Source organism: Micropterus salmoides, unplaced genomic scaffold (genome assembly GCF_014851395.1).
Source record: "Micropterus salmoides isolate LMB-PRFRI ecotype aquatic unplaced genomic scaffold, ASM1485139v1 Ms_hic_scaffold_1, whole genome shotgun sequence".
In the NCBI taxonomy this organism is placed as follows: Eukaryota; Metazoa; Chordata; class Actinopteri; order Centrarchiformes; family Centrarchidae; genus Micropterus; species Micropterus salmoides.
The window spans coordinates 14,725,894-14,781,246 of NW_024040040.1; the positions used below are offsets into that span (position 1 = coordinate 14,725,894).

General features: G+C 40.9%; 2 protein-coding genes across 3 annotated transcripts; one reads left to right on the plus strand and one right to left on the minus strand.

Moving 5' to 3' along the window:
- Positions 1 to 388: 388 nt before the first annotated feature.
- kpnb3 (karyopherin (importin) beta 3) lies at positions 389 to 14,990 on the minus strand. The gene is made up of 26 exons (XM_038719427.1): positions 14,835 to 14,990; positions 11,938 to 12,018; positions 10,940 to 11,132; positions 10,652 to 10,754; positions 10,421 to 10,517; positions 10,233 to 10,337; positions 8,225 to 8,347; positions 7,990 to 8,110; positions 7,799 to 7,886; positions 6,852 to 6,958; positions 6,559 to 6,683; positions 6,260 to 6,349; positions 5,931 to 6,104; positions 5,589 to 5,807; positions 5,393 to 5,476; positions 5,170 to 5,302; positions 4,417 to 4,538; positions 4,157 to 4,253; positions 3,730 to 3,902; positions 3,491 to 3,602; positions 3,226 to 3,281; positions 2,998 to 3,120; positions 2,211 to 2,430; positions 1,896 to 2,124; positions 1,652 to 1,793; positions 389 to 1,511 (listed from the first exon to the last, which is right to left on the minus strand). The coding sequence occupies exons 1-26, from the start codon at positions 14,910 to 14,912 to the stop codon at positions 1,425 to 1,427; spliced, it is 3,282 nt and encodes a 1,093-aa protein (XP_038575355.1). The 5' UTR covers positions 14,913 to 14,990; the 3' UTR covers positions 389 to 1,424.
- Positions 13,801 to 51,694, plus strand: LOC119903135 (semaphorin-5B-like). 2 transcript variants are annotated; one of them, XM_038719428.1, is made up of 23 exons: positions 13,801 to 13,979; positions 17,403 to 17,528; positions 33,868 to 34,056; positions 35,348 to 35,447; positions 35,553 to 35,598; positions 36,084 to 36,146; positions 36,269 to 36,367; positions 36,447 to 36,660; positions 36,754 to 37,039; positions 37,929 to 38,064; positions 38,652 to 38,859; positions 39,675 to 39,882; positions 40,628 to 40,745; positions 40,990 to 41,174; positions 41,413 to 41,556; positions 41,710 to 41,857; positions 42,679 to 42,904; positions 44,441 to 44,662; positions 44,753 to 44,923; positions 46,472 to 46,621; positions 46,956 to 46,991; positions 48,539 to 48,750; positions 48,948 to 51,694. In XM_038719428.1, the coding sequence occupies exons 3-23, from the start codon at positions 33,912 to 33,914 to the stop codon at positions 49,107 to 49,109; spliced, it is 3,279 nt and encodes a 1,092-aa protein (XP_038575356.1). In that variant the 5' UTR covers positions 13,801 to 13,979; positions 17,403 to 17,528; positions 33,868 to 33,911; the 3' UTR covers positions 49,110 to 51,694. The 2 variants fall into 2 exon arrangements, with proteins under 2 accessions (XP_038575356.1, XP_038575357.1); XM_038719429.1 differs by lacking the exons at positions 13,801 to 13,979; positions 17,403 to 17,528 and adding an exon at positions 24,392 to 24,529.
- The last annotated feature ends 3,659 nt before the right edge of the window (positions 51,695 to 55,353 follow it).

Here is a 55,353-nt window from a genome sequence, read left to right on the forward strand (position 1 = left end):
CGCAAGTTTGGAGAATGACGTATGGAATTACTATAGTCATACGTCACAACCGTTTTAACAAGTTAAGCTAACTGAGCACAAAATTAAGCAGTTTGTCAAATTTGGCTATGTGGGTAATCACTAAGGAAATTACTCAAAATGAAATCAGAAATGTCAAATACACTGGGGGGGGGGCTTTAAATATGTCATATTGCTGTTAAAAAATACATACAATCAAAATAACTATCCCATTTCTATAACCAATAATAAAATGCTAAAATAATTGCACTCTTAAGATGCCGTTTAAAATGTTAGGTTACCGTTTTGTATTTCTTGGCAATGCATATATTTAACATTGTGATAAATACATTTATGAAATCCAGAACTGAATCAAATAAGGACCAATTAATCAGAATTCAAGAATGGAATTTTATTGTTGGTAGTTTCTGGAAGTCCATCACATACCTGCAGAGCAGCAAAGGGTCAAAACCATAAAGTTAAGATTATCATGGTAGCACGCATTTTACAAGTACTCTACTATTCATGTTCCTTCAACTTTGCTATGTGACCAACTACAAATCATTGCTCTTCTTCTGAGAGCCCCTTAACACTGCTACTTAAAGGGCTGAGAACCATTCAGCAAACATTTCATATTCAGTCTCGTTTCATTTCCCACAAAAGAGCTATCTGGAAGGCTATGGAGGAACGCTGCTTAAATCAAATGTCAACTCTCCCAGACGACGACGTAAATTTCCTAACTATTTATATTTTCTAGAGTTAGCCACTTAACATGCCATTAACTTTTGAAACATAGCCTCATGAGCTGTGGCAGACAGAGGCTCCCCATTCCCCCCCAGGTAACACTGGGAACGAGAAAAGAAATAAAATAAAAATACAACCAAAAAAATTCACAGGAAACAGGCAGAGACCGCCCAGTGTGCATGTCCACCTCATTCAATTGCTCAGTCCACTAGAATTGTCCTTTCCCAATTTCCCCCCACTATGGCCCCTCTGAGCCCGACTGTCCAATGAGTTTGTGTTGGGCAATGTGGAGAATGAGTCCCTCTGGGCACAGCGAGACAAGTCGAACATCAGGGAATGGTTGGAAACAAAACGTCCAGATAGAAAACATAACTATGATAAGACAGGGACGACTGACACTTTACTCTCGTTCCCACTTCCTTAGATACAGGGTGAAAGTCTTTGAGGTGGATGGCCAATGTCCTCCATTGTTATAAATATCCAACATGCCCCTCCGACTCCCAGTCAGCTGAATGTAGGTGGCGTTATATAGGAGTGGGGCAGAGGGGTGTGGATGGGGTGAAGCTGGCGTCCATACACACTACAGATCAGAGCAGGAGGAAGAAGAGGGAGTGTATGGAGAAGATCCAGGAGCTCAACTTTTCTTCATGGGCTTTTTAAAGAGCAGAGAGGTGACCTCTGGTTCAGGCAGTATTCAGTAGGTCCTGTATGGCTTTCTGCTGTGTCTCGTTCAGTGTCGATACACACTGCGTCCATAACCCCGCTGACACCTGGAGGACACAAAAAGATCAACCTGGATATTGATTTATGTCCACAGAAAATCCTACACAATACATGTAATTTCATTTAACAGTGATTTTGATGAAGTCCAGATGTAGATTCTTGTGTACAGCGACGAGTGAAGGCTCACCTGTACTTGACGGATTACATTTGCCAGCCGTTTGCTGCACGCGTCTTCACTCTTCACTGACTCGTTTGCAACTCCGTCTGCGATGATTAGGAAGATTTTAGGAAGGTTGGCGTTGTCTGGTCCGAGGACAATGGGGTTGTTGCTGCGGAGAAAAGACATCAGTCAGCAAGTGTGAAAAAAAATATAATTAGTTTTTACATCCCTTTCCACCTCAATTAAGACAAATTAGCGGAGGCTGCCTTACCTTTCAATGAGGTCACACAAGAAGTCAAATGTGTGGACTGCCTCCTCTTTGTCCTCGTTAAGCGGTAGCCAGCTGAGCCAATGGGGAAGGATCTCGTTGACATTTACACACTCTGGCCGAAACCTCATGACCTTTCCAACAGCAGAGATGCAGTTTTCTGTGGCGTTGACATTCTCCTTGGCACGCGAGTCAGCTGCCTGGATGACTCTGACCAACATGGGGATGGCCTCTGGACCACAGAAACACAAAGATGTTGTTTGAGTTCTAGCAAAAAACTGCCAATCACAACAAATTGAGACTAGAGCCAGGCCATACCTGTACAGAATGGGCGGTAGCTCTCTCCCCCATACTGAGCCATGACACCAACACCGTAGGCGGCCGCCTGCCGAACCTCGGGGCTCGTGTCACACAGTGACTGCAACATCGGCCGTAGGAAATACTCTGCGTATTTGAAGGAGGTGGGGCTGCAGTGCTCCACCACATCGTCAAAGATGCACAGACCCCACTGCCTGTCAGCCCACGGCCTGTTGGGACACTGAAGACAAGCAGGGCCAGTTTAGACAGTATGAACTCTAAATTTAAAGAGACCTCCTTGGGTTCTGGGAAATGGTAATTGTCATTTTTTTAAGGCAGATAACTGACAAAATAATTAAGGGACAAATCAAAACAATTGGAAGATTAATTCTGAATTAAATTAGCAATAAGTTGCAGCCCTACAAGCGTCACAAAGGTAGTGTTCATTGCCAGGCTGCTGTATTGGACCACATTTACTAACTGAACAGCTCAAATTTCCCATAAAAATTTTTAAAGAGTCTTTGAGTTAAATATATAAAATCCCCCATGATATTCTATAAATTCCACATTGTTCCCAAATGGGTGTACAAACAAAATCTACCTACTGTCTACCTATGTAAATTAATTTTACATCTGATGTGATTGGGCTGTTCAAGACATTTTGACACCATCTAGTGGCCCTTCACTTCAAGTCCAATAAATAAAAAGGTAAACTGACTACATGGAGAATAAATCATGTGCAGAACTGCGTTCAATATTTGTACAAACATGATTAATTCATTGCTGATCTGACAGCAGAAGTACTTACTATTAGCTGTACGATGAGCTGCAGCAGCTGTTCAAACCAAGGCAACACCTTCTCTTTGTAGCTGCTGAACACGGAGTGCAGGATATCTGACACTTTGGTCAGGATGTACACATCGTTCTCATCCTGTAGAGATAAAAATAAGTGGGCACACATTATGTGAGTGAGATTTTAGACAATAGCAGGTTTTCATAACCGCTCCAAGTCCTTTACTGGAGGGAAAATAATTACCTCGTCTTGTAATGATTCCTCCACCTGCTCATCATAATCCTCATCCTGTCTCTTAGCTGTGGAGGACAAAGAAGTTTTCTGTGACAATTGTGCAGAGACACTCATTGGGGAGAGTGTATTGTCATGGGAGGAAATCATGGGAGGTTAAAGCTTTGTCTGAGGATTGTGACAAATAACTGTGCCCGAGCTCGATTTGGAAATTTTGTTTACATCAAGGGAAATGCCGTACTAGAAAAGTAAAAAAAAAGTTTGAACGAAGTCTCACCATGTCTGAGCTCCTGGTTCTTAAAATGCTCCTCTAGTTTTCCTTTCAAGATGCCACCCAGCTCCTCAAAATGCTCATTGTTCAGACAGCCATCTCCCATCAACTCAATGCACTTGAACAGAACATAGAAATCAGTCAGGTCAGTAACTGGACCTGGTTCCTAAAATCTTATGTTCAAATCTTCAGGGAACATGTGAGGGGGGAAAAAAAAAACAACCCCCCCCCCAAAAACAAGTTACCTTGGCAAAAGAGTGCATGATCTCTGACAGGACGTCAGAGTCTGGCTCAGTGCCGATGGCCTTGATGAGGGCGTCGCACATGAAGAGCCACATCTGGGTGAGGTACTCTGGCCCTCGGACCCGCGCACACTCCAGCAGCAGGGGCATGGACTCTGCTGCCGCCACTCGCACACGTGAGGATGGTTAAGGAAATGGAAAACGTCATCAAGCCCCATGTTCTTTCACATACCATGTTTCAGCATCACGAAAGCCTTTTCCCCAGAACTGACATCTAAAATATATAAAATTCAACTTTGTCCACAAACAGGGAGGCTTGTTTTCACCAAGTTCTGGTTTATCGTCTGAGCTTTTCAGATGTTGAAATTTCAAGCCAAAGCCACTAGTCGTTTTGGCCTTTAGGTCATTTCAGTCTAATACAAAAGGATATCATCATGGAAGTAAAATTTGAGGAGAGGGACCATCAGCTTAACCACCTGCTCTGTGTACTCCACAAAACCCTCCTTCAGCTCTTTGGCATAACACACCTGGAAAACACAGATTGTCTCATTAACAGAGCTGAAACACAAGCAATGACCTAAATTTCTTGTGCTCTGCCAAATCGGCCTCAGACACCCCCGGGACCCTGACAGTTGGCAGGACATTCTTGCGTTTCAATGCTCTACTTCTGCAGCGGACAGGACTACTTACCAACATCTGGCAGGCTGTGGCCTTCTCCTCGAGGCCAGCTGTCTTGATGCCAAAACTCTGCTGGTCTCCCAGGTTGACAAACTCCCAGCCGTCATCTTCTGATATGTTCTCCATGTCCTGGGCTACAAGATAGACACACATTTAACTACTGAAGCTTTCATTTGTTTTGTACTTAATGCCCACTGCTTTTGCATTGTAAAGGACAAGCACACTTTAAAACATCATGGTAGGAGTTTCTGATTATTGTGTAGGAGCCAATTTCATAGTTTAATTTGTTAGTAAATTTGTATATTTACATACTTTTGCGTGATTTGTTAATGCTCATGTCTTTGCAGGTCCAGAAAAAAGAGTGTGCTGCAGCAGACTGAAGGAGCATACAGTTTAGACCTTGCGTGGCTTGTATAGATGCCTTAATACCTGAGTTAACGTTTAGTTCATGCAATCATGCAAGCGTCAGGTCTCAGTCAGTCCAAGAGTGATCCAAGGAAAACAAAGTGGTCCCTACAATTGGGATTGTCATCATTTTATGGTAAACTGCCATTTAAAAATTACAGCTTACTTAATCCAATTGCCTAAGTTGCACAAAAAAAAGAAAAAAACCCTACTGTAGCAACAAAAGTTGAGGTATAAAATTACAAAAAAGTGCACCTCAGGTATACAGCAGCAAGGATTTTTTTAGTAATGTGACAAAATGTAATTGCTCCAGCTGATAAAAATCCAGAATTTTAAAGTGTGCATCTGTAATACACTTACTGTCGAGCAGGGCCACCTCAGGCTTGATGGAGGCAGTCTTCATCAGGGGGCCCATCACCACAGGCAGGTACTGCTGAAACTCCTTCCCCAGGATCTTGCACATCCTGGCCCAGGCTGAGATCATGTACGAGATCTAACCCAACAAAAACGTCACGACAAGTTGACTATGCAGCAACGGTAATACCAAGAGAAAAGTTTAAAGTTGCTTTCCAAGTCTTCCTACCTGAGGGTCGTCATCCTCCAGGTCATTGAAGTCAGTCTGGGTTTTGAGGAGCAGCTGCATGACGGCGGAGGCATCTGGCATGAACTAGAAACAAAAAGGAGGACACGTGAAGATGTATGAAGCTTGGACGTGCAGTGGGATAGGTCCCCTTACAGACATTACTGTGGTAGTTTGATCACATCCTGTGCAGGCGTACCTTCTCCTTGCCAACAGCCAGCCCGATGAGGCTGATGCACTCTATGGTCTTGCCACGAAGCAGCCGCAGCTCCTTCTGCACAGCGTTTTCTACAATGTGTTTGAGTGAGGGCATGAAAAGGTCGTAGTATGGCACAAACTTCTCCTCTGCTGTGTCGGCCACTGAGGCGATTGATGTCACCACCTGCTCCAGGACCAGTTTGGTGCCTTTTTGGATCAACTGGGAGGAGAGAATAGGACACAGTATAAGGTGTTAAGCAGGGGCTAAAAGTGGGTCTGGAAGAAATGCCTCTTTGGCTATATCCCTACTGAATGATCAAGATGAAGTGGGGGGATTAATTACCTCTTGCAGCTTGGCTACCATAATGACATGAAGGTGCTGCACCAAGCTGTCCAGATAAGGGATCAGCAGTGATTTGGGACAGTCCTCTGTAAAGTTGATGAGGGCGGCGGCAGCATGCGCCTGCACCCGAGGGTTAGTCTGGTCCTCCATGGTCTGGAGCAGGGCTGATATCACCTGGAAGGGAGGTGGAAGTCAGTCTTAGTCCACTGTAAACCTTTACTACAGTTAAACATTGAAAACATGTACCTGTATATTTCTTATTACATTAAAATTGAAGAGATGCATCTATTAAATGTCAGTTTTCACAGCTGTAACGTCACTTCAGTTACCTTATCATGGAATTTCTTTTGGAAGGTGGGGGCGAAGTCTGTGGCCATTTGTCCAATAGCGTTGCAGGCAGCATAGCGTACCCTTGGGTGCTGAGAATGGAAAGGGAAGCCAAACACTTAACCATACAATATAGTTACAGATGTCCTGTAACATTGACCCTATAAGTAAAGAATCTATCCATCCAACTGTAACGTCACTATAAACCTAACAAAGCAAAAAGTAAGTAACATGAGCTGAGGTAAGTCTACTATGCGTGGCATCTTTGATTTAAAATCAATTTTGAAGTGGTGTTTCTTACAGGATCGGAGCAGAAGAGGAGGACAAAGCTGACAATCTCTTGGAGGATGGCCTCCATCTGCTGGTGGCAGCCCTCGCCAATGGCCGAAAGCGCCATCAGCCCGGCATGGCGGTACTTCCAGTCAGCTAGTGACAGAACACACTGGGTTGATCTCATGTTCACACTGCAAGCAGCAAGTAGTTTCTTTTGTACGCTTAAAATTTGCTTTCAAGTTGTAAATCTCTGCAGGAGGCAATCCCTAATATGAAACTTCAGAGAGTTTCACTGAGCTGTGTGTCAGCGGGTTTACTTACGGTTCTGCAGCATCTGCATGATGTGCTGTTTGATCATGGGCAAAACGATCTTCCCTCCCAGACCACAGGCGATTCTGTCGAGAGCGCTCTCCCCAGCTACAGCATTACTGGTAGGTGACAAACAACAAGTCACTCAACACCACACAGAAGGGTGCACACATTTCCAAACCTTAATTGACCCTTCACTAAGCCACGCCCTGAATACACAGCTGGCCAATCACAGCGCAGTATAGGACTCTAACTGAGGTCCGACACTTTCGTGGCTGTGCTCCATTGACTCATATGCAAGAAGTCATTCTCTAGCTTTCTTAGATATGGTCAAATGCTGTTTCCTGGGACACTTGTAATAATTACAGAGAGGTTGAAAGGAGACGATTTATTCCCTTTCCAAAACCTGAAATAAATCCAAAAAAAAAGTCTGCTGCGGATCGTTCATAATGTAATGTTAGCTAACGCTAGCTAACTTCATACCGACTGTAACGTAACAGAGCCCTACAGTTCTGCTTTTTAATAACTGTAATGAATAGAGACCTACCAAGCTTTACAAGAACAGTGTTGTCGTTCATATCGTTGTCTGTCTCAATTGTTGGGGGATGCAGCGGTTCACTTGTACTGTGTGAGTGATAGGCTTTAGGCTGAGCCAGTTTGGCAGCCTGAATACAACCTTCAAATATATAATGCAATGGCAAAACTGTGTTGGAAAAAGCGATCTCGGAAAGCAAATTTGAAAATATTTCTCCGGGAGTGCAGCGCTGACAGTTTGTCGGACTTAGCAACAGTAACCAAGGGGGGCGGGGCTTAGCGAAGGGTCAATTTTGATCTCTCAATGTCAACATGTATTTATCTTATAGTAATCGTGCATACTCTCAACCCTCCACACAGTGCAAACATGTCTGCTCTACAGGATCACATGGTGAGGATGGTGCTGCGTGTCCACCAGGCCTTACCTGTCAAAGTCATCATCCTCCAGCTCGTCAGCCATGGCCCACTCATCGTCGTCCTCCAGGTCCACCATCATTGCCAGCATCTGGGGAACTGAACACACAACAGGTAAGTACAACTGTCTAAACTGTTCAACCCAACAATTTATTAGGGGAATGGTGAAGTGTAGTGTTAATTGACAGAACTAAATCCTCACCACTTTGAGCTACAATGTTCGTGTGTTTCCTCAGCATGGCCGCTGCAGTCTCAGACAAGGTGACGATGACCTCCAGTGCCAACTGCCTCTGCATATTGGTGAGGTTGGTGTCGGCACACAGCTGTAGAGACATGGCAATGTGTTGGTCAAATCAGCTTTGTGAAACCAACGAACTACAAGACAAGACTTTTGTTTTACATCAGCAGAAAAGTTATATTGGAGCTCTCTGACTCACCTTTAGACAGAGCTGCAGGGTGGCCTCCAGGTTGGGTCTCAGGTATTTGGGTGCTGTGTCTGCAATTTCCACTAAGGACTTGAGCACAGAGTCGTCTCCCTGGTAGCACGATTCATTCACTGCCTGATTTAATAAATAAATTTAAAAAAAAAAACCAACACACGCGCTGGAGTTAGTGCTGCTAATTTACACTGTCACCAAATCTGACCTCCAACTCTACCATCATAAGGACTGGTGAGAGAATACCACTAACTGTTGCAGAGCTTAGTGAGGATGCTCAAACATTTACAGTTGTTGTGGAATGACAGGATTCAGCATGTTTAATCAACGTAATCTGAATTAAATGTTATCAACTTAGAACAGCTACCAGTCCTGTTATCCGTTTGCCAACAGAACTTTATTCTTCATTGAATGCAAACAGTGCGTCATCTCCAAGTAGCCTGACAAGAATTTACAAGACACTCTACACCTCAAAAGGCAAACAAGCAGCAAGTAAGCACCACAGCTCTCACTTTAAAGTTTCATCTTCCATTAGCAGATATGTTGTTCCTTACTCACATTCAATATGTTGAGTTTATATAGTTTTGAACACAATGGAGAGATAAACAAGACCCACACAAAACCCAACATGCCATTTTCACTGGGATCTTTTATTGTATTATAAAGCCAAACGTGGAGTGGAGGATGCAACTCCAACTCTTGGATACTGTGACCAGACAGCTGGACTCATTACACACTCACTTTTATTTATGGACTTTTCATCTGCTTTTAAAACACTGTATACATTACACACACCACCCACCCACCCTTTTGCAACATCTAGTCGAGCTTCAGGTTCACCCAATACTGATTTTATGGATTAAGAATTTTTTACAGGATAGACCACAACAAGTGTGTGAATGGTTTTAATTCTAGGAAACAGCTTTTAAACGCTGGGCTCCCCCAAGGATGTGTTTTATCTCCTGCTATTTTTTTCTGTTTACACAAACAATATATCTTGTAACAGGGTATGTATATAAGTATGCTAATGATATGGCCTTGGTAGCCCACTTGTCTGATTACCACCAAACAGTTAATTATCTGGTCACAACATTCAAAGAAATTTCCCTGGACCTTAACATTGATTAAAAACCAAGGAGCTCTGCTGTCAGAGCAGGGGAACTAAGAATTCACAGCAGATGTTTCAACCCCTCAGCATCAATGGTCAGCTAGTTGAACAAGTCAATGTTTTTAAATATCTTGGGACAGAGATGGACACATGTCTTTTTCACAGCATGCAGAAACTGTATAAGAAAGCCCAGCAGCGTTTACACCTGCTGAGGAAACCGGTCTACTCATCATTGAATCCATACTCCCTTTTAATATTACAGCCTGGTATAATGCCCTTACTGTTAAGCACAAAATCAAGCTAGTAAGATAATAGGCTCCCTCAAACTCCCTTAACAGGATCCCACCCACCCAACCAATCCTTTCCGTTAATGCCATCAGGTCGACGCTACAGAGTCCCACTTGCAAGGAAAAACATTTTTAAAAAATCCTTCATTCCCACGGCCATTACTATACTGAACAACCACATATAGAACATATCACATTTTTGTATTCTGCACATGTCTGTACAACTAATGTGGCTGAACTGTCTTCAGTGTATGTTTTGTGTTTTTTGAGCCTGTCTTGTCACTTGTTACATAAACTTCCTATCTTATCTATGATCTAAGCTAGCATTAGCTAATGACTACACAGCAGACTATAGGACATGAAACATTTAGCATTGATTAATGATCTCAAGGGACTCATGACGATACTTCACTAACTGCTTAAAATACATTAGTCGTGCAAAATATTACATAGGGGCATCACAAAACTTTCTGGATTACAAGTTCCTGGAGCTTGTGGGAACCATCAGATAGCATTGATAACTAATGTATGGAGTCGCGCAGGTTCCACAGGGGGCAGACAGAAAAACACAAGAATCTGAGTCTGATGAAGATACGGGGATCCTGTATCTTACCTGCAGGATGCCTGGCAACAGGTCAGCAAAGTGTTTCAGTAGTGCCGTGTTTCCTTCGTTTGACAGAACAAAGGATGCTGCAGCCCGAGCCGCCAGGGTACGAATCTGAAGGATCATTTGAAACAAAGAAATTTATAGTCATAAATCAGGAAGTAACCTGGCAAAAATAAATTCTTCTAAGAGCTTACATGTGGGTTTGCCTGGTCCTGCATGCACTGAACAAGCATGCGCTTGATAACCTCCATATAATGCTGCTGCTGGTTGCCAAAGATTCCTGGGAAGTTCCTAAAAAAAAAATTATCCAAGACGGACACACCTGTCAGCCACCAGTACTTCTGTCTGAGCATACAAGTAGTTTGACTTCATAGATCATGTAACTATATGGCCTAAATCAAGGAGGAAGTGAACAGGGGGCTCACCAGAATATGTGCAGGGCAGCTTCTCGCAAGCCAACATTGTCAGAGTTGACAGAGTCAAACAGAAACTTGAGCAACTCTGGCCACTGGTTATTCCCATCATCATCTAGGTGAAAGAAAAGATTATTAATGTTTATTTTAACATTTTAAATCAATAAATCACTAAAAATTGATCATCCAACACCTACAGCACCCAACAAGTGAAATGATCACCCTTTGACAATTTTTTTTTTCTTCACAATACAAATTCTATAACCAGAGGATGACAGATGATATTAAGAGGAGCGTTACCAATGAGGTTGCGGCACAGCTCAGCTGCAATGTCGCAGACCTTCTTGCGGATGGTTGGTGCGGTCTCCTGTTGGATGCTGGTCAGTAGCTCCGTCTTGATGGCGGTCTGCATCTCCAGGGTCAGGCCTGGGTAGATCTCCTCAAAGGACGACGACAGCAGCCGCCGCAGCAGCACCGCCGCCATCTGTTTGACCTGAGTGGACAAATCACTGGTTTCAACATTACGTCGTGCTTCTCAACATGGCTCCCAACATAAATCATCATTTTAAACAAAATAAATTAATGTTCTCACACAAGACTGTTAATTTCTGCTTTAGTCAAGCAGAGAAACAGTTTCAATACGATTATAAGCCAGTTTATTTTACAGCTTTCCTTTGGATTATTTTGGCAGTTTACAATCTAAATTTTAATTAAGACTCCCTCCCTCTAATACACACACACTACACTGACAAAAGCTTGCAGCATCTCAGAAAGGCAAAGTCACTCTCCTGGGGCCAAGCACCTCTCTGCCTGCTCCCATTTCAAGACTCTAAAAATATCACTCTTGAGGTAAAGAAAAGGAGAGGAAGCATGAGGGACCAAGCAGCTGGTGGATTCGGAGTAAACATGACTGCCCAAATGCCAAAACTGTGACTCATAACAAGCCTTCGGGTCAGGCTGCAGGGAAGGCCCACATATGATGGCCAGACTACATTCTTAAAATGTTATCCATGTCACACATGTTCCTGATAGTAATGTGGACAGGATGTAAAACCACACATGACATTCTAATACTGATTCTAGTACCTAAAATGTTGTCCTTCCTGGTACGACAAGGCTCAATACCAGAGCCAGATATAATACGTGGCAGGTATCCGTTTTAACTTATATACAGAGATGTCCCAAATAAAGTTCAGTGTTAAATTACTGATTTCAAAACCCTGGTGATTTTTAAGTTCACATGGACTCGGGAACTTCACACGGCGTGCCACAGATGTGTCAGCATTAAGTGTACAAACCTCCTCTGCAGCAGATGCATCTCTGATGGCCTGCAGCAAGAATGTGATCTTGGTTTGGCCCGGGATGGTGTCATAGGTCTCCTGCAAAGGGAATGAATGGACAGTGGCATGGATGAGGTAAGCCATTTTGTGCGTGCTTACAGATCCACATTAGAAGCCCCGTGAAAAATGAGTCTTCACCAAGAAAGGGTCATGTTGACTTTGTTTCAGTCGCAAAGAAGCCACATTTGGCACATGCCTGTAATCCCACACTATGGCACGTTTCAAGCTGAACCTTATGCAGACGTTGATTGGTAAATATTCATAATTTCATTCAGCTTCATGGATCAAGTACCAACATGGGTGTGGCCATTAAAAACATGTTTATTAACTGGATTTGTATTGTTTTGTCTGTAAAATATCAAAATCCTGTACTGCAATTTGTTCATTCTGCAAGTCAGAACATTGATTCAATGGTAAACTATTAAGTGGAACACATGAACACTTAAGGGTTAAATATGACGATTGAGTAAACCTTTTAAATTCATGGCTAGAGTAATTTAAGATCTGTAATGGGGAGTCATTGTTCTAGGTTTTGTTTTACTCCTACACTTTACTTGATCATTTTTTTATGATCTGGTGTGCCTCGACTTGCCATCGAAGCTAAAACGACTGAAATGAATGTCACTGCTGAGTTAATAGCTGGGTCACAAAACATCTTCCAGTGGAAAGCTTTAATGTTTACCAGCCTCATGGTGTTTGCAGTATATTAACTCAGCAATGACTGTCATTTAAGCTTCGACAGCAAGTCAAGGCAAAGCAGATCATATAAACCTCTTGATTAAGCAGAGACTGTAGGATTAAAACTAAACCCAAAATGACTGATTACAGATCTTAAGTTACTTTGTCCTTATCCATGAATTGTAAGACTTTCCACTGGAAGACTTTGAACAGCTGCTAAATATGGATTGATCAGCCGAGTTTGAATCCGATTTTCAACTCCTTATGATAAAAACCACACATTTAGATTTGAAACTTTTCCATCAGAGGATCAGTGTTAAAATGTAGCGAGGCACACTTTTACCACGTCAATCATGTCTTTCCCACGCCATGAGACACGAACATCAGAGGGGGACGTTTAAGATAAACCAGGCCAGTTGTTTTGATGCACATCATGTGTTTTGTTTTGGTCTCTTAAGATGCTTCATTAAAGCAACATGAGATGCAAACACATGATGCTCTGTGGGGGATGCAGTGGAACAAGACAGGATAATGTATAAGTGCTGCTAGTAGTAAAACAACATCTTGGCTTTATTTATTAGGTGAAAGAATTAAGAGAAGATGTGAGGTAGATGTGCACACATTTGCATGACAAAGTGGAGTACCAAGATGGTGGGGGGTAAAACCTGATTGACCAAACTAATTTAAATATAAACTGGATGGCCATATAAGCTGAGTTTTTACTATTACAGTGCACGCAAACACATCAGCAACTCCAGCCTTAACCCAATTTCTCATAATAATGTGATTTCTTGGGCGGTGGCTCAGTATCACCATCTGCTTCACATGAAACGTTCAAGTTAGTTATTTTTACTAAATGCCTAGTAGCACATAACAATACTCCAACAGCCCAAATACTTTCCAGTATATGACCATATTGAAGAACTACACTGAGCAGTAAAACATGTCACTAGTTATAGCAAATGCTCCCCAATGCTAAAGAGAAGTAAACCACCAACACCTCTAAGACAAATTTTAGACTAACAATATTGTACTTCATGGCTTGCCATCTCTCTCGCGTGGATCTGGACACCTAAAAAAATGTAGTGTAGCTGTAGTGTTCTGCTGTTGAAATATGGGTTTAAAGTCCTCTACAAATAGATCAATTCCTATTGTGTGTGTAAAACAGAAAGGGAGAGTTTCTATAAAAGGATGAATTCCGATGAGCTTAGCATCGCGGCAGACAGTCTGTGGTTTACAAAGAAAAATGCTGACTGCCAGTGAGAGGCGTGTGTGATAAGATTCAACCACCACATCCATCTAAAAGTCGGGTGCAAAGAGAGGTAAGGCAACCATGCTTTGCCGCGAACAGAGGCTAATCGTGGTGGTGGGGAAAGTGAACAGGCCAGCTAGACACTGCCCAAACAAATCCTCAGAGAAACTAATCCAGCGAGAGGGGGTGGCCTGAGCCTGTGCAGTGACGTGACATACTTCTGAGCTTCATCAAACCACAGGCACGTTTTAAACAGCTGTGTTAACCTTACTTTCACCTAAAACGACGGAAGGCCATTGCACAAGTACAGCTAACACGGCTCGCCGTCTGCATGAACTGGCTCCTTAACGCCACCTGTAACCCACTGCTGTTTTGCTGCTCGTCACTGCGCCTAGTATAACGTGACATGTACGTCGGTGTCTCATTTCAGAACTCCGTTATGCCTTTCTTTAATCTTTTAGCCACACACTTTGTTTAGCGTTAGCGTGCTAGCTAATGAAACTAGCAACAATGTAGTAGCTCCTTAGCTTCATGCTACTTCCTGTACTCCACTAGCGTGATCATTAGCCACACTGTCAGCTGGCGAATTTAGGATTGGTGCCCAGCAAACCGATCATTTCACTTGGAATCACACCGACTGAGAGTGACATAAACACACACGACCTCACAGTGTCAATGCTGGGAAATCATCAATAAGATCTACGTTGTGTCCACATAACTACGCAACATGGTGGAGGTAGTTAGCCTTAGCTGACTTGTACTGGGCTTCACGTTGCACGTGGGCTACAGAGCCTGACGTGAAAGCTCAATGCGCGCGCGGCCAGGCTGGATAGCGGGGCGGTTAGCTGTTGCTAACATGACCGCCCTGATTTCTATCCTCGCCGAACTTGTCACCCACGAAAACAACTATGTCTTCGTCTCTTACCTCTGATTGTTTCCTGACGTTGTTGTCAGGGCTCATCAGGTTACCCAGCAAGAGGTAGAACTGCTGCTGTTCCGCCATTGCAGTGAGATCCAAAAAGACCAGCCGGGTGGAGAAGCGGCGAAATGAGCCCGGCAGACCCTGCTTTGGTCACACAATGCCGCGATCGTCCCATTGGCTTAATTTATCATCTCTACTCGCCGTTGATTGGACCAGAGACATGTGGCAAATGCAGGCCATTGGCTCACTTGTGTTCTGTGCCCCTATTGGATGGAACCGACACATGAAGGTGAATGCGTTGTTCCTATTGGCTAATAGTGAATTAATAAAGCGCGGGAAACTACTACATCAGTGTATTTATCATTAGTCCTACAAGGAATTAACCTTTGTGTTCCCTTCATGCTGCACACAATGAGAATAAAAATAAGTTGCATGAGCCTATGAAATAGGCCTAGAAAAAAAATACATAAGTGCATTGCTATTAAATAGCCTAGCCTATATTGTCCCCCACAGGAGTAATGTTTCTACAGAACAAGTATTCTAATTTTACTTAAATACTTTAAGTATGCCTTCATTTAACCACAAATAGGGTTCTATGGAAATACTTTATCTGGGATAGCCTACTTTTACTTGTAGTTGAGTATATTCACACTGTGGTATTGGTACTTGGAATGCTACACTACATAGCCTACACTGCATGACTTTAAAGGAAAAATTCATTACCTAAATGTGTATAGCTGCTGAGAATTTTTTAAATAGGGTCTACTGAGGTCATGTGTCCAAGTCCCTATACCCCCATTAAATATTTGTAAATTTTTTGGATTGTTCACAATAAATATATTAAGTTCAGTTATATTTTCTATACATTTTATATCCCAACACAAACAGAAAATGCTGTTTACAAAGCCCCCTACACACTGCCAAAAATGTAGCCTACAATTTCAGGGGATAAATAAGCCTACATAATTTTAAATCTATCCTGAAATTTACATTTGTGTTATTTTACATGTAAAATGTGACATGATGTAAATATACTATATCAGCCTGATTTTTTAGGTTTTATTTTTTCTACAAAAAAAGAAAAAACGCTTGTTTTTCTGAACTGTAAAATAAAATAATAAATGAATAAAATAAATAAAACCCAGTATTGCATTATTTTCCTTAGCTGTAATATTGTATATTTTCTTTGGAAACAGATAAAATGCAAAACAAGGGTCTTTATGCCTAGGCCTATTTTACTGGCCACATGCTTCATTTCAAGGCCGGATATTTCATGTCATTGTTGGTGGGGACAATAACAACACCAGTTGATTTTTAGAAATAAAGTTGTTGAGGGTCTGAAAAAGGTAGACAGGGTACCAAACCACTGTGGGGCATAAGAGTGGGAGAACATAAACTTTAAAAACTTAAAAACGCATTGGACACACAGTGTAGAACAAGAGATGTAAACTGGTTGTGTATCAAATAAATGAACTAGACGCTGACAGACAACAGTGGTTATTAAATTGTTTTGATCAAATTCGTTGCTAGGGACAATTCAATAGTCGCTGGATATTGATAGGAAGATATCCCGATTCTATACACCCTAGACTTTGATTAAAACACTACAGGTTTTTGTCTGATTAGCAGATAAAAAAAATGTGTTGTTTTCCTCCAGGGAGCAGGAAAAGGTCTTCTTAAGATGACATAAATCACCCTGTTAACACGGCAAATTTGAAGTCTGGCTGCCCAGTTCATTGAAATAATGATATAATAAACATATCAATGGTGGGTGCAGGGCTGCCAGTGCTCCAGTAGATGGCAGCCAATCTTTTAAAATTATTTTTGCAAAGCATTTTATTTTTAATGAAACCGGCATACTGCGATGAAATTATTTATAGACCTATTTGTCGGCCAGATAGGCTATATATATTTACTTAACTCACTCACTTAACTCAATTCACTTAATGAGCAAGAAGAATGCTTTCAAAAATAGACATGTTTATCGTAATATTTATCAACTGGCAAAATACTTTTTCTAGGTACACTTGCTATAGTTTTTGAAAGAACTCTGCAGGCCCTAACATCTCAGAGAACTACCTACAATCCTTATGTGGATTTAGGCAGCCGCAGTTGCTTCTCTGTCGTCATGTAATCCCAGACAGAATTGATTGTGAAGCGAAATAAGCATGATGTGTCTTTCATCTGCTGCAGCAAGTTAACTTGGCCGACCACTGTGTCTACGGTCCTCACCGTTGCCCGTTTATTTGTGCTTCTTCAAAAGAGCTTGGACAGCACATCTGGAGCTGAAAAAATAAAAAAGTTATAGTTTAATTAGGCTACTTAGGAATTGCCTTCTAATGCCTCAAAGGGGTCTATTTAATTCATTTAACAGTGATGTCTACTGAAGATTGGTGTCAAATCAGTTTTGGCAAACTGTAAACATCACATATACACAGACTCATTAAATCCTTGACTGTTATTAATATAATGGCTCCTTGCCTGACACTCTCTCCTGTTCTAAGATATTTAACACATTTGGTCCGCCCTGGCTCTTGACAGCACCCCTACTGGTCTGAATTAAATCTGCAGAAAACCTGCCTCCTTCACAGTGCTCTGGATAGCGGGGCTGCCGTGAACCTGCATCATCTCTGTCTCTGAAACCCGACGACGACTTGAATCAGCAGCAAGAATCCCGCGATGAATCAAAAGTGAAAGGTAAGCTCGATATTCATTTAGTTGTGGTAACTTTTTGTCACGAGTAAGCTATTAAAGTAGGCTTGGCGCCGGCGTTTAAAGGATTAACGTCGATCTTCATTCAAAAATTAAGGTTTTATTGTTGCCGAGCTCTCCGGAAAACACATTTGAACTTAAAACATTTAACAAACCAATCGTTAGGGTTCACTCTCCGATTCGGCGCACATCTACCAAGCAGCAGTTAATCAGTAGCATTTATTTCTGGAAAAAACAAACAAAAAAAATCGTAACGCATGCTTTTGTGGGCTACTTCATTGAAAAATAAATACTCCCGATTACCGAAGGTCTTCTGGTAAATTCGGCATAGCTTGCACAGTTACCTCATTTGCTGTTGGCCACCACATATAGCCTAGAAGGCTATGTGGAGGAAGCTTGTGTGAAATAGCCTACAGGAAAAGTAAACTTTAAATGTCTTGCACCTTTGTTAAACTGAAGATTTAGGCCTACCATTATTCATAACAACAACATAAAAATGTAGGCGTACCCTGCTTACCATGATGTCAGATAAATTAATTAAACTGTTAATAATGTTAGCATTTGCTTCAGTATTTTGTCTTCACATTTCAAATAGCTGAAATGTGTGAAACAAGTGGAAAAATGAATTCAAGAAGTATTTAATCCTTGGATTTGAAATTCTTACTTACTTACTTTGTTAGGTAATATTAATTTATTAAATCTAAAATGCAAAACATATGTTTGAGGGGATGACTCATTTTGGAACCTAAAATGCAGGCTACTATATGCAAAAAGTTGACAAACCCTCTTTTAACTCATTTATGATTATTCTTTTGCGCTGCTTTAGCAGCCAGCAGCAAACTGTAATCCTTCCATCTCTGCAGACTATGGGACTGTCCTGGCAAAGGTGTTATTGTTCTGACAATCTCACATCTCACTGACATCATCTTCTTTCTTGTCTCCATTGTTGTTATTGGTGGGACCAACAACAAGGGCGCAGCTCCGTACCTCTTTAGATGATCAAATATTTATTTCAGACAAACTAGATTAAAGGACCAGATTGTCCATTTTGCATGTTCTAGTAAATTTACTTAAAAATCACATATTCAATACTTTATACTTCTCAATACTTCTCTACAAACGTCAGTTTTAGAATCAAACATGAGTTCAATAATCAATAATGTTGTCAGTAACTTCATTGTGTGATGTCTTTTACATTGTGCAGAGGACATTGCAGATGCAGATATCTTCACAATTAGTTATTCAAAGCACTTCCCTTTGAGAATCTGATGTGCAGTGTGAAGTGCACCGCTTTTCTTTGCAAAAATGTTGTGCCAGTTGTGGCCTTACAACAATTAAAATGCATCGAGTTGCTGATCTGCTCAAGACTGCTGGCTAACTTCTTCAAACTAAACTATCGGCATCTAAATCAGCCTGTTAGAGTAAGTTCCTGACCGTGACCTCTGCTGACCTCACCAGAAAAAATCTCAGCACCATCTAGTGGAATGTAAAAGAAATTGATTTTATTATTCTAGTACCAAAGTAGTAAATTTTTTGTGTTGCAGTATTAAAAATTTATAATATAAAAGACACATACTTGGCATCTGTGTATTTATATAATATTGTCCATACAACAAATGGAAACCAAAGGCTGAAGACATATGAAAACATTTGGAAAAGTCTGTCATACCCTTTGCAAAGTTGTCAGCAACCACACATAAACAAATAAGGACGAATCATTTAGGAAATATCAAAATCATTTTGTTTATTTGTTCAAAGACAGACTGCACAGAAGATTTATTTTTTTCTTTAATTTTCCACCGCTTTTTATCATCCGTTTAAAATCTGCCTCAGAACTGAATGAAAACAGAGCCCGCACTTGGCTACATACAAGAACTTACTACAGCTAATATATAACCCCCTAAATGGAAGTGGCATTAAATCATTAAACTGGATGCTTGACAGTGTTACCCACAGACCTCCACAGTTTCACTTGAGGTCAGGCTGAAGTGGAAAAGGAGAGAAAGATGGATGATGAGAGAAAGTTCCGTGCTGAGGGGCTGATGGACAGGCGGCTGGGTGTTAGTGTTTTCTCCACTCACACAGCCCAGAATTCAGAGTGTCAGCCTTTATTTATTCAGGGAAAGTTTTTATGTTTGTTTCTCGGAAAACTCAGTATAAAGCCACAGTCTTCCAACATCAGCGTTTGAGCTTTTGCCGTTTAGGACCTAGCCTATGAGACCATGATAGTAGTTGATTGAGGAAAGGAGGGCACTCATTAGCTTCTCAGCTAGTTCAGGGACTTAAACCAACAACCTTTTAATCACAAGTGAGTGTCAGGGAGTTTTGAGATGCTATGTGAGATGCTAACCACTAAATTCTTGGTCAAGAAATAGCTTAGAGGCTAACTGCTCATAAAACCACAATCACCCATTTTTACATTTCTATACAAGTAAATAAACCTTTTTTTTCACTTTGGACAACGCTCAGACTAGCAGCTTCCCCTGGTCCAAGCTCGTGTTAAGCTACACCAAGCATGTCCTGGACCTACGCTAAGCAAGGTGAATTTGATATCTTATACTTAGCTCATAACTTTTCACATTAGCATGTTTCCCAGAATGTCAAACTGTCCATTTAACCTAGATGCTTATGATTTTTCATGTGCAAATCGCCATTAAGTATCCGCACACTAAACTTTGACTTCACCATTTTACTACTTGTGTGTGTGTGAGACTCCTGTTAGCACAGTTTTATTGATCCAGTAGAAAGGTAAACCTCAGTAACTGCACGGGGGTTCAAAAATCAACATAGCCAGGCTTGTTTAAAATAGGGTGAGCTGAATGTTTGATATATTAAAAGTCAATATTTCTTGGCAGCACACAGACCTGTTTCACAGTAGAGCGCTATGTGCTGGACAAGGCTTCCATTGAGGACTGTAACATTGGGGGTGGGGGTCGGGTGGTGGTTTTGGGGGTTAAGAGTTGTTGGGTAACCACTGTAGGCCTCCTTTGCAGCTGGCTATGGATTAATGGAACTCATTGGAGAGAATCTACTATGCTTTTTAAATTCATATAAACACATACAGTAGGTCCATGACCATATTAGCTGTACATAAAGCTGATGATCAATATTTTTGTTACCAATAGATGAAATGACTTTGTGTAATCTAAAAGGTGTTGCTCACAGTGACGAATCCACTGAGAATTATTACTCAACTTTGTAGTTTCTCTCAGCTCTATGGAGGGTTTTGGCACCTTTCAGCTCATTATTTTGGTTTTACAGCACATAACATGACTTTTTTGGTTCACTCTCATCGCTCTCATCAGCGTTGTTTCCAGACAACAGGCAGCTGGATAGCAACTAGCTGGTGAACATAGTGGAGCACAAGCAGCTAAACAGCCAGAGGTTTCCCTCACGAGTTGGTGGAGACCAAAACAGAGCTAAAAGTAGAGTATTGGAGTTGAATGCTAACATTGGTCCATTATTGCTGAAGTGTAAATAAGGAATACTTGCAAACATATTTTTCAAGTCACTGTTGCATTTCCAACGAGAGGCCAACAAAACAAATTCAATAAATGCAGGTTTAACTTTTCAATTTTAAAGAATTCAGTTAAAAAATGTAGTAAGGAGTGACTCTATAAGAAAACTGAGAAGAAACTGCCATGGGTTGAAATGGTTGTTTCGCAGACACGCTGATGTTTTAAAGTGATACTATTCTGAGACTGAAATAAGCGCTATAAATTACGACAGATGGTACAAGAAAAGCTCAGAGGTGCTCACAACAGCTACTTTATTTTAACCTCATGTCCTCACAGGTGGACGCACCACAAACCATTTGGGCTTTTCAAAAGTAGCTGGAACATCAAGGCAATCACAGGTGGCTGAAGGCGCTCTAAACGAGTACTGATGCATTTTGAGAAGGTGATATAGAAGTTACTATCATATTCACTTGTTTAGTTGGCAGATTTGTAGCCTTCTTTTAGCCCACCTGAAGTGCACTGTTCTCTCTACTGTTTGAGCCTGGCCATTTTTCACTGATCCTGGTTTGGCTTATGCTCAGCACTCCCCTGTGTCTCACTGTGCCTGTAATCTTTTAGCCTCAGTAGTGACAGCAGGGCTGTAAAAACAGAGCCGGAGGAGGTCATCCTGAAGTTTGCACAGGAACGAGCCATTCATCCTCCAAGGGGGGGTTTGGTACTCCGCTGTGGTGAGACTGAGGCTGAGAGAGATAAATGTCCTGCTCTGTAAAGGTTGGGGATGAGGCTGGGAAGTGTTATTTGTCTCTTATGGTCTGCTGGGCTCACAGGAAGCTAAACGATCCTGTCGTTTTTCCGTCAATATGATTTATTGGTGCCATTAATGTTCTGAATGGGAGGTCACCCCTTTGCCTTAACAGACTGATGTCCACTTCTACAACCATGCCTGAGTGGTGTCTCTGTCAACAGTGCAAAGACCTGTCATATTTTCTGCTTGTTGACACAGAGTAGGTCCACATGAAGACAGTAGATTTGAAAACACTGTTACTGTGAGAAAATGATGTGATTTCAGGTTGTTTGCATAAGGGTCTTTGCTTTGCCTTTTGAAATCTAAAATAGTTCTGAGGATTATCCTGATTTTAATGTGGATGTTAAGCTAACCCTGAATGTGTATAGTGTATTAATAGGAAGAAATTAGATACACTCAGCTTTTTTCTGGTATTTATTACACAGCCACCAGTTGTGTTGGCATGCTGAAGTAAACATCACAAATGCATCACAACCCAAAAACCTTTCAGGAGTGAGGAAATGAATGTGTGAAATAATGCACGGGGATTTGAATGAACCTCAACCAAGATCATGAAACTCATACAAGGAGTGGGAATGTATTGTTATTAAATGTTAATTTATAAAGTTGTAGTTTAAACCAACTATGTGTAAGAATAGAACATTTATGACAACTGGTGTGCCCTGTAGTAGATGAATGAATTTTATTTTTCTACAAACAAAAACGTTTGCCAAAATAATTGTTGGCAGACGTCACTTCTGTCATGGACCAGTAAACATTTTGACTTTTTTCTGCTGGCCATCACAGGTGACTCTGGAGGCCAGACTGGATTTCTTTGTTTAAGCAAACAAAATGTTTGTCTGAGCTAATGGCATTCGCTATTGACTTTGTCTTCTAATTAATTTGCACATTGATGATACTGCAGCTGTGTGTTCGACAAGAAGGGTGTGTGACCTCGGAACACACACCCTCTTGTCTAACAGGCTGATTTAGATGCCGATAGTTTAGTTTGAAGTAGTTAGCCAGCAGTCTTGAGCAGATCAGCAACTCGATGCATTTTAATTGTTGTAAGGCCACAACTGGCACAACATTTTTGCAAAGAAAAGCGGTGCACTTCACACTGCACATCAGATTCTCAAAGGGAAGTGCTTTGAATAACTAATTGTGAAAATCTCTGCATCTGCAGTGTCCTCTGCACAATGTAACAGACATCACACAAATGGGGTTCTCTTTGGGTAAGGGCAGAAACTAACTGTTAGTTTCATCAGTTGTTCATATTTTGATATAACTGGAGGTGACTACTTACTTGATAAATGAATTGAACCAGTCCTACAAAACATATGTCTGTATGAAAACACACATAAATTCATGAGGTGCAAAGTGCATATTTAAAAAAAGAAATATAGTACATTTCTGTCACAGTAGGAACTTCAATGTGCTATGATTTAACAATACAAGCTTTCTGTGTCCAGTCTGTGTCAAGTATCATTCTTTAATGAAAATGTCATTATTGGCCCAAAGAGTTATTAGAATGAGTTAGACACTACATTGTTTACATCCGTGTATGCTAGCTAGCAGTCTGTTTTTCCCAGTTTTTGTTGGCGTATTACTGCTACTGTACCACCTGTTGAAACGAACACATACACACACACACACACGCAGCAGAGCAGAGAGGCTGCAGTGGACACAGTGAAGTGAACCAGGTGAAGTGAAGATAACTCCGAGATTACTTGAGTTGACGACAGCTACACTTGTTACTGTAGCTGTAAGTACGTGCATTAAAAGCTGCGCAAGTAAAAAGTCACTACACCTGTTCAACAAGCATGTAGAAAGCAATATTCTAATCTGCTCAGTCTCTGACCCACTTTTGGTTTTACACAAGCACAGTGCGCTAGCTCGGCTAATAGCAAAATTGTTACAAACAAGCTGATACGAAAGCTGTAGTCTAACTAGCTGTAGGCAGTAGATCACATCAGCAGAGGGAGGAGGACAGGAGGAAGAACTGATGTCGGCGTTCTTCATTTTTTCTAAACATCACCCAGTATTTTGAGGATTTATTTTATTGACATTTTAGATTTGTTTCCAGTAAGATATTATTGACTTTATGTAGTGATTTTGCTGTTGTAAACTTTATTGTTGCTGCTCTAGAAACCAAGTTTAGTTATATTTAATGTTCTATTAAATGTTCTGAAGTTAAATACACCCAGGCACATTGTCGCTGAATGTTGTCGGACACAGATTTTCCTCATATCATGCAGGCCTAGTGGCAGTATGCAATACATGTTCTTGTCAATCATCTGCTGACTCTGGGTCTCTGCATCAGTCTGAAAATGGTTATTAGTGTGTAACAGGAGGAATAAACCTGTTGTCAAGTCATGATTACCAGTTTAATCTGACCAAATTTTTTAAAACCTAAATCTAAAACTGGATCTCACAAGGATAACGACTCGGACACACACACACCCAGACAGGGCAGACATCCCTTGCTATTCAGAGACTTAAGTTTGCTCCGCACAAACAGGAATGTTTTGCTCCCCCCATCTCCCCCATCAAACACACCCCTTTACTCTCCCCCCATCCACCCACCCTCCTGCACACACTCTGGTCAGCATGCCACTGTGTGCCGACGTCTAACAAGTTCTCTCTCTCTCTTGTTTCGTACCTCTTTCTTTCTCCCTCACCATGTGAAGCGACGTGATTTATACCACTCGTTTGTCTCGAATCAGTTTGGTGATGGTGAACAAGTAAGTTTATATTCCTATATATATATTTGCAGTGTGCAGTGTGCGTATCCATGCATGTCTCCCATGTCGAGGTTGGCTGTTTCAGTGCAATTACTTATTCTTTTGTGTCGTCCTTTCTGTCTTTGTGTCTACTTTTGTGCCCACTTTTTGTGGCTGTTTTTCTGCTTGTCTTTCAGTTTGTCTGTTTACTCTCAGCAGGCTCATTTCTCCTCCTTTACTGATCTATAACGTGACCCTCGACCTCTCCCTCCTCCCTTTTCATTCCCATCCTCAGCTTATGTCACTCTGTCTCTCTCCTCAATGACTATGTGTAGCGTGGATAGGCATGTGTTAACATTTGGCGGGGGTTCAGGTAATGTGTAGTGGATATTTCCTTTGTTCTGTCTGAGGCATGAGTGCTGAAATTGGCATGGGGATGATATAGGAGAGAAAAGCGGAGGGGAGACAGAGGGAAGGACTCCCAACCCTGGATCAATAGCCTCCGTCTGGATTCTAAAATTATGTCTGAATGAGAGTTATTTTTTTTAGCCTGACCATTCAATAGATGGGCAATTGGCCTTTTGTAGAGCAAAAGACACATGTTGCTCTCATTGTAACCTCGGGCGATGTTTAAAATACCCTTTTCTCTTTTTCTAAGAAGAGTGTTCTTGTTATACTGATGAATAATAGCAATTATTCTCTCCTTTTTTTTCAAAAATTAATTGCTGGCAACTGGGCTGGCACCCCTCGTAGCTGACTAATAGGATCATGGTTGACTCACAAATCTTGATCTTGATTAGTCTTTTTTTTATGGTATTTTTATGGAGCGTGAGGTCTTAGTCATTACTGGAAATGAATAATCACAAATCTGGCATCGCAGTAATCTTCAGAAATATGCTTTAGTCTGTAGATTTTATGAGACCCATCTCCATGAATGAGATCTTCGTTCTTGACTGTGGGATCAGTCTTACACTTATTAGCATTTTTTGAACCGCATCTTCCTCAGTGGATGGAGTTTGCTCAGTTGTGATCGCGTGACCTAAACATGGAACATCAGTCATGTGATAACAGGTGGTCATACCATATAATGTGTCAGGTTTGGAGACCCCCCCCCATGTTCAAGGGCAACTTTTGGCATCTTTGAATGCATTTGATGCCTGAATACAGCTGTTTGTTGACAGATGCCTGCACAGTATGTGAAGGAATGCAGGTTTATAGAGAGCTGATTAGAGATTCGAGAGGTGTGGCTTCAGTTGTATGATACATTTATGATGCTGCTGTTTTTGGTGTGATTGTGGTGTAAGTAATATATGTACTGTATGTGACTGTCAGTCCAAACATTTACTTAAAGCTGCATTCATTTTTTGTTGGCCACTTGTAAACCCAACAAGCTAAAAATATCACTTTTCACATATGTCAGTCATGTCAGTTTTATTTATGTAGCCCAAAATTGCCTCAGAGGGTTTAACACTGTACAGCATGTCAACAAATCAATACATAGGCTTCTATTTTAGCCTTAAAAGTACAGTAAAAGTAAAGTTGATATTGCTAATGTGTAACCAGGAGTCCTACCAGGAACAGAGCAGCATTAGCATTCATTTGAAGATGTGTTTCTGACCACCAAATGAATGTAAGTCAAATACTTAATCTCATTTTAGCTATGTTTTTGGTCTCTACCAACTGAGAGAAATGTCTGGCTCTTTAGCTACTAAATGCTCCACTATATTCACCCACTAGTTGCTAACTGTGTCTGTCTGCTGTTTGATGCCGAGCAGATAGATGCTAAACTTCCTCCTGTTGGTTGGGTGGAGTAGTAATTTTCATTTGTGTCTAATGGGATTTCCTTCAGGGGAAATGTGGGAAAAGTCTTGATAGTGGAACATTTTAAGAGAATACAGAAGGTGTGCATTTGATTATGCACCCTAGTTGTGTCATTTTCCAGAAAGCCAAAGAAATGGAGTTGATGATCATAGAAGAGAGGGAGACAGAGATGAGAGAGCAGAGATAGGAAGAGAGGGATCAGTGCAGCTGTGTGCCTCTTTAGGATTCCTGCTCTCTACCTCCTCTAGCCGGGGCCAAACCGGGATCATTAGGTTTGGCAAACTACCCAAGCGGCCATTGTTGTGCAGCCATGGCACGTTAGTGTGTCTTTTTAACTGTGGCTAAACTCAGTCTATTCACTTGTAAAAGAGAGCAGCCATTGGCAGATAGTTGGCAGGTTGCACAGAGAGGCCATTCACCCCCGTAGGAAGGAGCTGAGAACACTGCCTCGGAAATGGTCCTCTCTGAATATTTTGATGGAGGGACTTTGGATGCCCTCTTAGTGTCCATTTGCTCCATCTAACAAATCTCCATGAACTGACTTCATTGGTAATTAATATTACTACTCTTTATAGGTGAGGGATCAGTACTTGTCCAGTAGGAGCTGCTACTGTAACAGTCAGAGAGATTTTCAGAGATTTGCTTTTAGCAGCTGTTGTTTTGTGAGCCCTTTTGATTTAAGGAGGAATTTGGAGTTTTTCGGTGGTGGGAGGTGGAAGGGGGTCCAGTGTTTCTTTTAATGATATTTGGATTAAGTCCAAGTACAAGAGAGTTTAGACAAGAGGCTGATATACAAGGGGTCAGACGCTGGACTCCCTTCTTTTATTTTTGATGCCACGGAAGAACAAATTACGGGGCTTCTGAATGAGGAAATAATTACTTGTAATTAATGTCCCTGTCATATATCACCTTAGTAAAGAGGATTTGTCTGGATTTTAGTGAAGCTCGCCTAACATGTACACCCAGTGTTCCAGCATGCTCATTTTGTGGCCTGTGTAATCCAGGTGGAAGTGTATTTTCAAGGTCTTTATGCATCTCTTGTTGTCAGATGACGACATATATACATACAGTGGGTACGGAAAGTATTCAGACCCCTTTAAATTTTTCACTCTTTGTTTCATTGCAGCCATTTTCCAAAAATCAAAAAAGTTCATTTTATTTCTCAGTAATGTACACTCAGCACCCCATCTTGACAGAAAAAAACAGAACTCTAGAAATTTTTGCAAATTTATTAAAAAAGAAAAACTGAAATATCACATGGTCATAAGTATTCAGACCCTTTGCTCAGTATTAAGTAGAAGCACCCTTTTGATCTAATACAGCCATGAGTCGTTTTGGGAAAGATGCAACAAGTTTTTCACATCTGGATTTGGGTATCCTCTGCCATTCCTCCTTGCAGATCCTCTCCAGTTCTGTCAGGTTGGATGGTAAACGTTGGTGGACAGCCATTTTCAGGTCTCTCCAGAGATGCTCAATTGGGTTTAAGTCAGGGCTCTGGCTGGGCCATTCAACAGCCACGGAGTTGTTGTGAAGCCACTCCTTCGTTATTTTAGCGGTGTGCTTAGGGTCATTGTCTTGTTGGAAGGTAAACCTTCGGCCCAGTCTGAGGTCCAGAGCACTCTGGAAAAGGTTTTCGTCCAGGATATCCCTGTACTTGGCCGCATTCATCTTTCCCTCGATTGCAACCAGTCGTCCTGTCCCTGCAGCTGAAAAACACCCCCACAGCATGATGCTGCCACCACCATGCTTCACTGTTAAGACTGTATTTGACAGGTGATGAGCAGTGCCTGGTTTTCTCCACACATACTGCTTAGAATTAAGGCCAAAAAGTTCTATCTTGGTCAGAGGATCTTATTTATCACCATCTTGGAGTCCTTCAGGTGTTTTTTAGCAAACTCCATGCGGGCTTTCATGTGTCTTGCACTGAGGAGAGGCTTCCGTCGGGCCACTCTGCCATAAAGCCCCGACTGGTGGATTGCTGCAGTGATGGTTGACTTACTACAACTTTCTCCCATCTCCCGACTGCATCTCTGGAGCTCAGCCACAGTGACCTTTGGGTTCTTCTTTACCTCTCTCACCAAGGCTCTTCTCCCCCGATAGCTCAGTTTGGCCGGACGGCCAGCTCTAGGAAGAGTTCTGGTCGTCCCAAACGTCTTCCATTTGAGGATTATGGAGGCCACTGTGCTCTTAGGAACCTTAAGTGCAGCAGAAATTTTTTTGTAACCTTGGCCAGATCTGTGCCTTGCTACAATTCTGTCTCTGAGCTCAGTTCCTTTGACCTCATGATTCTCATTTGCTCTGACATGCACTGTGAGCTGTAAGGTCTTATATAGACAGGTGTGTGGCTTTCCTAATCAAGTCTAATCAGTATAATCAAACACAGCTGGACTCAAATGAAGGTGTAGAACCATCTCAAGGATGATCAGAAGAAATAGACAGCACCTGAGTTAAATATGAGTGTCACGGCAAAGGGTCTGAATACTTATGACCATGTGATATTTCAGTTTTTCTTTTTTAATAAATTTGCAAAAATTTCTACATTTCTGTTTTTTTCTGTCAAGATGGGGTGCTGAGTGTACATTACTGAGAAATAAAATGAACTTTTTTGATTTTTGGAAAATGGCTGCAATGAAACAAAGAGTGAAAAATTTAAAGGGGTCTGAATACTTTCCGTACCCACTGTATAATAGAAGTTTTATAAGAAATGACTGAAGGAATTTCACTCATTCTGACAATAGCACCTTCACCATGCCCAATATGGCTGTCCCATTGCTTTACTGAAGCTTCGTGAGCTTAGAGGTCGCACGGCCACAGAAGGGGTTCACCCAGGCCTTCCTCCACTCCATCGAATCAACTCATTCATATAAGCAGTGGGTTGAAGGTATAAGTGATACACACCATGGCAAGGCCATCTGAAAAGAGTGAAATGCTCTAGTGCTTCAGTTTTTCTGAAGACAAAGAAAAGAGTACTTGAATAGAAAGTTCTTGAAATGAAGAAGGGAGGCTCATAAAAGTCCACGTTACTTTAAACTCATAAGATTCCCTGTTTTTTAAGGTTGTTGCAGGAGTGGTGGTTGTGATGATGAGGGTGTATATGGATTTATTCTTGGCACTTATGCATTGGTTCTAATCTATGCCAATTCAACTGTTTCAATCTGCCAAAAGAAAAAAATAGCTTGAGTCACCCTGGATTCAGTGATGCTCAAAATGAAGTGCTGTCATAAGCTTGCAGACAAAAAAACAACTACCAAAAATGGAGGGTATGACAAAAATCTCTGCAGCGTGTAAACTTTGTTTTTGGAACACTACTACTACTACTCTGTCTAAACACTTGTTAATGTGTCACAGTGTTTTCACCAGCACTGAAGCAGAGACTCTGGAGGCTGCAGCTAGCAGCATTAGGGCCAGGTTATGGTAGAAAAGAATCTTGGAAAGGTGTGAGGGGAGAGAGTTTCTGAAGCTACTCGACCATCTGAAAAGCAGTTCTGATTAAGTAGACAGGAAGTATCTTTCAGGTCTGCCAAACGTATTGAGTGCATTTCCTTACTCATAAAACATTTACAAATTATTATATCTTTTAAATTCAGTATTGTTTACAACCATGTTCATTAGCATACAGTCTTCTTCTTTTTCCGTCTTTGTTGGCGCATTACAGCATATCTTGGTGTGACACCATTGGTAGGACTGTGTTTCAACAGTGCTACTAGAGGTCTAAAACTTCACAGCAAAACTTTAAGTGTCGCTACCTTGTTGATCCAAGATATCTACATCTAAAACATTTACAAGAAGTGTGTCAGGATGCCCCCAAGTGGTCGGAAGATGAATCAGATATGTTGCAAGATAATTAAGAGGATACAAAAGCAGAAAAAAACATTCCTGCTAATCAGAATTCTGTGTTTTTTAAAACCTTTTTTCAAGTCTCAGCTTTTTGCAACCTGTGACAAGGGTCACATGTAAAAATAGTTTCTTTTTATGGTGTCACAAGTCAGAAAGGTTGGGAACCACTAGCTGAAGGGGGTGTGGCCACCCAGACCTGGCCATCCGCTATTGTGATATCTACTTGCATGACTTTCTGCCCTCAGAGAGATGTCTTGAATAGAGCCTGACCGACGATTATTGGCTGATAGTAGTTTATCAGATACACTGGTAACGGCGTTTGTGTTGGCCAGTAAGTAACAAGCAATGCCAAAATATGTTTGTCCATATTTTGCAAACAAGAGAACCCTTCCAGGTTTATCTTTAATATGTTGCCTCTATCTGTATTTATGTATAAAAATCTATGCTGTTATTAAATAAAGTTATTGTCTGGATTGTGAGAAATGATACTGTAAACTCTGTTGCCTGGCACTTAATGAATGTGTATAGGGGAATAGTTTAGCCTTTTCACAACACAGGGCTTGTATGTTTTTAACTGAAACTATTGCAACAAATCAATTGTTAGTAGTAACTGTCAAAGTAAAATAGGGGGCAGGTAAACTATCTATATATGGGCATAGGTTTCAAAGAAGAAGTTAGCAGTGAGTTGTTTTTGCTGCAGGGTTAGTTTAAATCTCAGGACGTGATGGATAACAGACCCCCCTCCAGACAAGGAGCACATTTAATGACTTAAAGGTCATTGCTTTGGTCAACTCATTTTCAGTATCAGAGCGAGTTGGTTCTAGTTTCTCGAAGGCATTGAGATAATCTGTAGCTGCAAATGCAACATCTCACATCTCCAACGTAGATCTATTATTATAGTTTTGTGATTCTTGCAAGAAGACATGTTATTAGGTATAAAGTGAGTCAGTCCTGTGATGTGAGAGGCAAAGAAGCATGGTGTTAAAGCTCTAGTCCTTTATCTAGGCCACTGTTTATTGCCAATGCATTTCTGCTACTAGAATTTATTTGAATAATACCTTACCTTAAGAAAAAAGAGTAAAAATGTCAGGAACACAGTAGAAATTTGATACACCACTGCAAACACAGGATATGCCTGAAACTGCTACTAAGAATAAACATTTTACTTTCACAACAATCGTTTAACAAGTTAAGCAAGTTAAGTTGAGTGTAAGTGAAATGAAGTTTCGCCATGTTTAGGGTGGAGCACACTGCCCTGTGTATCTCTGACTGCGCTGCAAACTTTCAGCAGACACACCAGCATCTTATGTCTGCAGCGTCTATATTTTCTCTGAGCGACGTGAAGGCTCCCGTGTGATGTTTGAATGACCTTTCACTCTCACAGAGGAGCAGCAGGCAGAGACATAAGTGAGGCGGATTGCCCTGGAGAGAAAACACAAGGCAAACACAGCTGCAATAGATGCTAAAAAAAAGTATGTACTTGTATGTATGTATGTCATATTTTGGTTTATTGATACAGTAACTCCACGTCTTAAACTTTATGCACGGTGGCTCACCAGTAAACTCACAGCAAGAGGGTTAAAATCTTGGCAGTGTGGAGGTCACGTGTTCACTCCGTGTTCCTCTGGTTTTCCTCCCACAGTCCAAACACATACAGGTCACATGAATCGGAGACTCTGTTATTTCTAATCTCTTCACAGGTTGTTAAGGCTTTATGGTGTTTGTCCAACACGGGCAGCTACATGAATGGAGGTTCTGACATGCTCATGGCTTGAATGTTTCCTGCTTTTACATCCTACTTTTTGGTCAGTGATGGTCTCCTCCCAAATTTAAAATATGTTACATGGGACTGCAGCAAATTGTGGTTTGACTCATCCAAATGTATTCAAAGCTAATTGAGGACACTGATCACTTGAGACATGTTTGGAAGCATGGAAGGACCACTTGGTCAACTCTGTGGTGTGTGTATATCACATAAAGTGGTGTGAAAAAGTGTTTGCCCCCTTCCTGATTTCTTATATTTTTGCATGTTTGTCACACTGAAATGTTTCAGATCATCAAATAAACTGAAAATTAGACAAGGCTAATTACAGAGTGAGATTTGCGTCTGTACATTACCTAGTGCCCCCAAAGAATCTGACTGACGTCTGCTGCCGCCCCCCCTTATTGTACTGAATTGACAAATCCCCAGAACACTGGGCCTCTCACTGGCCAGCCTTTGCTTCGTGAGAGGAGCACCGCCACATAACAAAAGCGAGGCCAGCGGTGGAGGCTCTGTTCCTATCGCTTCATTAGACAGCAATGTGAGACCCAGCAGGTTGAAGAACCTCTGCCTTTGCACACATTCAGTCCTCCTGGTGAGCAGTAGACAGGCAGACATTCACTGCTTCCATTCTCCAGAGCACATAGTAGCTGCAATGAAACTGTTGTAAGGGTTAAAGGAAAGTGGGATGGGAGTGGAAGACATTTAACAAATCTGCTGAACTGTAGCTTAGAAGAACTTAAGTCATTTTTCAATAAATGTGAAATTTTAAATTGTGTAAATGGTTGAAAGATTTTGCCACCACATGACATTTATCAGACTTCACAAAGTATCATGAATAAAGTCCATAAAAAATGTATTACCCAGTTATCATTAAAATTAGAACTCATGTTCTTATAATGAGATGCGTACAGTTTCTCAAAGGTCCGCAGGTTGTCACGTTTGCCAAGTGCAGAGGCAGAAAAACAGGGATGTGGACCCAATTGCAGGACACTCAGACAGAGCAGGTACAGTTAGTGGTGTTTATTTAAATAGTAAAACAAAAGGTGATCAGGCTTACAGCTGTGTAGAGGCAGGCCAGGGTCAAAAACGTGAAGTTCAGTTCAAACTAAAGGGGAGCAGTCCAAATGAAAGTGGAAAAAATCCAGACCAGTTAAGGGGATAATCAAAAACTAATAATCCAAACAAAATCCAGAAAGTAGTTTAGGCTGACCTAAACATCTATGGTGTACCATGTCTGGTCGTCAGTTTATCTACCTGCCATAATAGGTGTGGCTGATATCAAAGTGTCTTGGCTGTGGGACTCAAGCTGGCTCACTGTCATCTTGTTCTTTCATGGTGAGAAATCTTGAGATAAGGATTGTGGGATTGTCTTATGCTGTCAGTATGCTTGAGGCGGCAAATCACCAGCTAATAATTTGCATTTTTATGCCATTTTGACAACAGCCAACATCTTCAGATACACAAATGGATTTTGATTTTGATGCTGACACAAAGACCCTTCATGTGGCTCACAGCTCAAAGTTCACGCCCCCTGTTTGGCTCTGGTCCCAGGGTCCTCTTTGAATGGGTCTCCTCTGTCATAAAGATCTCTGTTGATGGCACCCTCGGTTTGAGTGTCGGCATTAGAGAGATTGGCCTTTTGAGGTGAATTATCCATGGTCAAGTCCTGCTGACACTGAGGGGTTGGACACCCAGAGCAGACAGACAGAGCCAGCAGAAGGACCGCTGGGCTGGGGGGGGGACTGGCAAAACTAATTTAGATGGATGGACAGGCAGACAGAGAGTAATAAAGGGTGTGCAAGTGTACATTTCTGGAGGCAATACAGTGGCAGCCCTTCTGATGATTTTTTTATACTGATGAGGATTTTGTATAGTGTTAGTTTTTTCCTGAGCTTTCGTATGTGAAAATTGACAGATGTCTCCTCCGTTCCAACAGGTGTTTTCTGAGGACCTGATAGAAGACTGGATGTGGTTTTAGCTATGATTACATCAGGGTGGGGGGCGTGGGCTCTCTCCCCCTGTGGCCTTGTGCTGGTCTTCTGTTCATCTGTGTGTCTGTCCCAGCAGCCTCACGTCAAACCAGCAGACTGTAGTCGAAAGGAACATCCCGTTGTCTCCTACCAAGGTGAGTGCATCACTACCAGTTTGCTTTTCCTTCACTTACACAGAGACTTTTTTACCATCCATCCCTCCAGCCATACAAGTCCAAAGTCTCAGTTGGTGATTGGTTCACATAGTCTACTGTAGATGTATTAAAGATGGCAACAGCTGTCCACATTTATAAGGAGGTCATGTGGAATACTTTAACAAATGCGCTTATCTGCTTTCTTGTCGAGACTTAGAAGAGAAGTTCGATACCACTGTCATGCCTGTGTGCTAAATATGAAGCTATATCCAGCAGCCAGTTAGCTTAGTTTATGCTAAGAAATAGACCCGTAAAATCAGAATTTTATGTTTTTAGGTTATTTATAATAACTAACTTAGTGAGCTTTAGAGATGCTGGAAGGCAGATTTTGTTACCTGTCTGATTGAGCCACGCAAGCTATTAATAGAAATATATATAAATATCAAAGTAGTATCTATCTTCCCAAAATGTCAAACTATTGCTTTAACTTAGTATTAATATTTAACAAGAAAAAAGTCAAAGTGCAAATGTCTAAATTATATGTCATTCAAAAAGAAGATTTAAAAAAAGGTTGTTGTGTCAAGTCTGGTAGTCTTTTCTATTTGACATTTTTGTTGTTCTCTACAGGTTTAACAAACTTAAAATCACTATAAATTTAATATGGCATTTAATTTCAAGAGAGGTGTGTTTGCATGATTGACAGGTGTGGTGTATCTGGCACCCTCAGGTCCCCCATATCTTATCGCCACCTGGGATTCCTCCCATTTGGACAAATTAGAATTTTCTAGCTCCAGAAATGGATAAATATGGGGGTAAACCGAAGTTTGGGCTCTAAAACAGCTTTGGAAGATGAAAAACAAAATGTTCAACGTATGTATTATTTATTAATTTAGTCATTCATTCACCTGGTGGCAGACCTACTGACCTGAACCAAAGCTACATCCTCGGTCTGTAAAGTTTTGAAGCCTTGGACTAAACATCCATTCTGGCGTCAGGTTGAAAGACTCATGAGAGGTTGTGGAGCTGGCAGACTACAGGATCAGGTATTTCACTGATTCACTGGAGAGAAATGTGACGCATCAGGAAAAACACTGAGGGTTTAACTGAGGCTGGAGCTTTGAGCAAGGTACCATTTGGTGGAGAAGGATTCCCACACAATCAATGGATAATAATAAGTCTTTCCTCTCTTCTTCCTCTATTTCTGCACTCAATCTCTTCCTTCAGATTATGGCTCTGCACTACTTTTTTCTCCTCACACGTCTTCTCATCCTCTCGTTCTTTCTCTGTCCAGCGTTGAGGCCGTGGATGTCAGAGTTCTCCCATTCAGGAGTGAAAGATTTCTCCCAGCTGGCCCTGGACCTGAGCAGAAACCAGCTCATTGTGGGAGCAAGGTAACAAATAAGTGCACTTAAAGCTGACAACACAAGCGTATTAAACCATCTGCATTGTGTGTGCATCTGCTACTTTACCTCTAACATGAAAAATCTCTTTTACAGAAACTTCCTCTTCAGACTGAATTTAAGCAACGCCTCGCTCATACAGGTACCGCTAGCCAAGCCAAGAGCTTAAGTTTGAGAGAGATACTGTAAATCACCTCAGTACTGTGTTCCCTGTTGTCAAACTGGCCTCAGTTGGTCGCAAAAGCTGTTTTTGGTCGTGGCCATAACATTTTGTACCTTTTTTAAATATTTATTGAATTTTATAATGGATGTTAATAGTTAAAAAAAGTTGTGAAACAGAGAAAAAGGTTTTGTCTCCAACAAGCAGTGACTTCTTGGAGTCCACACTTTGCTTTTTAACAGTCTAAACAGTCTAAACACACAACAGTGTGTTAATTAGTGTATTCTCATTTAACTCTCTGCAGCAAAGTGAATAAGCATATTTCCCGAACTGTTTAACTATTCATTAAAATATTGCATGAATTATTCCATGTGTGTTTTCTGATCTACTTCTTTACATGTTGCTTTAATTGTAGGTATCTAGACTCGTGGCTGTGCTGTGATGACCATTCCTTATTGTTTTTACAGGCGACAGAATGGGCGCCCGATGAAGACACAAAGCGCTCATGTCAGAGCAAGGGCAAGTCTGAGGTAGTGTTCTGGGTTAAACTCAGTATTTGTTCACACTTTTCAAAATGTGGTCAACTGAAATGGCCGTTCACATTTTATTAATGACAGAGGATTCTCATGAGTGGTGGCGTGTTTGTCTGCAGGAGGAGTGTCAAAACTACATCCGGGTTTTGTTGATAAGTGGGAAGACGCTCTTCACATGCGGGACGAATGCTTTCACCCCCGTCTGCATCACCAGGCAGGTTGGTACAACAGGTCATCACAAACTACTAAACATAAAATAAATGAATTAAAAAAATAGACCCTTTTTCTGTCCGTCAGATTGGAAACCTCGGTGAGGTGTTGGACACAGTGAACGGTGTTGCCCGTTGTCCCTATGACCCGCGCCACAACTCTACTGCCATGGTAACAGAGAGGGGTGAGTTGTATGCTGCTACGGTGATCGACTTCTCCGGACGTGACCCTGTCATCTACAGGAGCCTGGGGAACATGCCACCACTGCGCACCGCCCAGTATAACTCCAAATGGCTCAACGGTAAACAAGGCACCACACTCATTTGTCCTTTGATCCATGTCTCTATTTGTGGATATCATCACCTTCTCTTCTCTCCTCCCATGTGTCTTTTAGAGCCTCATTTTGTGTCTGTTTACGAGATTGGTCGGTTTGCCTACTTCTTCGTGAGGGAAACTGCAGTTGAAAACGACTGTGGGAAGAACGTGTTCTCTCGCGTGGCCCGGGTCTGTAAGAACGATATGGGTGGACGTTTCCTTCTGGAGGACACCTGGACTACTTTCATGAAGGCCAGACTCAACTGCTCACGCTCAGGAGAAATTCCCTTTTACTACAACGAGCTGCAGAGTACCTTTTATTTATCAGAGCAGGACCTGATCTATGGTATCTTCACCACTAATGTGTGAGTATTGGTAGCATGATTAGACACTCCTCCTCTTTCTATGCAGAGTTGAACTGTTACAGGTGTTTAAGGGTTTATGCTGATGCATTTTTGACAGTATTATGAGGCACTGATTTTCCTAACCATCTATGGGAAGAATTACAGACTACATCGCAACATAAATTCCCTCTGCTAACTCTAAATCATGCCACAATTTCAAGGTTTTGTCTAGATTTTTACCAGAAACACTAAATTAAGACAGATATTAGAAATTCCTGAAAGTCTGCCTGTAAATCTGACATTTGAAAACTATTAATTTCTTTCTTTCACAATGTCGGTTGGTTAAAATCTATTCTGTGGACTCGTCTTGATAAGGTTTTTCCTACTATCTTTACATCAATGGTCGATGAAGAGTGCAGATCCTTTACTTATGTAAAAGTAATAATACCACAATATTAAAAAAATGGTTGAGGTGGAGCTAATTAGAACCAGTTTATGTACTGTCAGGTAGTTTAACCTACAGCAAGACATCATGTTTTATAAGTTGATAATGTATTTTTTTTATGTGAAAAGTACACTGTTTCCTCTGAGAAGTACATAGTGGAAGTATGACGTGTAAGATGAAAAAAGTACAAGTACCGTGTATTTCCTCTCTATTATATAATAATAATAATAATAATAATATGTCAAGTCAATATTTAGTCACGCCATTTTGCATCATCAAATAAAAAAAACTGTAAACTATACGGTAAAATACACCACAATCCTTGAGTATATGAAAAGACAGCTACATAAGCGACTTCGTTCACGTCTGCTTCTGTATTACTGAAGTGATCTAACCTTGTAAATAGTCAATCTCTCTCACTGAACTGCTGAGATCTGACTTTGATCACATCCTCCCCTCCTTCAGGAACAGTATATCAGCTTCTGCTGTCTGTGCCTTCAATCTGAGCTCCATCACCCAGGCCTTCAACGGACCCTTTCGCTACCAGGAGAACCCCCGCACTGCCTGGCTCTCCACCCCAAACCCCATCCCCAATTTTCAGGTAACTCACATTATTTAAACACTTTTCTTTTTCTCTGATAACATTGTGTTGATAGCTGTGAGACCGTTCGGTCTGTCACACATTTCCCAGCCTTCCCTCCAATGCTTGTGAAGAAGTTTCCGACCATTCATCTTGGTGTGCCGACTACAGAGAATAGCGTATTGTGGTATAGTACACAGAAAATTGTAGCTCAGCTCCATAAAATATACCTAATATACAAAACGCTACCCAAATTTGGCTGCTTGGACATTGTAGTGAATTTCTGATGATGTAATCTATTTTCTTAATTAATTAATAATAATCAACATTATGCATTTGCATATATTTTACATATACTTACACTGTCAGTGATCATCAGTGATGACCCTCTGCAGCTCATTTTGACTTTCTCATGGTAGAAATTTTGAAAAGATAAATAACACAAATATAAACATTTTCGAAGGTCTGTTTCTAATTTATGCTTAGTTGAAAGCATACTAATCGGTAATATTAGCAGCTGGATCCTTTTGTTAAAAACAAACCCACAGAAACCACCCCTCTTCATCCTTAACACCTGACAATAACTCCTCCTTTTCCTGGCTGCTCAGTGTGGCACACTGGAGGAGGGCGGCCCCGGGGGTAACCTGACAGAACGCAGCCTTCAGGACGCCCAGCGACTCTTCCTCATGAATGATGTGGTGCAGCCAGTTACTGTCAACCCTCTGCTCACCCAGGACAACCTGCGCTTCTCCAAGCTAGTAGTGGACATCGTGCAGGGCCGAGATACCCTCTACCACGTCATGTACATCGGCACTGGTGAGCAAGACGGGAGAGAATTAAAACCGAACATTTAAAGAGGTGGTATTATACTTTTTGTCTTTTCCCCTCTCCTTTATTGAGTTATATATCTTTTTTGTACATGTTATAGGTTTGCAAAGTGAAAAAGCCCAAAGTCCACCCCAAAGGGAGTTCCCATCTCCCACAGAAAACTCTGCTCTGAACTACCTGAAAACAGCTTTCTTTGTAGTCCAGCCTTTACTTCTGCTTTCTTGTGATGTCACAAGAAAATACGTGTCATAATGCTCGCCGAGCGACTAGTCTGACACGCCCTCAAAAACGCCGGTGGAAAAACACTGTGCTGCAGCACACCTCTCCTCTCCCTTCCAAACACTAGCTACCCTCCAAGCAGTTAATGGACATAAAGTTGTTACTGTGATGTGGAGACAGAGCTCAGTTAAAACTTTATTGATGAAAGACACTTTTGTTACAGATTAATAAAGATCATTTAGAGACAAGAAGTATCACTCTATATCTAAAAAGAAGCCTTCAACACAGGGTGAAAGAAGGTGCTGCAGCAATGTGCAGTATGACAGAAAATATGGTGTTTGAAATGAAAATGTAAACCTATTCTGGTACAACCCCTAAATAGCATTTTGAACCTGAAAATGAGCATAATACCACCTCTTTAAAAGAGTTAGTTGCATTGCTGATTTAAAATGAATAATGTAATAGATAGTTTGCAAATTATCGGTTTGGCCATGTTGTTATCTGCAGCAACATAGTCAAAGTATACAATGCACCAGATCATTTTCATCCCAGAACTTTTCTCCTTGTTCATCTTGTCCAATCAGAATACGGCACCATCCTGAAAACTCTCTCCACAACCAATAAAAGCCTTCATGGCTGCTACCTGGAGGAGCTCAGGCTCCTCCCCGAAGGGCAAATCGGACCAATCAAGAGCCTGCAAATCCTCCACAATGACAGATCTTTGATTGTTGGGCTTGATGACAGACTGGTGAAGATCCCATTAGAGCGCTGCTCCAGCTATCCAGCTGAACGGTAACTGCAACGTCAGCTTCCAAGGCGATTTTTCAGATAACAAGTAGCAGATTTATAAAACTTTCAGTCTTGTTTAAAATTGATTAGAAGGAAACTATCAGTGATCTTGGACTTACAAACATATGAAAGTTATAATAACATAAATATGATAAAGTATAAATATTTTGTAATTTTTAAGTAAGCAAATGAAAATCCATTATCTGCAGTCGATCATTTAGTAAAAGTTGCAGTTTAAATCCGGTTTGCTGCTGAGTGTGCAAATGTACTAAATCAACTTGAAAATACTTAAATTGATTTATGAACTTAGTGCCGTTAAAGACACAAACACATGAGGGCGGCCAAGTCTGAAAAGCCCACAGTAAACGCTGACAAAGATGATTATGTTAAGAGCCCAGTTTATTTTCGCTGTGAACAAACTGCTTTTGAAACGTCAGTCTCCGAGCTGACATTACATAAGCAGGCATTTAATGAGTTTGTTGACAATAAATACACTAATAGAATATGTTGACAACCTTACATAATATTGTGTAATATATAGTAGTTTCTCTGTTTGAGTCCCTCTAGCAGCCGTCCTACTATAAACACAATAGAAGTTCTTTAATACAGAGAAACTATTGTACAGATATGCAGACTACTAGAGTTCTTGATGCCATTTTGAATTATTATTTCATAGCAAACAAGACTGTGTTGCAGAAAGACTTATTCAGCAACAATTACCTGACTAATTGTCTGCTACTTATATTAGTCAATGCATGGAAGCACGGGACCCTTACTGTGGCTGGGATCACAAACAGAAGCGCTGCACAACCATCGAGGAGAGCTCCAACATGAACCAGTGGACCCAAAACATCACTGAGTGCCCAGTAAGATGCGCACACATAGTCTGGTGTATTTGTCTGGATAAACACTGTATTTGAAAATGCTTAGCTTTTTATCAAGTGCTCATAAGAAGTTCCTCTGTGGTGAATTTTTAAAGTTAATTATGATTTTTTTATCACATGGGGGGGGGTATCTTCTGCAGCTTTATATTAAGTAATAATAAAGGCATCAAGCTGTAGATTTAGACAAATTTGGTGCAAATTCATGTTCATTTTATCTCCTCTGGAGGTGAGGAACCTGACACAGGATGGTGGTTTTGGTCCCTGGGCACCATGGCAATCTTGTAACCACAATGACGGCGAGGGCTCCATTAGCAGCTGTGTGTGTCGGTCCCGCTCGTGTGACGGACCCATGGCCCAGTGTGGTGGGATCCAATGTAAAGGCCCAACTATCCAGGTGGCAAACTGTTCCAGGTATAGTCTCTTTATGCAGATATTCACCCCTGACCCTCAACCACAGCAGTCTGAATAAATAATTTTGCGAGGCATGTACTGCGAAAACAAGGAGTAATCTTTATTACTTCAGAGATCCATGACCCTATACTGCTGATTTCAGAACACCAAATGTGGCTTAATAAATATGAAAATAGTAGAAAGAGAGGGCGTTATAAAGACTTTATTTACGTTTCCTCTCTCACGCTCTGTTCCTCAGGAACGGAGGCTGGACTCCCTGGTCTTCATGGGGTCAGTGCAGCAGCAGTTGTGGTATAGGATTTGAAGTAAGACAGCGGTCCTGCAACAACCCCTCGCCTCGCCATGGTGGTCGAATCTGTGTAGGCCAGGGTCGAGAGGAGAGGTGAGAAAGAATGTGTTCACATCAGTTTCTGCACCAGGAGCCAGAAATGTCATCTATATGGCTTGAAATGTCATCAGCAGCCATCATTACTACATGAGAGTTAAAGTGACGCCCCTTCAGATAAGATTGACATCAGTGTCTTTGTGTTTCCAGGCTGTGCAATGAGAAAAAGCCTTGTCCCCTGCCAGTGTTGTGGACAGCCTGGGGCCCCTGGGCTCACTGCAGTGGTGAATGTGGAGGGGGGGTCCACTCAAGGACCAGAACCTGTGAGAATGGCAACAGCTGTCCTGGATGTTCCTTGGTACTGTAGTGCTTGTATATTTAAAAAAGGTTAAGATGTTGCCATGCTGAAAAGCATGAGCAATATGTTTCTCTGCAGAGAACAAATGATTTACATAATAATAGATGCTTAAGACTTTCTTGCAAGGGGATGGATTATTGGGTTATTAATGCCCATGGGAGCATGAATGTGCTCAGTAAACTGTGTGGAGATTAACTGGCTAGACTATGGGACTTTGGCCTGTGTAGGGTGTAGACTGCCACACCTACTTCATTTACCTGCAGGTGCTGTGTGTTACAAAGAGGGTGTAACACACAGAGAGATTTACACTGTCCCTCCAAGAACCCAGCCCCATACTCACAAGAGCCCTGATCGACAAGTAGTAGTTGCTAGTGCTGTCAAAAGGACATGATCCCTCACTGGGCTCCCACCCACAAACAATTCCAATTGTGTTTTCTTGGAACCCACGACTGCTTCTCAGTGATTTGACCACTCAATCAGAACTGACTGTGAAGGCATCATTGTGTGTCTCTAGCCAGGAGCAGCCTTCCATGCGGCCTTAAGCTTTAAGCTTTGCCTCTTCACAGCCGCCAGAGTTTAAATAGTCCTATTAAACACTTAAATTAGCTGTATAATCCCTGCAGAAGAAATATTTGTGTTATTCATCAGTATGTGTGAAGGCAGCATTGTGGATCTGCAAGCTGTTCATAGTGAATTACTGAAACAGGGATGTTATGACTTTAGGAGATAAAGAAAAATGCAGTAGAACAGGCAGCAGTAGGTAGGTTTAGATTTTTCATTTGCATTAATGGTGATTTGCTTCCGCCATCCTGTTTTTCCAGGAGTACAAGGCCTGTAACCTGGAGGCCTGCCCTGAGGTGCGCCGCAACACCCCCTGGACTCCCTGGATGCCAGTCAACGTCAGTCAAGATGGGTCAAGGCAAGAGCAGAGATTCAGGTACACCTGCCGGGCGCTGCTTCCCGACCCCCAGCAGCTCCAGCTGAGTAAGAAGAAGGTGGAGACCCGGTTCTGCCCAAATGACGGGTCTGGAGCCTGCCAGACTGACTGTGAGTACTGGGAATGAACAGGGGACATTTAATTGAAACATCAGCTTAACAGCTCTTCTGCTTCTCATTTGTTGCTCTGCAGTGTTAGCAAATCACAAATTCAGCCATATTTCCCTCTTTTTTTCTGTCAGTTGCCAGCAGGTGTGCTTGATTGTTACCATGGAAACACAGCTGGAGTGGTAATTACCTGCTAGACTACTGGTGTAACCAGATGCCACCTTAAATTGGGGATAGGGTGGCAAAATTTAGGTTTAAAGTAATCTTTATTTTTGGATTAGACCGGTCTAAAAACAAAATTAATTCTGGTCTAACTCTTTAAGTAAGTAAGTTTATTTATATAGCTCCTTTCACAGGTCAAAGTCCCAGAGTGTTAAAAAATATCAATCTATTAACAGGCTAAAAATCAATGTTCTACCAACCTGTGGACAGTCTAAAACTATGATCACAAATCCTCCTGCTTCAGTGTGTGACTGTCCATATGCTGCTATTAAACACCACTGCACTATTTTAGGTCACTCTGTCTCGTTTTTATCGTTTTGCTTTTGTATACATTTATAATTGCATCTATGTTGTTTTATTTATTTATCTATTTTGTGTTTATGCTGCACACTACCGAAGAGCTGCTAAAAAGATTTACATTTATTTGAGCGAAATCTGTTATATTCTATTAATTTATTATACTTTATTCTCATCTGTATTTGTCGTTTTTTTAAACTTGTATATAATGCGACATCATAGCAAATGAGGGCAACCTCAATGGTTCTTCGAGTTTAAATAAAGGTTTGGAAAGAAATTAAATGTACTGTATCTGTAAAACCAGCTCAGTTGAACTGTCTGTGGTTGGTCTTTGTGCTGCTGGCAGCAGAGCTCCAAGTTTGCCACAATAAACACTGCTGGTCTCATGAAAAGCAGGATAGCCACACTGTATGTAGACATCAATGAGCAGATTGATTAAACATCACTGAACCGTCATGGGGAGGCCCACGTCCAGTTCCTCCATCCTTTAGAGAAATGCTTCATGGAATCAGGTTCAGTACAGAATTGGTATTTACTCCAAAATAGGTAAAGCTGACAAGGTGAAAATGTAATCGCTTGTCTACAGAAACATTTCTGCTGGCCTCATTGAAAGCCTCAGGAAGTACTCCTCATTCATATGTAAATCATTTGTGATTGTGGATGCCTATGCGTGTGTGGCAGGTGTACCGGGAAAAACTAGTTCATTTTAAAATGTGACCCACATTACGCCTTACTAATTAATGCTTCATAAGAGGCTGTCTGTCTCCTGAGGTTGGTAATAACAAGATAAAATCCTGCTGTCTGAACTCCATGGAAAATTTATAAGTTTTGATTTTCTGAGCAAGACACTCGCTCAGCAGGGTGGATCTGAAGATATCCCCATCAACTTTCACTCTTTTTTCTTTGAGTGAAAGTTGTTTCAGTCTTTTTTTTTCTCTTTCTCGCTGCTCCAGCACTTTGTTTATCATCTCAAATGGATTAGTAAAAATCATTATTTATGGTGTTTTTGTGTATTTCCAGCTCTGGTTGAAGACTTGGTGAAGACCAGTGGGCGAACTCTGTCCCAGCCGCAAGGTGTGCGCTGGGGATCGTGGGAAACGTGGTCCAGCTGTTCTCAGAAGTGCTCCAGAGGCTTCAGAACCCGGAAACGTAGCTGCTCGACGGCAGAGGGCAGGACCAACCCCAGCGCCTGCGTAGGATCCCCGGTGGAATATCAGGAGTGCAACATTCAACCCTGCCCAGGTAACAGGGAGGTCCTGGCTGTCACTTAAAGTTGCAATACCAGAATATGTACATTACATAAATCAGGTTTATTACGTGTGTGTGTTCCAGTGAGTGGAGCCTGGTCTTGCTGGTCCTCCTGGTCCCAGTGCTCAGCCACCTGTGGGGGCGGACACTACCAGCGAACTCGGATGTGCAGCAACCCGCCCCCTGCCATTGGAGGAGACATCTGTATAGGCCTGCACACTGAAGAGGCGCTCTGTAATACGCATGCCTGTGAAGGTATGACAGCATATGTATAGCTGCATTATGGAAAAGTTTCATCTAAAACCTTTTACTTTGAATTATATTTAATGGCTCATAATGCATTAATAATATATACAAGCTCTCAGATTTGGCTGTGGTATAATTAATTAAGAAATTATTTAGCAAAATAGCTGACTGCTACGGCTGACTTTTTTGGTACAGCTACTGGAGACACCAAAAAATATTGATATTGTACTGACATTGGCTTTAATTGCAATTTTTGTTAGTAGTATTGGTAGCAGTAATAGTAGTGGACAACGTGAATAATTTTATGCTTTTGCATGCTGGTTATTTTAATTGACATTCTTTTCTGACCCTGTGTTCATTTTCATTTTGCTGTTTTGCTTTGTACTTTGTCACTTTGTTTCCAAAAGTGCTATACAAAGTTATTGTAATTTATCATAAGTGTTACACCATAAATACACTCCACAGATGGACACTGTCTCCACAGATTAAATAATGGTGTTTGTATGGACACTGATGGGAAATCTCCTCCACACAGCAAGTAGTGAATCAATATTTGGGTTGAGAAGGCAAACAATGTGGTTGTTAGAGACTATCCCTGCATGAATTGGCTGAAAGTCAGAAAACAAACAGTTGATAAAAAAGACTCAGATTTTACCATTGACCACAACGGGGTGTGTAGCTTTATTTCTTTCAAATTTAAATGAAAGTAAAGACGTGGAAAGCAAATTTGGTGTAAAAAGCTTCTCATTTTACACTTGATAAGTAAACACAGTAACCCAGTAGGCACACAAGGAGGCTGAACTGTGACTGGCTGTTGGCTGGTGATGGCCGTTTTTACGTGGCCAACATTTCTCAACATGCACACTGTTTGAATGAACAGTGTCCGTTTAAGTATATCTCATTACAAGCAGATACTTCTTACTGCCTTTTTTGTCCTGTCAAGAACCACTTTTATGATGGAGGTTCAAAAAGGAACCCACTACAGTTACTGAGCCTTTTCCTAGAAAGCAGACATGGATTGGTCTGGTTACATAATCCCATTAAATTCTTGGTAAATACCTTTTTTCTTAGAATTTTGGTCGCTTTCTTTTAAAGTGGAGATATGTAATATTTATTGGCAGTTTCATGCTTATGCTGCATCTATACCACAGGAAACAGAAGATAGAATGAAACAGAAACAGATCCCAAAATATTATTGTATATTTAAAAAAAAGAATCTGCTCCTTTTCCAACAATCTAGCATTCACAATAACAAGAGATTTTTAGACATTATTTTTCTATTTCTATTTACTTTGTCTTTGTTTATTGAACAGAATGTGAAGTTTCAAATGTGCTTAAAAACAGGTTGTATGTATTGACACTAGAAGATCAAATCTGTGTCCCAAACCTGCTTGGAAAGTTAAAGAAATCAGCCTCCTGGATTTACAATAAAGCAATGGCGGTAAACCACACAGACAGAAAACCAATAAATGTTCTTGTGCCTTTGTATTATTTCAGTTTCTCTTTTTCAGTCTCGAGCTTTCATTCCTTCTGTCCACTCTTTTCTTTGGTCATCAGGTTGGGGTGAATGGACAGAGTGGGGGGACTGTGATGAGGAGGGTCTGCAGCATCGCACTCGTCGCTGTGGTGAGGACCAGGAGGCTGAGGCCCGTCTCTGCCAGGGCAACATCACCCAGTCTAGGCAGTGCCAGCCTCATGAGGTGCCAGGTAAGCACATGCTTTTATTAGTAAATTGCTGGAACAAGTTTTCTGCAAATAGTCTGCAGACAGCTGCTGATATAAACTGGAAAAATCCAGTTAGTCATACAAATGTTTAATCAGACAGTGAATGCTGACTTGTTCACTCCGTGTAGAAATTAAAATAAATAATGATTTAAAGGAGATGTCAGCATTCTGCCTACTTCCAGAACAGTGAAGCCTTTGAGAGAAATTAATTGGTCTAGTCATTTTTGTTGTTTGATCTTTTGGAGCTGCAGTGATTTTACTTCACTACATTTTTTTCTCTCTCTGTTTTCATTTCTGTCTGTCCGTCTCTCCCCAGTCATTTTACCCGGACAGGAGGACACGAGCTGTGGAAGTGAGTAAGAATAAGTGATGTCTCTTAAATGATTATACTTTGTTCCCATCTCACACACACCTCCTGTATATGTGGGCTCCTCTGTTTTATGCCTTCAATCTCCTGTTATATCCAGAGTAAATCTATTTTATGTTTAATTTCAGTCTCTGAAAATGTAGCAACATCTAGTTATTGTTGCAAAGTTACAAAGTTATTGGCAGTTGGTAACATATTGACTTTTGCTTGTGGCATCAGACTGGGCAAACTGTAGAGTCAGAATTGCCCTTTTGATGAAGTCAGATAGCAGCTACACAGTGACATCAAGTCCCAGTATAATGAAGGTTTCTCCTTCACTGCCAGATCCCTGAAATGTTGTCTAGAGCCACCATTAAGATTTTCCTGACATTGACACCTGATAAACGTTTGATTTGCTGTGGATATTCATGGCCTCCAGTGGATGATGTTTGCCCACTCTTGAAAGTACCATCAGTCCACAATTTCTGCTGTACACAATAAATGTCAACATCTCATTTTAAAAAGGTTATGATCTTTCCTGTAGTGTCCCCCTGAAGTAAAATGGTCAATTTTGAATTGCATTGACCGTCCACTCTGGCTATCCATACTTGAGGTCTCCATTATGATAGTTTGTCATTCAACACGGTCATGCTTTCCAGAGGATCTCTACCCAAATTGGTCGATAACATGACCCTTCTTCTAGTTCCATTTTTAGACCATATGATCGACTTTGCGTACCATATAATGAATTTGGATGAAGTTTATGGTGAATATTCATGGTCCCGTGAGGATGAACCCCATTGCTTTGATCATTTCATCATGTTATAGGCTGATTACCATGTTATTTGTTGAGCACATTCAGGTTCCTCAGAGGAAGAAACTTAAGCTGATAAGTTCACTGAATTGCCATTTCGTTTCCACTTCATTATTTTGTCTAAAATTGCGTCATGTTAGCTGTTTGCGAGGGGTTGTTATTGTCCCTAACCAATCAGTAATGACCAATTTATCTGTCTCATCTAGGTCATTTTTATTATTTCGCCCATTCCTGACTACAAACCTCTTATTGGCTCAGTTGTGTTTCCATCCAGTGAAACAGCTGCCAATGAGCACATCACCAAGTCTATTTGAACCACTAAAACATAAATGAGATGTTCAGCTATTCAGAGGTTTCAGAGGAACCAGACTAGGAAAACCTCTTAAAGTTGTTCATTCAATGACTTGTTGAGTGTAATGAAGAATTTAGCCTCCAACGGCCTCTTGCATAACAGGAGTTTTCATCTTGTTACACAGAAGCATTATGTTTCTAAAGCCTGCCCTCAAATCTGCCTCATTCCAGCTCAAAGGTTTACACCACCTACTACATAGACTCCTCGGGGTTATATCATATCTATAATCTCCTTGCTGCAAATGTTAATTGTTTCAGCTAATTTCTCCATATGATCCGAACCCAGTCCCTATCAACAACAATTAGTCTACATGTTTCAGTCTTCAGTGCCCCCATTTGTCTCATCTTCTCTCTTTCCCTTCTTCCCCTCCAACCCCTCTGTTCCCAGCCTTTACTTTGTTCCAGTTGGTAGCTGTGGGCTCAGCCAGTTTCTTTGCCGCAGCGTTACTGTCAGCGCTTGCCTACTCCTACTGCCACCACCTGAACCGACCATCAGCAGAGTCATCAGTCATCCACCCCAGCACACCCAACCACCTTACCTACAACAAGCGGGGCAACGCCACGCCAAAGAATGAGAAGTACATCCCCATGGAGTTTAAGGTGGGCTGGTTCAATTGTTTGTCATTATATACCTAAATTGTAGGAACAATTGTCTTTATTAGACAGTTAAAGAAGAGAGAGACAAGTAAAAGTGAGGAAGAAATGTGACAAAGTAACTGAAGTCTTAGTTTTGGAATGGTGATTATTTTTGTGCCTTTTATCTGACAAAAACTTTTCTAAATGTTTCCTCACTACAGACGCTAAACAAGAACAATCTCCACGTAAACGATGAGACGTGCAACCACTTCCCCTCACCGCTGCCCTCCAGCAATATGTTCACCACAACCTACTACCCTCCCAGCCTGAGCAAGTATGACTTCCACCCAGACTCCCCCTGCAGGACCTACATGCACAGCTGAGGGGAGGCCAGGCTCTAAAAGCAAACCAAGTTCTCATTCAAAACATTTCAAAAGATTTTGATAGATTGTACTGTCGGTCAAGAAAGACACCAAAATCATTCTTGTGTTGCAGTCTAATTTGTAGATCTGTTAATGAAATCTTAAAAGCTTGGTTAACCCAAATTGCATCCTTTTCTGATATCTTGCCATGCAGATAGTTTCTGTTTTATTTGCCCAGGTTTTGAGAAATCTCAATGTTTTATGGTATTGACCGAAACTAGAAGAAATTCAGCACCAACATCTCTTTCCAAAAACAGTGTTTCCTTTATTCTGGATACTCCACAGACCTCCTTGCAAACAGTTTAGTAGGGGCCATTTCTTCAGAAGAAAGTTGTTCCAGTTTACCAATTCTGTGTAGATACTCTATGAAATTTATGGCTCTTAATTACATATGTAAAATGTTTTACATCATAAGTTTTTAAATTTCTAAGTTGCTACAGCATGCAGAGTTTAAGGCTTAGAGCATACACCATATCCACCACATACAATCAAATTATACGCACATGCTATCGCGTCCAACACTTAGGCTGGCACTGTGGAAAAACGTTTGTTAGCCATCTGAAGGTTTAGTCACATTAGCCTTCCATACAACAAAATTCCCACCTTCACTGAACACGGAAAGCACACTAGTCTATGAGTATGATGCTGCAGTTTGGATTCTGGTCACGTAATATTCTACAAGATGGTGGACTACGGTGTAAATTCACAGGACAAACTTGAACTAAATTAAAATGAAACCAGCACCTACAGTACAGGTGTCCCCTTCTACTTACATAACCCACCCTGAGGTTCTCTGTGTGTGTGCTCAGGGCATTGTGGAAGCAGGGTAGGACCCAGAGCTCAAGGCTTTCAGACATTGTATGTACCTGGATATCCACCGGACTGAGAAGAGACTCATCTGATGGTTATTGCTTTCGGGCATTTTTGGCATGTGAGGACTCATTACTACTGTATCTTGCTTGGACACTAGTTAAGTGTGGGCTGTCATCAGTAAAGGCTGATATCTATGAGTAAAAACCACAGATTTCATGCTTCACAGCATGTGAATGGAGCAAAGAAATTAACAGAGTTGAAGATTTCTGGCGTATTTGCTTTAATTTTTATGTTTAGCAGAGTCCACATTGGAAAACAACACTGACGAGGACATTTTTGACACACCTCGCTATGTACTGTACATTGTTGAAAATGTAAGGTTGTCAACTGTTCTGTCAGCAGGTTATATGAATTATTTTAGGGGTGTTCACAGATGTCACCATATCTGTATCTGCTGAAAACAAAATGATTTGATTTTGTAAATATATGGGGCATTTTTCAGTGTTTCAGTCACACTTCTATTTTCCATCAGGAGTGTTAATGCATTATGGTTACTGTTAAAAATTACCCAATATAATACAGCTATGTCTTTATTATCTTTCATGAACACGCCATAAATCAGCCATAGGCTTTTTTTAAAGGATTTCACACTTTCAACTGTAGTGCCATGCAAGAAACTCTCAAGTCTCTACATTTTGTTTTATAATGTACTGAAATGAATGGAAATCAAAGGCTGCCCAAAAGCAGGTGAAACATCTATCAGACTTTTAAATGCAGAAAATGTTATGCAGCAAGGTAATAAGTTCTGATTAGCTATGCTAAACATAAAGTGCACTAAATGTTTTTTTCTTACATTTCTGAATACAAGTAATAGTGAGCAAATTTGGAGAGAACTAAAAAACACTTTATTTGGACTTTTTACACTCTTTCATGTTCCTCCAGGTGCTCCAGTTTGCTTCCACAGTCCAAAAACATGTAGGTGAACTAGATACTCTAAAATGAGTGTGAATGACTGTCTACATGTGTTGCGTATGAGGTATAAATGCTCACAGAGTGTGACATTACCTGGATAACTGGTGCTTGTATGAAAATGTTTTTCACATTCCTGTTGCTTGTTTCTGTGCATTATGTAGGCATTATACTTACATGAGTGTTACATGTTCCCAGTGACGTACACATTTGGTAATGCCTTTGTTTTAGGGGTCCATAATTTCTGAAGAAAACAATGTAATTTAAAAGAAATTATAGGGGAAAATAGGAATGTCCTTGATGGAATTGCTTCATTTAAAGCTAAGTAAATACATTTCATATATTCATTCATTTTCCCTCCACTATTAGAAACTTTATTCTCCATGTATGTTGAATACACCTGCCTGCTGTAAACTAAAGGTATCTTGAGGTTAGGCAAATAATTGGAAGTGTACCAATTGAACATAATCTCTGTTTTCCCTTGGAAATTATTCTGAAATTACACGTTTTCTACTGCTGACAGCCCAAAGTAGCAGGCTATTAAAGCAACTACGTGCTTAAAAAAGACTCTGCACGCCTTACCTTTATGAATCTACACATAGGGGCTTTAAATAATATTTGTCCTTTAAAACAAGTTCAAAATGCTGTCGTTTAGGTTTCCTGTCACATTTCAGTGTTAATATTTAAGTTACTAGTTGCTGTAAAATATATATTGCATATTGTGTTTCCAAACTGTAAATACCAAGAAATGTATTCAGGTGTTTCTCACAACTTGCAGTGTAATGTAGCATGAAACAAACAGCCCTGATGATAGGTGTTCATGTTTGGGTGCTTGGGTATGAGTGACTGCATGGGCTGACACTTACATCAATAAACAGTACATGTTTGTGTAAACTGTACAAATATGGTTGTATGTATTTGGCCTAAATAATGGGAATATTCATTTTCAGACAGAAAAGGTTGTGTTTTGTATTCAAAAGCCTCGACAGCCTTTTTGCTGTGAAGTTGGAAAAACCATTGCACATTGGATACAGAATATCTTCACAATTTGTCAGTGGATCCATAAATGGATTTGTTTTGTTCGCAAAAGACACTTCTGCTGAATATCATTTATGTGAATATGATTTATGTGAATTTGACTTAACACTGCCTTTTGGACACTGTGAACTTTTGGTACTTTATATTTTTGTATAATGTGCACTGTAAAAAAAAAAGAAAAAAAAAAAAGAATAAATCAATTTTGGTGCCAATGTTTTGGTTATCCATGCTAAAAGCTTAACCACATTTTCACATATATATTTTGACTTTCCTAATCACAAATATTCTCAAAAATATTGTACACTTGCATAGTATCTTTAACTATCTTAACAATCTTGGATGAAGACAACTTATAGTGTTTAAAAGAATAATCAAGTATATTAAGGGTAGTAAAACATACCTCACTGATAACACATTTCAAAAGAGTAAAGAAAATATTCATGGTTGAGAAACTTTAACAGTTTTACAATTCCAAGAAATAACAAAGATGTAGGGTTCACTGCCAGTAGCTTTTTTTTGTCCAGTCAGACGTTGTTTACAGTGGTTTTATTTTTTTCTTTTAAGTGGTTTGGCTGATACAGGAGCAGGAGGACAACCGTTACAAGGTGCTCTCCTTAGTGACTTCACTCCCTCAACTTCCTTTGTGTCTTTAATAATTAACATTGCTTGACAGAAGACAGGCATGCAGGTAAGTCAACAGGTCCACAATATTTTCCTGTGTACCATAGTGATTGTGTTTCTATTTTTCATGTAGGTGGGTCAAGAGATCTTTACAGATGAATAATAGAAGCAATGGAAGCACCTGGTGCAGGTAATGGCGGTTTGAATAGATGTAACTAGAAAAAGTAGTTGTTTATTTATTTACATTAGATAATTTATCATTTAAATTTGCACACTAGCCCACCGATGTCCCACTTGGGGCTAGTTTTCCCACATGGGCCCCACCTTATCAAATCTATAGTGGCTATAATGCAAATAAATGCAAAGTACCTCAGTACCTTATGTGGTACCTAGGCAAGAGTGCACATGGACACCACTTAGCCCTTTGGCACCATAGGCCACATAGGCACTCATGGAGCCCACGTGGACATAATGCTGCGATATAAATGTCTTTAAATGGGTGATTTCAGAAGAAGGTGGAACAGAATTAGATCTGTCGATTGTCCAGTGTTAATTTACTGCTGTCTTTAGCTGACAGTGAGTTTAATGAGATAAAAGGCACTGCTAGGCTCACTTCTTGAAAATCCTGCCATGGTTGATGCTGCAATCCTGTTTGTGTTTCCACTCGACACTCGGGTCAGCAGCACAGCCTGATCACGACACTAAACAGCTGGTCCCTTGGTAGAAAAGCCACACCTCACTGCCTGAAGGTACACAACACATACCTGTATAATTAGCAGAGTAAAACACTGCTGAATACACACATGTAACTATGTTTTTCTGCCTGTGTATGTGTTGAAGTGGACTTGTGACCTGTCCTGCATGTATTTCTGTATTTGACACATTGCATGTTGTGATAGACTCCAGTCTTGTATGGACACTAAAGCTAACTCACTTAAGTATTTTTAATATCTATTTTATGAAAGGTGGATGATGGATGACTAAAAAACAGTGTCTACCCATCTACTGCCAAGTATTTTAAACCAATTTGTTTTCACATCATTGCTCTGAACAGACTGCACTCCAGCGTTTCTTGTTCATAGTCCAGTGAGCAGCACTGTTCTGCTATCTGGGAGTTGAATCTGCTGGTAAAACCACTGGGTCACTCGTGCATTATATTTATTTATTTATTTATCTGAATGTCTTTTTTCCCTGCCATTTAGCAACTGGAAAAAACTGGAGCAAAAGTCCATAAATATTACACATAGCACAGAAGATGTATTTGAATTCATAAAGGCAGTTTGCTTGTTTCATGCTGCACATAAAACTCAATATCTTAATTTAATTAGAAAGGGTCAGTCACCAAGTATAAGTTCAGTCTTATTCTCAGCACCATGGTGTGTTTTTTAAAATTCCTTATAAATTGTTTCTGGAGAAAAAACTGAGGAGATCATGAAGGTTTTTACAAAATCACTAAAGCTGGTGATACACTGTATGATTTCTTTAGAGTCAGACTGAAGTACAGCTTCGTTTGGAATTATTTGCCGTACAGTGTACAGTGGGGAGTGAGGACCGATAAACTGCTCCAGAACGGCTGATAGACGCTACCATCAGGAAGTTGTGTTGGCTGATGTCAGGTTCTCACACAGTTGAAGCAGAGCGAGAACTGACTATTTTCAATAGCCAAAAGGGTCCACAGGGGCTAACAGACCTTTTAAATTTCTATTTACATGTACACGGTGAGCTTTCAGGTTGTGGCTTGACGATCGGACCATACAGTGTGAACACATAAAATGTGAGCTTTGGCTTTACATCACAGACGATTTACTTGTACAGTAGGAGTTGGAATTAAACAATAACATTTCTAAGATCTGACTGTGTGTGTCAGGCTCATATCATTAGGATTCATTCTCTGGGGACGATGACTGTCTGCACAACATTTCATGGCAATCCATTGAATAGTTACTGAAATATTTCAGTCTGGACCAAAGTGGTGGCCCAACTGACAGACCATGGCTAAAAAGGAAGAAAAACAACTTAATCCTCCCACTTTAAACATGGTTAATCCACCAGATTCACAAGATTTGCCTGATCAAAGTATGTCTGAACACTGAAGACATAATAATCCCATGAAACAAAGTGGGTAATTTTCTTATTTGACAGATATAAAAGTGCTGAGAGTCACAGAGAGCTGCATGACATTTGTCGCTTCTAGGTCTCCATATGTCACATGCTTCTTCTGTATAAGCCACAAATACAGTTTCTTTTTACTTTTGTTTGTTGTGCAAGTGGACCATGATATTTTTGTCCATGAGAAAGTGCTTCATATGTGGACCATTCCTACATGTACACAGGTTCAACTGACTACATGGGGGAGATGGCTATATAAAGCATAGTGACAAAGATATTTTGAGGCTGTCCATGTAGCTTTTTTGTCGGACAGGTGAGTGCAGAGAAACTCTTGCAGAAAAAGCAAACCAAAGATGTGGACCACTTACTCTCGCCTGAGATCGCCTGATCAACCGCAAAGTGGTCTTGGTTATTTTTGCACACCGGAAGGGTTGGAAAAGAAAAACCATAGGTACAAGGCGCTCTAGCTGGCATTGCAGCTTCTCAAAAGGCAGATGTAAAATATGTCTAGTTATATTTCTGCAGGGCTTCTTGACATGGAAGACAATTTCTGCACCACAGACAAAACAATAATGGTCTCCCAATTCATAGTCTGGATTGTTAGAATGATGCAGGCAATGAAGGTCCTTCTGAATGCTCGACAACTCCTGCTCAT

Coding starts and splice junctions, on each gene's coding strand:
- kpnb3 (XM_038719427.1), bottom strand. CDS start 14,912: ATGGCGGAACAGCAGCAGTTCTACCTCTTGCTGGGTAACCTGATGAGC. Junction 4,539..5,169: donor TGAGGTGGCCCTGCTCGACA/GTAAGTGTATTA, acceptor TCTATCTTGTAG/CCCAGGACATGGAGAACATA. Junction 1,512..1,651: donor ATGTAATCCGTCAAGTACAG/GTGAGCCTTCAC, acceptor TGTGTCCTCCAG/GTGTCAGCGGGGTTATGGAC.
- LOC119903135 (XM_038719428.1), top strand. CDS start 33,912: ATGATTACATCAGGGTGGGGGGCGTGGGCTCTCTCCCCCTGTGGCCTT. Junction 35,448..35,552: donor CAGCTCATTGTGGGAGCAAG/GTAACAAATAAG, acceptor TCTCTTTTACAG/AAACTTCCTCTTCAGACTGA. Junction 35,599..36,083: donor GCAACGCCTCGCTCATACAG/GTACCGCTAGCC, acceptor TTGTTTTTACAG/GCGACAGAATGGGCGCCCGA.